At 34.1% G+C, this 72,089-nt stretch overlaps 1 protein-coding gene across 1 annotated transcript; it reads right to left on the reverse strand.

The window, feature by feature from the left end:
* Nucleotides 1-11,164: 11,164 nt before the first annotated feature.
* HNF4G (hepatocyte nuclear factor 4 gamma) lies at nt 11,165-38,318 on the reverse strand. The gene is made up of 10 exons (XM_044245430.1): nt 38,141-38,318; nt 35,054-35,225; nt 30,376-30,470; nt 27,030-27,136; nt 24,848-25,003; nt 21,802-21,889; nt 19,445-19,597; nt 19,081-19,317; nt 18,015-18,137; nt 11,165-13,625 (listed from the first exon to the last, which is right to left on the reverse strand). The coding sequence occupies exons 1-10, from the start codon at nt 38,274-38,276 to the stop codon at nt 13,504-13,506; spliced, it is 1,389 nt and encodes a 462-aa protein (XP_044101365.1). The 5' UTR covers nt 38,277-38,318; the 3' UTR covers nt 11,165-13,503.
* Between the last annotated feature and the right edge of the window lie 33,771 nt (nt 38,319-72,089).

A 72,089-nucleotide genomic window follows, 5' to 3' on the forward strand; every position in this document is an offset into this window, starting at 1 on the left:
TCTTTCTTGAATAAATAAATCAAATCTTTAAAAAAATTGCCTTCCTCCTCTTTTCATTCTTTTCCTTCCCCTCTTTCTTCTTCTCTTTTGATTAGTGCTGCATTCACGACATTCACTACTACTGTAGATTCACCACAGAGCAGTACGGGAAGAATTAAAACCTGAACACTATTGGGTCTGCCCATCTACACCTTAGAGTATCCTTCTTCTCTACTTTTTCTCAGAAATATTTTTAGTACTCATTATATTGGTCTTGCATGTATTTTATTTAAATTTTTCTTCTTAAATTTTAATATTCCTGTAAATGGTATTTTTTTATTTTATTTCCCAACTGTTACTTGATATTATACAGAAATAATTTTTTCCCTCTTTCTTTATAGTCTTTATGTCATTTATTTCTTTTTCTTACTTTAGTGAACTGGATTTAACTTCCAGTACGATTTGAACAGAAGTAGGGAGAGTAGATGTTTTCGACCAACTCCTCAAAAGGAAAATGACTGATATTTTATCACAGTACTTCAGATTGAAGAAGTTCCACCTTTGCTGTCATTTTCTGAGAGTTTTGAAATTAATTTGACCAGTTTTTCTCTGTATCTATTGAGATTATTAGATGAGTTTCTTCCTTTATTCTGTTAATGTGCCAAATTATATTTATTGAGCGTTAAAACAACCTTGCATTTTCAGGATAAATTGCTCCTCATCGTGATATATTATCTCTCAAATATATTGTCAGATTTCATTTGATAATATTTTGTTGAGGATTTTTTCATCTGTGTTCATGAAAACTATATGTCTGTCAGTTTTTTTACTTAAACTGTCCTTTTCAAAATTAGGTCTCAAGGTTTTTCTGGCTTCAGAAGGAAATTGGGAAGCACTTTGATCTCATTTATTTTCTAAAAAGTATAGAGTCAGTATACTGTATACTTTATACAGTATACTGTATAAAGTCAGTCATATTTGTACTTTAATGCTTAATAGAATTTGTCACTGAAGCCATCTGGGCCTGGGAGAAGGTTTTACATTAAGAATTCAATTGTTTTGGGGCACCTGGGTGGCTCAGTGGGTTGAGCCTCCGCCTTTGGCTCAGGTCATGGTCTCCGGGTCCTGGGATAGAGCCCCGCGTTGGGCTCTCTTCTCGGCGGGAAGCCTGCTTCCCCCTCTCTCTCTGCCTGCCTCTCTGCCTACTTGTGATCTCTCTCTCTCAAACAAATAAATAAAAATTTTTTAAAAAAGAACTCAATTGTTTTGATGAATATATGTTTACTTAATTTTTATAGTTTTTCTTATGTCTATTACAGAAATTTTAAAAAGAAACATCCATTTCTTATATATTTTTGTATATACCCATAAATTGTTAATGATTTTCTGTTATACTTTAATGTATGAAGAAGTTATATTGGTGATTACTCTTTCTTCCCTTATGCGGGTGACTCATGTTCTCTCATTTTTTCTTGATTATTCTTTAGGGGTCTATCAATTTCATAAATGTTTCCAAGAACAAGTTTTTACATATATTAATTTTCTCTAATATGTATCTTATCTTATTTTATGGATTTTTCCCCTCTAATATTTGTTATGTTTTCTAATTATTTTGGATTTATCTTATTTTTCTAGCTTCTTAGGTAGCAAGGGTACATCCTCGATGTTTTTCAACATTTGTTTTATAAAACAAGTGTTTAAAACTATAACTTTTCTTCTAAGCACTGCTATAGCTACATTCCACAAGTTTGGACATGCTATGCTTTCAAGTTTTAGTACAAATGTATTCTAATTTTCCTTGTGATTTCTTCTTTAACCCAAGGGTTATAGTACCATACTGCTTAACTTTAAATATCTGTGACTTCCTAGATATGCTAATTTTATTGGTTTTTAATTTGATTTTGTTGGAGTCAGAAATCATATCCTATATGATTTCAGAAATTTGAAAATTATCAAGACATATTTATGGTACCACATATTGTTTATCTTTGTGAATGGTCCATCTGGTTTTGAAGAGTGCCTAATCTAGTTATTTGGTGTAATATGTCTCAATTAAATAAAATTAGATGATAATTTTGTTTACATCCCTTATATCCTTACTGATCCTATTTCTCAATAGATTTTTGTCTCATATCAATTACTAAAACATGAGTATATAACTCCTCTAGTTTTGGCTGTGAATTTGTCCATTTCCTTCTTTGGTTATCAATTTATTTCATATAATTTTTATCTCCAATATTAAATAATGCAGATTTATCATTGTGTCCTTGATTGAGTCTATAATATTATAAAAATTTCCCTGATATTAACATAGCCGATAATTTTTTCTTACTGAACTTTTAAAGAATAATTCTATCCTTTACTTTTAGTATGCCTGTGGCTTTATATTTAAAGTATAACAATATACAGTTGAATCTTGCTCTATATTCAGGCTGAGCATCTCTGACTTTAAAAGTTTAGTTAATTTATATTTAAGGCTATTATTGGTAGGTCTGTGTTTGTTTACCATCTTGTATCTGTTCTTTTTTTTTTTTTAATTTATCCTGTATGTTTTTCCCTCTTTACCTCATTTCTACTTTATGATAGATTAATTCATAATTTTTAAGTATTCCATTTTATTTCTATCATTTTATTTACAGCCCTTTTTAGCACTTTTTTGTGGTTGTTCTAGAGATAAGCAAGTGCTGGCTGTGTACACTACCTCTGAAGTTGAATGTCTGTCTTTTAGTCAGTGAACTCAACAAATATTTGTTTATGTAAGCTTCATTCTATGTCACTCTATTAGCAGTACAAGGATTAATAAATTGGACATGATTTCTTGTCTCATATAGCTTACACTCCAAATGGGGGAGAGGGCGAGACAGAGGAAGTGGACAAACAAGTAGTAAAATGATTGTTAGTTGAGATACATTGTACCGATAATAGGAAAGGTAACTCAGGGACAGAGTCAAGGAAAGTCTCTCTGAAGAGGTGACACAGAGTTGACACGTGAATTATTAACAATATGTTAACCAAGTGAAGAGTATTCTGAATAGAGAAAATAGCATGGCCAAAAGCCTTAAATATCACTAATCAAAACGGTCCAATTTTACAATTTCCTAAGGTGGTGTTCTGTGCCAAATAAAGAAAAAAAAATGGCTCTTTCAAATCCTATTTTAAACAAACCAAAATATCTTCACTTGCATGAATTGTACTTTCATTTATTAAAACGTAACTGTAACTGTCTTCTTTTTTATACGTATTGCTACTGAATTTTTTTTAAAAGCTGTTAAAATGCACAAGTTGGAGAACTAATTTTGTGGTTCTTCAGGTGGTCTCCTAGGGAAGAATGTTCTTGTATCTGACCTTATCTGAATCCACCTGGGAGACAGGAGGCAGTCTTAGCCCCAGAGTGAATTGTTGTGAATACTTGGCCGATCTCAAATTCCATGTGTGACCAGCACTCTGAGCTTTCTGTAATTACAGAAAATTCTCAACCTATAGGAACTAACTTAGAGTGATTCTCATTTATAGCACTCTCGCAATTGCACCTATGTAATAATTTATGGTACTTAGGGCAGCAAGAGCACAGACGATGTCACACAGACTGTCTGGATCTTAAAGATTGCCACATAAAATTTGAACCCGTGGAGTGTGTACTTGGGGTCATTCTAGCTACCTAGTTCAGGTGCGCCATTAATTCTCGAATGAGATGAACCACTTCCTTGCATATTTATCATTCCCTTTTTAGCTATATGTTTTTCCTATAATAATAGAGATATGTATTAAAGTAGATATTGTATATCCCTTTTAATTGTTGTCTATAGTGTCAAAAAGCTTTTTGTTATACAATATGCAAATAATTGTTTTTCATTTCATAGTTCAATGATTAGGGTTCTACTTATGTTTATAAAATGTTGGTCAGTAGATCCTTGGCTAGCTTATGGAATTTCCTATTGCAGTGCTTTACCACAATATGAAAAAATCACTCTCATTTTAGACTACCATATAAAAAAAGGAATATGCATTATTTTTAAGAATTCCTGTATATATTCAAGTTATGATCAATACCAGTTTCTGAGGCTCACATTTTAACTTGAGACTTTATTTAACTGGTTAAAAAAATGGATTTATTTATCTACCTTCTTGAAATTCTTGAAATATATGAAAGCATTATTAAAATGTTTTATCATAAATTGAATGAAAAAGAACAGTATTTTCTAAGATGATATTTTAAAGAGAATTTTCTACAAAACATGTTCTAAGAAACTAGAGGAAGAAGTAGGTGTTACAATATACTGAAGACAACTGTCTAATACTTGCATTAGATCATGATTTTGAACTAAACATTACAACAATCATAATAAAAAATTATTGATTTTTTAATCTGCACTCTCAGGCCTTGTGTGTGCCTCTATTAATGGTTGTGAATTTTTTTTAGTATTTACTAAGCCTCAGATTCCATGATAACCACATTTAACACTTTCTCAATTTATCCTTATCATAGCCTACCTGATGTTAACAGCATAATTACTTTTTTGTTTATGTCTGTTTTGTTTTATTTTGTTAGAAGTGGAGAAAATTGACACTCAGGAAGAACTTGCAAATAATTTTACAGATATTACACACTAGAGCCCACATTTGAATCTAGCCTGAGCCTAAACTCTTAATCTCTCTGGTACACTGCATCCTAACTTATCTCTTGTCTGTTATAAATATTAATAACTTGTCCATCTTCTTCACTATATTTCAAACCCTTTAAGAACAAAAATGTGTTTCCTTCATTTTTGCATTTCTGACCAAATTCAGCTTAGTACATTAGTTCATTCCGTGAGCCCAATGTGTCTAAAATAAATATTTATGCAGTATTAAGTAGGCTTTATTTTAAAATTCCCCTTAATTTTATTTTTATTCAAGAATGAACACAATATATTTGACAGTAAAAATATTTTCTGTATGTTGGTAAAAGAATGTAGAGGCAATTCTATAGCAGTTCTATAAGATACATAATACTTTAATTATACTGTAGAGATGCTGCTGTGCTGTGTGTCTTGTGATGGCATTAGAGGTCATTTCAGATTTCCTTTTTTTAGACAAAGCAAACCAACCCTAGCTTAAGATCAGTATTTTTTTAAACACACACCACTACACGTTTTGATTTGTGTTTCTGAACTTATTCATCTGCCAGATAACTGCTCATTAGATCTTTACATTTATATTTAAATTGAATTATTATGCAGTACAAGGGCACCAATGACTTATAAATAAAATAATCAATAATATAACCTAATTTTACCTCTCTCTTCTACTGTCATTATCTTAGGGTGAATGAGCTTTACATGTTTTTCCTAGATTACCAGTGTATTAGGTCCACATCATTCCATAGCTTAAAAAAATAAACAGGCAATATTGCAACTGTCTACTAACCAGCCTGTTGTCTTAATGTTTGGTATAAGCAGGTGAATGACTTGTGTGAATTACAATTTAGATTAAATGAGCACAAACTCCTACTATAATAAAAAACCCTTTGTGTTCTCATGCTGTTTTGCCATTTAAATATAATACATTTTGTGTGGCAAAATATCTTTTTAACAAAGTTCGTATTTTAAAACACGAAAAATAAGTTAATGAAATCAGACTTTAAAATGTCTCTGAAGAAGATTATAGGTTAATAATACAGACAGAGATTAAGTGATAATGTTTCACTTATTAAAAACAGGGTTTTGGTTTTTTTTTTACTATTTTTACTTTTAAAAGTTAATGTGATAAACTGTCTTACAGAAATAGTTACCATTATCTTAAAATAATCCATTAAATAAGAAGTAAATATATTATTTTATCTTCAGCTCTTTTCTTTCTTGAACTTTACTAACAAAAAAGAATTCATAGTTGTGACTAATTTCTTGTCTTGTTTAGAAACCACTATTGATCACCTAATAATTGCGAAGAATTCTGTTGGATCTTGGGAATGCAAAATGCCACCGACTTGTACTTGGCCATCACTCTAACTGACAATAAACAAGAATTAAAGCCTTGAAATAAATGCTATAAATAGCAGTATAAACAACAAACAGTAAGACATATAAGCAAGTCCTTAATTTACCTGAGAAGGTTGCAAAGTAACAGAAGGGTGAAGGTGTTATCTTAACTACATCTTATAGGACAAGCAGGTCCTTGGGAGGACCAAGAAAAGAAGGAAACATCAGAAAAAAACAAAACAAAAGAAAGAAAAAAGAAAAGAAAAGAAAAAAGAAATTGCCTGTGAAAAGGGGAAACAACAAGTTTGTTATTCAGAACTCTTCCATTACAAAAACCTTAACTATCATAACTTTCTCTTTTTTATTTTTAGGGGAGGGGGCAGAGGCAGAGGGAGAGAGAGAATCCCAGGCAGGCTCCAGGCCAGCACAGAGCCCAACTTGGGCTCCTCTCACGACTCTGGGATCGTCACCTGAAATGGAATCAAGAGGCAGTTGCTTTGGGCGCCTTGGGGGCTCAGTGAGTTAAGCCGCTGTCTTCGGCTGGGGTCATGATCCCGGGGTCCTGGGATCAAGTCCCACATGGGGCTCTCTGCTCAGTGGGGGCTCTGCTTCTCTCTCCCTCTCTCTCTCTCTCTGCCTGCCTCTCCGTCTACTTGTGATCTCTGTCTGTCAAATAAACAAATAAAATCTAAAAAAAAAAAAAAAAAAAAAAAAAAAAGAAGCAGTTGCTTAACTGGCTGAGGCACCCAGGTGCTCCTATGTAACTTTTTCTAATGGAAACTCCGATCTGACCAGTACAAGGTGCAGTACAAGGGCACCTTCATGTCCTAGTAATTACTATTCCATGTCCAATTACTTCATGTCCTAGTAATTACTATTTCCATGCATCTGTAAGTTGACTTCGTTAACACTTTTCATGCCTCCTTTTCCTCCTCGTGCACACCTTAATTGGTGCCTTAATTTCTCTGAAGATAAATTTCAGAAACGTTTCATAGTTTTCAGCAGCTCAACATAAATAATTCTCATTAGATTCTTTTTAAGTTTGACATCTGATGGTATTGCAATCTATACTTCATAAATCTGATTTTTACCAATTTCGTTTTTGATGATACTGTAATCTGTATGGGCGATTAATTTCATTTTGCAGTTGCCTAAATGAATCTAAATGAATTTTGTTAAGTTTTTTCAGGTTGCATTCCCTAGGAATCAGACTTTGAGATTAGCAGGGAGGATATTCTGAAAGGAGGCACAGAGGCCAACTTTGGCAGAGCAGAAGTTGTGGTGCCCACTCAGTAAAGATGGCCCCGCCGTAATGATTGAAATCAAATGGTAACCCAATCCTGCATTTGAATATGTTGCATTGTCTTTTCGTTATAGCAGCCAATTATTTTTCCAGTATTTTTTTTTCAATAGTTCGCAGTTATATTCATAAAAGTTATTGGCCTGTATGTTTCTTTATATTCCCTCCATTTTTCTCAGGTAATTTAATCAAATATTTCATCTAATTTATTTGTCATTTCAGAGCACTAGCAACCGGATTTATTACAAATTGGGTATTTTTTCTTGTTATATTTGTTTGGACTCTCTTGTTTATATATTATTTTCTACAGCACTAATTATGTTTATTTCTTGTTCTTTTTGTAATTTTTAAATAATATAGTGTATTTCACTTTTGTGAACTTTATTGCGATATAATTTATATACAGTAAAATAGACACATTTAAATATAAAGCTTGGCAAATTTTGACAGGTATGACCACCACCAAAATCATGCTGCAAATCCTCCTCCTCCAAATCCCCAGTGTCCTCCTGCCTCTTTGAAATCAGGTTCAAACTCAAGCAATAGTTGATTTGCTTTCTCACGCTACAGAATAGTTTGCTATTTTTTTTTGATGGTATATACTTTTGTCCAGTTTCATTTGCCCATCATGTTTATGAGATTTGTCTGTTTTGTAACATGTATCAGTAATTCACCTTTTAATTTCTGTATTGATTTAATCTCAGTGTGACTATAACATAATTTATTTCCCCACTGACAGTTTTCCAACGTTTAGTTTGCTTCTAGTTTTCAGGTCTACTGAATAAAAAACTTTGCACAAGTCTTTATCTGACATTTATTTTCATTTCTTTTGGGTAATACCAAAGACTGGTATTTCAGGCTAAAATATGGCAACTGCATGTTTAACCCAGATAAGAATATGAAAATTCTTTTCAAAGTAGCTGTACCATTGTACATACCCAATACCAAGTCTGGAAAAAGTCTTACTGTGTTTGCTTCCAATAATCTATATATTGGTATATATTTGGTAGCGTTCTGTTTGGTACCAAATTTGGTACTCTCACATTCATCCAGAATACAGGTATCTCTTTTTACTTCCTTTCAATGAAAATGTTTCTTCTCCAACTTGACTCATTTCCCATTTAGCAGAGGGATCTATTTCAAAAAATCAATTTGGATCACGTTCTGCCCTACTTAAAACCAGTTGGTGAATCACGTAGATATAGTTATACTAAAATCTAATATACTTAGCATGGTTCATTAGGAACTGTGTCATCTGCCCTCTGTCCCCCTTCACACTCTCAGGTTTTGACGCTAAGGTCAAAATGTGGTTATCATGGAATCTGAGGCTTAGTAAATACTAAACAGGTTCACTGTTTACCTAATGTTCTTGTTCTTGTTTACCTATAGTCTTCTTTTAGTTTTTTTCTGAGAGCTTTCTCCTGATCTGTAAGTAAACTCATCTGGGAAACTCTCAGAACATTCAGTTGGACTACAAAGTAATGATTGGTTTTCTATAATTATTTGTATGACTTTAGCTTAATGTTTTCCCTCCTCAAAATTCCTCTAGGAACTTCAGAGCTCCAGTGGCCACAAATTTGTGGCAAAGTGTAGGGATTAAATATATACATATTGGATAACCCATAAATGTTGCTTACGAGATCACTTTGTAAATTATGTACTAAAGAATTATGAAAGAATTATGTAATAAAGACAGATGAACTTTTAATCTAATCTAAAAATAATTATATTGCACTAGGTAATTTTTTTAAACTGTGAAGCTTCATGAGGTATCTAAGTTTTGGCATATATCTCCCTTATTAATTTTAGTTGTCCGTTTCCTTCTTATTTTTTTTAAACTACTTTTTCACCAAACTATTCAACTTTTCTTTTTCTTTTTTTCTACAATGGTACATTTTATGAATTCTATTTTAGTTTTGTTAATGGTCATCTGTAAATTTTTAATTATATTTATTTTCTGAAGTATCAAGAAGAAATACTCACACATATATATATTTGTACCATTATTTGCAACTTGTGTAAAATTAGAGCTACTATACAGTGTCTTCCTTCCTTTTACCTGTCCCTGTACCCCTTTGAAGCTTCTAGTACTTTTTTGTTTTAATGGACAAACTTTGTATTTTTCTAAATAACTATTTCTCTAAATAAGGGACCGAACTGGTTATAAGAAATGGAGTGCTTGGCTACCATGGTCATGGCAGGAAAGTTCACTGACTTCTTCAGTCATTGTTTATTTTCAATTTCCATGTCTGGGTAGGTAAATAGAATTCCCTTTGTCTCTCCTATCCAGTTGCATCCTCCTCACCCAAGGTGTTGCCTTCTGCTTAGATATGCCTATGTATTCACAACTTCTATTACCTGTGCCTGTAAGAAAGAACCTGGAGTGTTGGGGAGGGGATGGTGGGAAGGATACGTTGTAGGGGGAAGTTCACTATTAAGCTGAGTCCCTTCTTTCTTATAATTATTATAGTACTCTGAAGTTAGGATCTCTCTCTCTCTTCTGTAACTGAATACAACTCTCCCAATCTGGAAATTGCTGTGGCCCAGACCCTCTTTCAGTATGAATCCATCTGCCTCAAGTAATTCAGGTGAATCACACTATGAGCCCCCAGCAGTGGGTCACTACTGTAGCTCCTTATGCCCTTTGATTTGACTTTCATTGACTGTCAACGTGCTCTTCTCTTGGTCTTAGGCTTTCCTGTTACAACTTTGACGTTTTTGAGGGCTCTATTTGTGGAATTTCGTATCACTTTCACAGAGGTACCATTATGCTTGTGGTTAATCATGGACAAGTCTGCCTTTCTTTTACTCTGATGACATCAGCCTCATATTTTACAGAAAAAGAACTGAAAATTTCAGGACATGTATAGATTTTTTCTTACTCTTAAAGTCTTTCTCTGGGCAGTTCAGCAACATCTTGAAGGGAAAGAAGGAACATAAATTAAAAAGATTTGCTCAAATGCCCGAGTTAAAATAGATGTCAATTTGCACTCGAGTACAGAGTCCAATAAAACTTATTATTAATACATGCAACATTTTTCCTTTATTCTAAGTTGCAATCCTCCTGTGACTGAAAGCAAGACTCTTCTTTCTCTTCTGAATTTCTCTATAAAATTAAGAGTATATTTCTTATATTATCCACAAAAATATAAAAATTATATGTTTCATATTTTAAAACAAGGTAGGCATTTATTTAAGTAATAACTAGTAAGTAAGTAAAAAAAAATGATTTTTAAAAAGTTAGGAGAATGTGGCAGGAGTCGAATGTTTGCAGAGAGAGAGGGTCTAAAACTGAAAAAATGTGATACAAACCAGTGCTTTCAAACTATGGAGAAAAATACCAGATAAAATAGCTACAATATTTGAGTGTTTTACTGAAAGACAGAATGTGGGGAAGAGGGCAGTGGTCAAATGGGAGTACTTCAGGTTTTCACAATAAACCTTAAGTATAATTTATGTTTTTAAATGATGTAGGCATATTACCCTGATACAAGTAGAAATTTCACAAAAGAGTAGAATTTTCATAAAAGAGTAGAATTTCATAAAAACAAAATTTACTGGTCTTCACATTTTAAGAAATTTTATAAAGAAGCTTTAAATATGAACGAGGACAATGGCAATTAAAACATCTAGGTTAAAAGGTATTGCCGGAGTATACGTAAGCCAGGCTCTCCTATTTATTTTAATTACTGTCACAAAACTGTCAAAAAAAAACCACATAGTAAAGTCCAGATATGAATATTCTCCCTTCCATTAGCATCCAATTCTACAATTATTTAGAAATTGCTAATTAATTTTGCTCCAGCATTGAAAAACCAGTATTGGTGAACTCCCTATGAATTTAATTAAATGTCCAAATAAAAGATACTATCAGCATCTCTAAAATTACAAAATCATTTTAAACAGTAATGAAGCAACCATACTTCAGTTTTTTTTCTCAATTTTTATTTAGAAAGTCCAGTGAAACAACATATCACAGTTTGGAAATATTTTAATCTCACTATAATTTAACACTTACAAAATCTAGTAAGTTTTGATTTTCAACAATAAAATTTATAAAAATAATTTTACATTTATAAAATGAATCACTATTTCACAATAAATTATTCATATTTATTACCTGAAAAAAAGTTTTGTGCTATATAAAAGCAGTAAGTTTCATTATCAATATTTTGAAAATATGCTGAAAACTTCAGTTCCTCTTTGCCCAGCATTTTTGGCAGTTAAGTATACAAAAATATTATATTAAAAATTCCCTGACCATAGTTATTAAAACAAAACTGTTAGCAATAATTTCTAAAACAAAATTGTTTAGTCAGTATATGCAGATAAGTTAAAGGGCTTGCTAAGAATGAATTTTATGTTTTATATTTTAAAGATTTTTTAAATATCTATTAAGAGAACAGCACAAAAAGTTAAACAGAAGTCTACAAAAGACATTTGCATTTTTAAGATGAAAAGCAAGAAACTGAGACGCTAAAGTAAATTTCCACAAAATAAGAGTTAAGTAAACTTTCCTCTTCCCTCATTCATTTTCAAAGATGCATTTTATAGTTTTCCAGTACCAGCTATTGAAGGAATTTTGATTTTATTTAAATCAATAAGACCTTCTAATAAATCATTTCCCACTCTGAGTTAATAAGTTAGTTAACATTAACAGAACTCTTTTCTTTATAGAATTAAGTGGGGATTATGAAATTTCAGAAATTTTGAGGTTCTGTAAAAATCACTGAATTCAGGTTGGGACACTGTTTTTTATATCACTGATAATTACTCAACCAGTTTTTCCCTGCTTCTGAATAAATGTGTATGGTGTGTATATGTGTGTGAGAGAGAGAGAGGTCACTGTTTCCTGAGGTGGCCCAACATTAACTGTTTTAAATAAGCTTCAGCTTTAAATCAAATAGGGTTTCCAATGAACTATACTCCTCAGTCCACTGGATTTTTGAAAATCTGCCGAGTCAGTGATTTGAATGTGTTTGTTTTCATCATAACCTGTCTGGGATTCTATCTTTTATTTTTTTAAAATTTGTTTTCAAATTTTTCTTTTTGGTGGGGGCGAAGACATGAAAACTACAACAGTGGTTTCTTATTCATGTTGCAACAAATTTACACTCATTGATTACATGTGAGTATGTGCTAAGGTAATAGGATGGACAGTATTCAGTCATCTCTCAATTGTATACATTTAAAGACCGTAGTGAGAAGCTCACATTTTTCATTCCATCTCAAAGATTTATTCTCACTAAAGTCAAGCAGACCTGGGCATGAAGCTGGTGGCTCTCCTACTCCTCAGGTTTATGAATGTTTATTACCTGTGAGTCTTAGGTGTGACAACACACAGGTGACAGATGGGGGTTTGTCTCCTAATAGCACTCTCCCTGACTGGTGCAGTTTAGGAGGTGCAAGGCTTGCCACCTAAAGGCTGCTCTCCCAGCCTTGCTGGGAACTGGATGTGGACATATGCTAAGTTCTAGTCAATGGTGACTACTTCTAGATTGTTTTAGGAGAGAAAATCAATGTCTCTCTTGGTTGAGCCACTATTTTAAGGGTTTCCTTTTTTTTTTCTTAAACCATTTTTTCTATATCCTAACTGGTAAAACAAACATGTTTTACCTCCGTATACATCTTCAAATAAAGGCAGATTATAAGGAATAGCCAGTCATCCTTGGAATGGCTTTTTATGATTTCTTAAGGTAAAGATGGACATATTTAACTGTGGGCCAGAAAGATGCTTTTTAGCCACAGGATACCCACAAGCGATCCTTCCTCAAAGAAGTATTTCCTGTTCTATAGCAACTGCTTGGCAAGTTTAAAATTGATAAAAAACAAAAGAAAAACAACAAAAAACCTTGGTTCATTGTACATTAATCTGGAGTTGCTGATCTACTGCTCTGGTCAAAAAAGACCACTTAGTTCTGCATCACATCACAACGAAGCAATTATTTACAGATTTAAATTAATATCAAGACAACAAATGAAAGGGGTACATAAGATTCCATTAGTTCAGGAACAGTGCAAGGGAAGTTGGAAAAATACACTATACAAACATATGGAAATTCAGATATACACTGCTTGCACCACAAAGTTTTAAACAATAGGGACAACAAACAAAAGGAGCCTATAAACAAAAAAACCAGGATCCCACCTTACAACAGCACCATAAAGAAGCCTTGGCTCAAAGTTTGCCAAAAGTACTATCCTGAGTTATGTCAAGACCAACAAGTTTTCACATTTACGCAGTGCCATTCAGAAGTAAACACACTCTCACAATTGCTTTTGTTTGGAGAGAGGCTGGTGTGATATCACTGACGCTTGGTTGGCGGCTATTTTGTACTGTTCTTGTCCAGAGCCCTGTGGTGGGGAGGGAAGCGGGGTCTCAGGAGTTGCTAAAAGAGAAGCAGAGAATGTGATGTGAGGGTGACCCAGGAAGTACTGTGCGACACCAATATGCATTATTTTATATTGGAGATATTTTTATTTTTATTTTTTGGAGATTTTTTTTAAAAGATAATAGATAAAGTAGGTTTATCTAATACATTAGGAGCTCCCTGAAGACCTATTGGAGTTGTACTGCCTTCTGAACTCCCAGATAGCATTCAAATGGAATAGAGCATGCTTGCACATCTTTTTTTGTTTTTTCCAAGATTTTTAAATTTATATATTTAAGAGAGAGACAGAGATAGCTAGAGAGGGAGCAGGAGTGAGGAAGAGAAGGAGAAGCAGGCTCCCTGCTGAGAAGCGAGCCTGACATGGGGCTGAATCCCAGGACCCTGGGATCATGGCCTGAGCTGAAGGCAGACACTTAAACGCCAGTCAGGCACCCCGTACTTGAACATTTAATTTTTTTTTTAAATTTTATTTATTTTCATCTGAGAGAGAGATCAGAAGTAGGCAGAGAGGCAGTCAGAGAGAGAAGAGGAGGAAGCAGGTTCCCTGCTGAGCAGAGAGCCTGTTGCGGGACTTGATCCCAGGACCCTGAGATCATGACCTGTGCCGAAGGCAGAGGCTTAACCCACTGGGCCACCCAGGCGTCCCTGAACATTTTAATGGTCACTTAATAGTCCCTTTAAAATCACTTCCCGCCTTTTTTAACAGCATTTATGAGCATTTCATTCTCTTACAGACACAGCAGGAAAAAAAAGTCAACAAAAACAATTAACAAAAGGCTATTTTTTTTCAAATCTTAGAAAACGTCACAGTTTTTGCAATAAAAATGCACATAAAATAAAATATATTTGGTTTGGATTCCACTAACTCAAAATATTAGATGACATTACAAGTTAAGATACTTTTCAAGTGCTTTGAAACCTATATCATAGGTAAGAGCATCTGAAAAATACCAACTTTTTTGCTTCAAAATTATTCTGTTACCACTGAGCTCATCGGTCCCTTCCCCATCAATGCAAAGAACCAGTCCAAGTAACTAAAAAACAAAGTTACAGCTTGAATACTTCATTGCATAGAATAGTATGTCCTACCATTGCAAACTTTTACTATATTGTAAAATAATCTAGGAACTATCCGGGCCTTTAATTTTTAAAAACCTGAAATATTTTAACATTCACATTTATTACCATTCCACATATTTAACAGAACAAGTAGAAAATGTTTTATGATCATACTGAGGCACTGCAAACTTTATAGATTTTTCTCCCCAAAATAGCTTTTAAAAATTCTATACAAAAACAAGAAAAGTTCCCTTTTGCCTCAATATGGCTTAGCAATTACTTAGAACCAACATCTTTAGGTATATTAATTGACAAAAGGATAACCATATTTATTTTAAAAAATTATTTCTGGATATTTGGAATGAATCTAAGACTACAATGGTCTGCTCTTAAAGGCCAGAAAAGTACGTATGAGCTTAAATTTCTGTGTGCGTGTTTGAGGTTTTGCTTTGTATGAAACAAATGATTCTTATAAGCATTATGCTGAAAGATGAAAAATAGAATGTGATTTTAAAAAGATTAGAGTCAGTAAATATGCTTTTAAAAATACTAGAAAACGAGCATTTAAAAAGTAAAAGATTCAACCACCAGCATAATTGTTAAACTTTCTTGCCAGTTGATGCCTACAATGTTTAATATGCTGTTAATGTGTTTTATTTTCTGAGTTTATGAATAACTCATCTCTAAGAGAGATGGTAATGGGCTTCCCTCTCTGCTCTTGACTATGAAATGAAAACAGTAACATATGCTTTGCAAGGATGGTCCCAAATTAATGTCTTTCAAGTACATTTATAACCATAGGTTATACTATTTCTGTAATTTGTGTGTGTGTATATATATATATATATATATATATATATGTATGTATTTTTTTTAACAATTTTACTTTTGCCTCTATCATATATTTAAAGAACTTTGTGTTTCAGACACAATTTACACATAGGTTTCTCAGTACTTGTATCTAACGGATAGCAGTGGTAATAAGTATTTCTGTGGCCTCTACTTTTCATATCACTAGGTAGCAGTGAGATCATATGCAGTGAATTGTTACATTTCATTGAACATTTCCATGAAACCATAATGTAACTAGTTATTAAGGGTTGCTGTAAAGTCAGTAGGTAATACCAGTATGCATCATAATTACATGATAATAACTCATGGAATCTCAGTGAGTTAGCTATTTTCGTGTTAAGAGGTGATACATCCGGACACTTGGGTGACTCAGTTAGTTAAGTGTCTGCCTTCAGCTCAGGTCATGATCCTAGGGTCCTGGGAGGGAGATGGAGCCCTACATGGGGGCGGGGGGGGGTCCCGGCTCAGCAGGGAGTCTGCTTGTCCCTCTTCCTCTACCGCTCCCATATGTTCTTTCTCTCTCTCTAATAAATAGATAAAAATCCTTTAAAAAAGAGATACATCCAAGGCAAATCTGGGATTACTTAGTATAAATTCAGACACAATTCTAGAAAGTTTGTCAAATAGAGGTTTTTATCTCTGAGGTAGCTTAAAAATTAGAATTTTTGTTAAATCTGCAACACTATCAGATGAACTCAGCTACTAACCCCTACTATTCATACAGTCATTTTAGTTCCAAAGAACTTTCCCAGAGGCCTCACTCTGCACAAATGTGACATGCACAAATTTCAGTTATCACAGCTTGGGTAAACAGCACCGGTCCTGTAAAAACATAGTTCAAATTTCAGCGAGCTCGGGAACTCACAACTAACTGTGAGTAACTTGATACATAGGAACTCCCCCCGTTAACTCTCTGGTCTATGTTACTTAGCTCAGTAACAGATGTGCATTACGATCAGTGACCCATCACATCACATCTTTAAGTTTGTCTGTGACTGGTCACTGAATACATTTTATTCAGTTCGTGTACTGACAACTTTAATTGTGTAGTTGCGTTGCCTCCTTGTCTCCTAGTGATACATTCTCATATTTACCACTTAGCAAAAAGTGGTAAAGCAAAATTGGCAAAAGAAAAAAAGAAACAAAAAGTGATTATGCTAGAAGTGAATGGAGCATGGATGGAGTCAGACAAGAATTAGCTGCCCCTGGGAATGCAGATGTTGTTGCTGTTTGAGTCTCTAAACCTGCATTCTAGAGCTTCGTGAGGGAGAACTGATGGACATTAGTGAAGAAACTGATTGTGCCGAAAAGGATGATGATGTCTCTGAGGAAGTGAAACCTGTTAAAAAACAAAACAAAACAAAACAAACAAACAGAAAAACTTCACATTAAATGGATTCTCAGAGACATTTCAGAGATGGAAAGCACAATGGAAAATGTTGGAAGCCGATCCAAACTTCCAAAACAGTAAAATTCATCAAGGCATAAAAAAGATGCTCACTTCCAAAAAAAAAAAAAAAGAGATGCTCACTTCCACTTGCAAGTTAGAGGAGGAGAGAAGGTGGCAAGCACTGTTTGAGCTACACTTTATAATTTTTTTGAAGACTTTATTTCTTTATTTCAAAGAGGGAGAGCACACACGAGTGATGGGGAGGAGCAGAGGGAGGAGAAACAAACTCCCCACGGAGCGGGATTCTGGGATCAAGACCTGAGCCAAAGGCACACACTGAACCGACTGAGCCACCCAGGCGCCCCTACACTTCATAAATTTTTTAACAAAGAATTAAAACACGCAGATGACTCTAATGTTTATATTACAATGAACTAAATAAATCTCAGGATTATTATTTTTTAATTTCTCATGATATTTGTAACCTGTAGTTAAGAGGATTCTTAAAGTTTTGGCAAACATTTTTAAAGGTCACAAGCAAACTATACCTTTCCCATTGATTATTAAGATTTCTTTGCATGGGTCCAGCTTGCACAGTCCTTCTTACAGTCCTGCATGACCAGGGAATACCAGAACTGCCCTTACATCCTGGTGTACTTTGGAATCATTTACGTGCTCACATGCTACTTTAGGGAGTAAGGTCGGGCCTAAAGAGAGTAAGTGAATTGCTGAACATCAGAATCTCCCACAGTTGAGTCCTAGAGAGGAAATGGTACCTAATTTTTTGCAATTTCTGGATACTGACAGATTCTTTCCCCAAATCCCACTTTTCCTCAGACAATTAAGTTTAAAAAGTATCACAGTTGAAAACCAACTGAGGGTTGCTGGGGGAGGGGGTTCGGGAGAGAGTGGTGGGGTTATGGACATTGGGGAGGGTATGTGCTATGGTGAGTGCTGTGAAGTATGTGAACCTGGTGATTCACACACCTGCACCCCTGGGGCTAATAATACATTATATGTTTATAAAAAAATAAAAAATTTTAAAAAAAGAAGTATCACGGTTGAAAAGTGGCCCAGATACTTACAGATCTGGTCTGTATGAACCAGCGTTGACATGGGACCTAAAAGTATAGTTTGTCCAGTTAATGGATCTTGAGACAAATGTGGGTGCATGGGATGATGGAGATGACTAGCATCATTGGAAGCACCTACAGAAGATAAAAAGATGCTTACATCAGTGAAATTTAATCAGGGACACCAGCAAGTTTACCTTGCAACAAATGTTCTGATTGACAGCTTGAATATTGCTATTTTGGCAAAGTGCTTTTTGGGATTTCAAAAAGAAATTAATAGAACTGCTGCCATATTAAGGACAATGTCAGCTTTCACTGTGCATTGGTAGATTAATGTTGTATCACATTATGTTGTATATTAATAATGGACCTTGTGTGCCGTTTCCTGGAATCATTAGGTTTGCTGCCTGTTGTTAAGGCAATTCCAAGAATCACTTACCTCAAGTTTATAGTATTTGGGATCACACTAATAGCATAAACAACTTTTATTTCAGAAAGATGTCATTAGGAACACATTAAGTACCAGAAAACTAAAGCTAAAATAAAATAAAATAAAGTGATTTTACAAGGAAATTTAATCTAGATCAGAGCACAAAATAAATGATTTCTTAACTCATTCCTGACATTTATTGCCTCAACGAAATCTCATTTTTCCCTTTTTGTTGTGTTATGTCAGTTAATTATTTCAGGAGCAAAGTGTTTATTTTTCAGGTTTTTACTATGAATATTTTTAGGTTATGTTGCAATGCTGGTATCCTTGAGCTTTCAAAGGAGTCAAGGCTTAAAAATATACAATCCAACCCCAAGGAGTACTAAAAATAGGAAGTATATTTCTATTTACCATATTTGAAGGAATAAAATCTAAGGCAAGAGGAACTGTATAGCATAAAGATGGTGGACACTATTAAGAATGAGGATTTCAATACGTTCAAGTATTTTTGTCTCCATCCAGCAGGTTATGCAGACTTTCTAAATGTAAAAAACTGAGTTCTATATGTCACAGGCAAAAAATCAGTAGGTCAACCTTGTACAGTGGGGGATGCCCAGAAATAAAATGGAAATTCTTAAATGTACTCACCACCCAGTAACATTTCTTGAAGTAGGTTGTCGATTTTAACCATCCCAAAAAGCTTCACGAACTGTATTTGCTCAATCATTTGCCAAGTGATGCTTTGCAGTGTGGGCAGGAGCAGAAGCAGCTCTCCAAACCTCCCCCGGGAGTCATACTGCCGGTCGTTGATGTAGTCCTCCAAACTGAGCTGCACTTGGAACCGCATGTTCTTAATCTTCACCGGATCACTCAGCCCTTTTGCGTCTAAGAAAGGAAGAAAAGAGTGGTCTAAAGATTAAATCTTACTAGAGTGTGAGAGTAAACAGTCTAATATGAAATAACAGCTTAGTTTTCATTATCATTGTTTTTAAATGGAATTCTGAAAACAAACCTGGATCAAAAAACACGATTGCCTTCAAACAAGCGTATTCGTTGTCATCTATCTGAATTTCTTGAAACGGTCGCACCAGCTCGTCTAGAACCCGGTTGGCCACACGGCTGATCTCAACTTCACTGCTGTTACGGTGAATTACATAGTTGTTCCCTGGGGGGGGGGAAAAAAAAGGTCAGCCACCCCCCCAAAAAAAGACCGTCAGATATGATTTAATTTTTTACACATCAATGTTTTATATGGTTCTCTTGAAGGAGTAGTAATAGTACTTCCTCTCAGCAGTGTTAGGTCAGTTATGTTAGAAAAACTTAAGAACACGTCAAGGATCAATGACATTGATAATATGATCACATGCATTTTAATAGCCTCAGTCACTAGTGATAACATAAAAGTACAGACCAATAACAAGCTAATAATTGACAAGGGAGAAACAAAATTATAATGATTAGCTTTCCACTAGGTCAGTTATCTCTTAGTGTCTTACTCATTAAAGAGTGTAACACAAAACCTAAAGAAACTTCCTTGTTTACACTGGATAAAAATAGGACTCCTTTAGTGGTCTAGGTATATGTAGCTGTAATACCTCTCGAGACACGATTTTAACAAGTCTAAGTAGATGAATTCAAGAAAGTTCCTGAAATTGGATAGAGACTGGACTACCTAATCCCTAAGGACGCTCTAATTTCAAAATCTCTGGCTATAATGACAATAATGACAAAAGCTCCTAACAAAACAGCTAGGTTGCTATTTTCTGGTTTTGTAAAAAGCAGAATATTCTGAATTCTTTCACTGCAGGCAAGATAATCTTCAGTGTAACAACATGTGCCAAAGAACTCGAAAAATGTAACCCTGTTCCTCTTATGAAAAGTCAGTTTATTTAATTATTCACGGTAAAACAATTTAGAACTAGGTAGCAAAGACGTTTGGGTTTTTAGGTATATTGTATTCAAATCTATATTGAGAACAGTATAAGAGCAGTTTTCTAAATACAAGAGAGTATTTAACAGAATCTAGGAGCATAGTCTCTAAGTCACATTATGCAGTTTAGAATCCTGGCTCTATCCCTCACTAGGTTTGTAACTTTAGGTAAGCTTTCTCTGCAGGCATTTCTCCACCTACAGAATAACAATACCTATCCCTCAGGGTCATCATGAGGATTACATGAGATAGTGTGTGTTTACATGTAAAGCACGAAGAGATATGTATCTTACATAGTATGTCCTCAGCAAATATTAACTATCGGTATGTTACATTCAATTTATTTCTATTTTGGGACATAACCTCTATCACAAAAATAGAATAAACAATCTGGTCACCATTTCATACAGCCAGAGAGAGGTGGAGGAAATAATTATTCCAGGGACCTCAACTCTTTCAGTAGGAAACCTAATTTAAAAGGTAAGCAAGGCGTGGGGTATTGGAACAATTACTTAAGGAAAACAAGAGCTTTCCCTTCGTGACTCATCCCTCGTTCAACCTGCCATCCTACTTCTGCCTCTTCCAGCACTGCTACTTAACTATCAGAATTCTCAGACACAGTCACCAAATTATTTTTTTTTAACTCAGGATTTTACATCATACTGTTAGCCACGATATCCTAGGAAATAAACATGTTCCTTCACATGTGTAAAACAATATAATTACAAGTATTAAGCAGACACTGAAGGAGTGTGAAACAAAACTGAGACTCCAATAAAGTGGTCACACAGATCACTAACTCTTTGTCCTGTAATGATTTAAACATAATTCAGTATTATGTTTATTGAGCAACAACTCACTTTTATTTTTAAATTTTTCTCCTTCAGTGTCATTGAGAAATTACTGACATATATCACTGTATAAGTTTAAGGTGTACAGCACAATGATTGGGTTTACATATATTGTGAAATAATTACCATGATAGTTTCAGCTCATGTCCATTTTCTCATCGATACAATAAAAAGAGAAGGAAACAAAATCCCCTTGTGATGAGAATGCTTAGAATTTACTGTCTTCACAATTTGCCCACATATTATACAGCAAGTGTTTATAATCCCCCCCGTTGTTTGCTGTATCCCTAGTATTTATTTAACTTCCAACTGGAAGTTTATACCTTGTAACCACGTTCTTTAATTCTTATTTTTAAATCTCAATGCACCCTGAATGTCTCAATGCCCTCTAAACTTCCTTGTAATCAAGTCAAGGAAAGATAGGGCCTTGAGTGAGGACACAATCAATTAAATCTAATTTGTAAAGTAAGAGTACCATTAGACAGTGTCTATGAATTCTTGGTACATACAGAATAGACCCTGTATAAGGATGAAGCATGCATAATTTCTTCTTAAATTAAAAAAAAAAAAAAAAAAAAAAAAACTTACCCAAAAGCAAAATATCTTTATACACCATGGATCTCTTCGTAGCTCCAAGCAGTAAATGTTCCCCTGCGTGAGCTCTCAACAGTGCCACCTTAATGAAAAATTTCAAATTTAACAATTAATTATAAAATATGATGATTAGAAGATGGTATAATATGTATCTGATTAACTCAGCATTCTTTAAGCCTGGGACCTTTTTTGTTGTTGTTGTTTTAATAAACTGTAATATTCATAGAGGCCTGCCATCATTAAGCTTTCTATTTTTCTATTTTACCATGTCAACAGAGTTTTACTTTTCAAAAATCTAGAACTTCCAAGTCAACAGAAAGGAAACAAACCACCACCACCAACAACAAAAAGCAGAAAGAAAAGTGTTTTAGGATGAAAAAGAATCAAACAAAGCAGAGTTCAAATCCTGGCTTGGCCATGTACTATCTGTTCAACCTTAGATAAGCTCACCAGTATGCTTGGGACTCTTTTGTTTTCATCTATCAAATGGAGACAGTGATAAAAAAATCTCCAAGTGTAGTCAGAGGACTACATAAGAAAGTATATGTAAAACACACTCTGTTACACATAATAAACTGAATAAACAAAAGCAAGGGAGGACTTGTGAAGAGGATGGGTGATCTGCTTGCTGACACTCTCTAGACTGAACCTCGAACTCTCTGCACTAAGCTCTCAACTGAGCTCTATGCATATACTCAACTGCCTATTTAACATCACCACCAGGAAGAACAGGAAGCATTCCAAATATAACACATCAAATTAATGTGTCTCCAACATCTTCATCATCTTAGTAAATGGCCCCATCATCCAAAATACTTGTTCATGTCAGAAACAAGAGTCCATTTTGATTCTGTTCTAATTGTACAGCAAATCTAGGCACTGCTTCGCCATTGCTCCCACCCCCTGTGGAGCCTTTGTCATTCTTGATCTTGCCTAGCCTGAACTAATAGGTATGCCTGCTTCCTTTCTGGTTCCTCCATCCTAAATCCTTGACAGAGCTTCCCAGAACATATTTGCAAGATAATAATCACTTAATATCACTCCTTGGCTGAAAACTCTTCACTGGTTCCTTATTATCTTTACGATAAACCCCAAACTCCTTAACCTTGTCCTCGCTTTGCCCCCACCCACTTCTTTGGTTTTATCTTTCCATATCCCTTGTTCACTTTTCTCCAGGCACATTATTCCTACTTGCCTCAGACCCTTTGAACGTGATGTTCCTGTCCCTGGAATGCTTTGCCTGGCCCCTTTTCATTCAGGTCTCAGGAAAAATGTCTAATCTCCAACTTAATGTATGTCTTCCCATTCCACTCCAGTTATTCTCCAACTCATTCCATTCTATTTTATAGAATTTATCCCCACCTAGAATTGACTTACTCATAATCTGTATATTTTTTATTGTCTGTCTCTCCCAAATAGAGTGCAAACTTTATGAGAATAGTGCGCAATCTGTTTTTTTATTGCCAAATCCTCACAGTTCCTAAAACTGAAATGTAGTCCTACTAAATATTTGTTTGATGAATTTTCTGAGTGAATTTCACTGATCTAGGGTCAGTTTTAAATACTGTTAAGTGGAGATAATAACATTTATGCCAGAACTCCTGAGAGGACTAAATAAACTAATGTAATATACAATGCAACTGAAAGCTACTTCTATTAGTGACTTAACCACAATGGACATTTGCCAATCCATGGCTATTAATGTTATATTGTTAGTATTCAAGTGTCCTTTGGTAAATACAAACTCTTTCTGGCAGGTTACTGGATTTTAATTTTCCAATTTTAAAATCATTGTCTTCATACACAAGTCAGCAACTTTTAAAGAGGAGTGATAATAAAAATATAAAACTGATAAATAACATAACCCTACTTATACAGCTTGAGGTGAGACACACACGTATGTTTTAGCAATTTAGCATTATTCATTCTGAAATAACCTTCCGAGCCAACCTATCTTTATGATATGTCAATAACCCTGACTCACACCAGGAAGGCAGTTACAGAACATTTTAAGAATGATTTCAGATTTCATAGCACTTTTTTTTTTTTGGTCGCTATGTGAAATGCTGTCTTAGAAATATAACTGCTGACTTCCTATGATCACTTTTCATTCTGGTTGTGTAAATATTTTGCTCTTCCTGGATTTTTTAAACAATCACGCACCTTTCCCTTTGATTGTTTCTTTGTTTTTGCGTGTTAGTGGTAAAGGGCACTGATCAGAAGATATAAAAATATATGCTAGGTACACATACGATGGTTTACTCAATGTGACAGAATAAAAATTTTCCAACTACTAGCATCTACAAAATATTATTAACAACCTAGATGGAAGCATTCAAAATGAATCTGAAGTGAATAATCTAGTTTTCATACACTACAAAATTAAAATTCTTAGCTATTAATTAAAATGTCTTAAGGTATATATTACAAAATATGAAAATATATGTAATAGGAAAATTCTAACTCTCTGTACACTTCAGAGTATGATTCTAGAGATATTTTTTGCCAGATATATTCTTTTTATATAGTGAATGCTAGAATAAAATTGACAACATGAAAGGCAAAATTTTACGTTAACTGAATAAAGTGCCTACAAAGACACCAACACAATCTATGTGGTTTCTGTCTATGAGTGGTCTGGTATTTCAGTAGAATTTTATATGGCACCTTCCATAAACACCAAGATCCAACAGCGTACCACTTGCCTCCAGATATTTATTCTGCCAATACTTTTCTCACAGTGGCAGTTCCTTGCTATCTGTTTTTCTTCCTCACTCAAGCTTTTTAAACTCTAGGACTGAAGAATCCTATCTTCCTCAACTTCACCCAATAAATAAATCTGCAGGACCCCTAAAATAGAAGTTAAATAGTTGTGCCTTTTGAGAGAACAAGGTGAATGGACAAGAAAACCAATCTTTTTCTCATAACTGTATCTTTGTTAAATATGGTCAATCTACTATAAACATAATTTAAAAAACACAAAAACATAGCCAAGTTCGAAAAAAATTCCAAAAGCATTCATGACATCTTTTAACTATACCTGGTCATCCAGTGGCAACTCACAGAAGGCAGGAATATATTTAGCCCATTCCACCAAGACGAGGAGCTGTTGTTTCATGGACTCACAGACATCACCGATACTTGCAATCTTCTTAACATTTATGTCAGTGCTTGAGCCGGGGCTGGAGACTGAGATCTAGCATGAAGATCACATTAATTTACCATTTAAAATAATAATGAGCAGTATTTCTCTTTTTTCTATGACTGCAACAAGTACACAGCTTTGAAATGGGCACTCTCATTGCCACAGTATCTTGAGATACACAGAACATTTTAAAATTGAGACAGACATACCTATCAGTACGAGCTAAATTGTAAATATTCACTGCACAGTACTATGTTCTGGGAGCAGTACCTCTTTTTACTGGCAAAACCATAAAATAAGTTACTCAACTTCCAGGATATCCCTAATTCAAAATGACTATGCAAAAAGATATGCCATAGTCACATGAAACATGCTCTGTGATTTAATTTTTATGGAAAAAAAATGTTTACAGTGGATACAGTTTACCAAATAGGAAAAACAATTTAGAAGAGAAGCCAGAACTAGCAATGTAAACCCACCAAAGTAAAATTAAGAAACCAACTTTTGACTCAGCAACATTGAGAAACTTAACCTGTTACTGAAAAAATTTTTCAATTATATATAATTTTGAATTATAATATAAGTAGTTTTAAGATGTTTTTCTGCTAAAATTGCTTTCTAAAAGTTCTTATAAACTTAATTTTTGAACATATGTGTGTGTGTGTGCGTGCGCGTGCGTCTATCTATGTGTATGTCTATTTCTTCACAGCCTCCTAAGCCATTCTGCAAATGCTCTATAGGATCATTAAGTAATCAAGGATTGATAATAATGGAGATGTTAGGCTCATCATACCACCTTCGTGCTATCAAAAATGAAAGTAGTTGCACTGACTCATTATAGAACCTGATTAATAGTTAGCTATTTCATAATTTTTTTATAATAGAAAAATATCATTAACTTTTCTCATGGGGCAATGCTAAAATAAACTGTCTTCAAAAGGTTTTCTTATTCAATCCCCCCTTTTTTTTTTACATTGACTAGTTTATCATAAAAAATACAATTCAGGAAAAGCCAAATGGAAAAGATGCATAGAACAAGGTAGGTAGGTAGGGGTGTGGAGTGGTGGAGAGCTTCCATGTCCTCTGCGGGGAAATCACTTTTCAAAACGTTGATGTGTTCACCAACCTGTTTGTTGTTCAAGAGTTTTTATAACCCAGTCTTCAGCCCCCTCTCTTCACAGATAGCCAGTGGGTGGGGTTGAAATTTCCAATCCTTGAATCCCAATTTTGTTCTTCTGGGACCCACCCTATGTCACCTCATTAGCATAAGCTCTGGAGAGGTCTGTTGGAGATTTTATGACTAACAAAAGGCTCTCTTATCACTCAGGAAATTGCAAGGATTTTAGGTCTCCTTTTTTTTTTTTTTTTTTTTTTTTTAAGTAGGCTCCACGCCCAGTGTGGAGCCCAACATGGGCCTTGAGTTCACAATCCTGAGATTATGACCTGAACTGAGATCAAGAGTCAGATGTTCAACCACCAGAGCCACCCAGATGCCCTTCTTCGTTTGATTCTTAAATGATTTATTTTTAGGTCTATAACTAATGACAAATAATTTTAAACTTTGGAACTGATATTCTCATTCCAGAAATTTAAAATAATAAACTCCTTCTCCATTGGTTTCTGGATTCTGGCTCTTCCCTTAAATACTTGTCTCCAAAACGGATGCTAAGATGAATTCTTTAGTTCAGAAACCGTTTTCAAAGAAGGAAGCCCTGAGGATAGGTCTCAACCAAGCTTCCCAAAAGTCACAGTAACTGATTTTACAGACGTAATCAGTAAAGCAAGCTCCTGCCCCCAGAGGATTGTGCTACGCATTCAGTATTATAAACCAACCTTGTAAACAAACTTTCATTTAACAACATTAGACTGAAATACATTGCATTTTTCTGTTTAAAAATAGGAAGTTGTCCAGGAAGAGTCAAAATTAAGTCAACATTTCACCTAATATTTTCAAAGTAAAACTGTAGTTCATTTTAGAAGTGAGCCCATTTAAATGAACTTAGATTATTTTTGAATTATGCCTAAATAGACATTTGATTCTGTTGGACAGGACTGGATGCTGGAGTGCCACAGGTACCTGGCGAGACCGAATTTCTGCTTGAGCCAGTGTGTTAATGGAGGGGATGTTGCTGCCATCAAATGTGCTTCTTCTGGTGCTTATTCTATCCCGTTCGTTTTGCACAGCTAGGAGAGAAAAAATCCCAGTATTCATTGGTCAATTCTTTTCACTACATGTCAGGAAATACAGTTTTAAATTTAAAAGTAATAGTATAAAAAGAAAGAAGGGTTTATGGGGCAGAGGGGAAACCATGGTATGACTGAGGCTATTTTTTATTCTGCACCACTTTTAAAAAGAAGGCCAAGCCTGTCATTAGATCTCATAAAATATTGCCTTTTGAAACTTTGTGATCGTAGGCGTGTCAGAAAGTGTTGGGTCAGTCAGTTCAACCATGCAGTATCTGTGATAGGATGGTTTTTCCATTCTCTCAACGTTAATAAAACTGTAAGATAAGTAAAGGAAGAGTATCGCCTGTGAGATTGACGAAGGCAAAGAGTATATCCACCATCAGAAGATAGGAATCACAGATTTTGAAATTTCCGTTTTTTTTTTTTTTTTTTTCTCAAACACTAGGAGAAATGGAAAATGAATTTTATTTAGGAAAGGTGATTTTAATTAAGCTTGCAATCTCATGATCTCTTATGAAACAATGTGCTTGGGACAGTTAAACAATAATAAAGCAAAAGTTGCAGGAAGGGGTGTCTCCTGAGGAGACTAAGGTTTGAACATCAGCATTTTGGAAGGGCGAAGACATCTTAAGTATCAAAAAAAAAGCTTCTAGGAGAGAGCTAGATCTACTTGTTTCAGAAAGGAAAGGGAAAGTAATGTGTGTTTCTGAATTCCTTATTGAAAACTAGAGTTTATTTTATTTATTTATTTTTTAAACATTTTAGTTATTTAGTTGACAGAGTTATTTAGTTAATAGGGGTGTAGCAAGCAGAGGCAGAGGGAGAGGAAGAAGGAGGCTCCTTGCTGAGGGGAAGCCCAGTGTGGGGCTTGATCCCAGGACTCTGGATCATGACCTGAGCTTAAGGCAGATGCTTAACTGGCTGAGCCACCCAGGCTCCCTGAAAACTACATTTTTAAATATAAGGAAAAGAGTGAGAGAGAGAGTATTACCTTGTATATTTGTCATATAAAGAATAATATAAGTCAAATATCAATGTTAGATTTATTTACTTATTTTTAAAGATTTATTTATTTATTTTGAGAGAGTGAGTGAGTGTGGAAGTAGGAAGGGCAGAGGGAGAAAAAGAGAGAATCTCAAGGAGACACCATACTTTGGCTCTGACATGGAACCAAAACTCAGAGTCCAATGCTAAACTGACTGAGCCATCCAGGTGCCTCTCAACGTTAGGTTTTAAAACTTAGGAGGTAAATATATCTTCAGTTAACCAAAAAGAATGAAAACTAGGCCTATCGCCCCTAAATTACTTAGATCAATGCTCTACCCTGTTCTGCTGGAGAGAGAAGATAGAAAACTATTAGAATTTTTAATTAAATTATTCTTTTATTAAAGAGATGCACCAATTTCTATGCCAAAAGCTACTATCTACCCCATACTTACTATTAGCCATGAAGTCATTAATTTGGAAGAGAAAAATACTGGACTTTGCTTTTAAGAGTGAGTAGTGTTGAAGCTGGGAATGAATCATTAATATTTTTCTTAAAATCATATTTACTGGTAGCTTACTCTTTTTTCCCCACAGAAATGATCATTGATTTTCAGCCTAAACTGACTCATATGGAAATGCGTATGTAGAGATAAAAAATTAAAATGTAAGCTATGCTTTAGTGAATTTCATTTACATGATCAATCCTCAGAAACATACCAAAAGATATTGTGAACATTTGTAATCTTACTGCTATCATTTTTTAAAAAAATATTTTGTTTATTTATTTGACAGAAAGAGATCACAAGTAGGAAGAGAGGCAGGCGGGGTGGGGGAGAGAAGCTGGCTCCCCACTGAGCAGAGAGCCCGATGCAGGGCTTGATCATAGGACCCTGAGATCATGACCTGAGCTGAAGGCAGAGGCTTAACCCACTGAGCCAGTCAGGCGCCCCACTGCTATAATTTTTAACATAAAACCACATTTATATAGGACTCTATCCAACTAACCTTGGTATTATGTTATTACTGTAAATAAGAGAAATATATCTTCAAAAGTTACTTCCTAATCTATTTAGAAAAAACTAATGCATTATTCTATGAATGGTAGGAGACATAATTTAACTATTTTTGAAAGTAATTTTCTTTCAAAACCTGTGAATTTTTAAAGGAAATAGAGGATTGTGACTTCCTTATACTTATGTAGGAGTAGTGCTGGGGTTCAAATAGAAATAGATGAAACTGATCGACAAAGTATGTAATAAATCCTAAAAACTACTAAATATTGCCATTAGAAATAAGTCATTTTGTAATGACAAAGTGCTTCTCCTTTAATTTTGTAAACTTTATTTTGCCTTCTTTTGGAGACTAGTAATCCAAATGAAACCAATGGAATTTAGGTTTCTTTACAATATTGTGACAAAGAAAAAACTAGCTATGTTCAAGGTAAGTTTGATATACTTTACATTTCTGTAGTATTTAACTTGATTTTTTTTTATGGTTTGTGAAATAGTTCTGAAAAATATTTCTTAATATGTAATAGGCATAAGCATGTGAACTGATAAGCATAAAATACTGCAGTGGTTATCTCCTGCCAAATGTCTACATGTGTTCAACAGATTTGTTTCCAAATTAACCACAGTTAGAATGTAGAATAATATAATCAGATTATTTACTACATTTGAAATGAAATTAAGAAACAGAGTATGTAGTCCACTGTCTCTGTTCCTCAATGGAATATAAGCTCCCTGAAAGGAAAGACTCTTTTTTCTGTTATGTTCACCACTGAAGCCTTAGCATCTGCAACAGTTTTTAAAAAGAGGTGCTCAATAAATATTTGCTAAATAAATAAATCAATGAATGAAAAGTTAATATTCAATCAATGTTTATGAGATAAAGATATTCAATTATTATTGACAATAAATGTGTGTTTAAAAGTGAGGTTTATAATTTCAACCTATTAATAGATTTTGCCATTTCACTTTTGAACAGGGTATCGGGATATTATTTAGATAATACTTCTCTTTCTTCTCTTTCCAGGTATAACACAGTAGCAGAGGTACCAGAGTCTGGAATCAGACAATCATCAAAGACTGGGTGTCAGTGTCCTTGGGTAAATTCTTAAACTTAGGGAATTAGAAATTCCTCATTGAAGAAAATCAGAATTCATTTGAAAAAGTTATGTGAATGCATGAGGATGTATATGTATAACAATTTCCACCAACAATTATCATTATTATACTATATATTATTACCTTCTTTTTTCATTCCTGCTCTGAAACACTTTCTTAATCGACAATATCTGCATTGATTCCTTTTGTCCTTGTCAACAACACATTGCCGACTGAACCTATAATATCAAAGATATATTAATTTGCAGAAAATTATTTATGAAACAAAAACAAACACACACAGATAAACAGACCTTGTGTATATATGGTCAAATTGGGCCCAACAGGAAGAATGTGTGAGAACAGTTACCTGCAATGGTCAGCACGTACGTGGAAATACAAGCCTCACTTCTCATGCAGTCTTTATAACAAAATAAAACTGAATGATATTTGACTTTTCACCAGTATACACACTATACATTATCACTCCTATCCTGAGTTGGGAAAGCCAAACCTCGTTTAAAAATCCTTGGCATGTGAATTCTAATTGCTTATTGCTAAATGATTTCAGTGTAATGGAGAATATATCAGAACTTCATTCCTCTGCACTTTCATGCTTTTCTCTTTTAAATATCCTTCTATTAATTTTAAATGTGCCTCAAATGCAACCAAAATTTACTCTAACTGCCAAATTACATATCCAGAGGTGAAAACAACACTGAAAGTATGGTCTCTGCATAATTAGTACTATCTCACAGCCACTAAAATGACTATAATCAGGGAAAAAAAGAAAAAAAAAAAACAGACAATAACAAGGGTCAATGAGGACGTGGAAAAACTGCAACCCTCATACACAGCTTTTGTAATATAAAATGATGCAGCTGTTTGGCCAAAAGTTCGGCAGTTTTTAAAGAAAAGTTAGACGTTAGAGTTAGCATATGACCCAGCAATTCCACTCCTAGGTATATACACAAAAGAAATGAAAACATATGTTCGCTCAGAAATATGCACACAAATGTCCAAACCACCATGATTCCTAACAGCCAAAATAAAGGGACAACCCAAAAACCCATCAGCTGATGAACAGATAGACAAAATATGGTACACCTACGCAATGGATATTATTGTCTGGCAATGAATGGGAATGGAGTACTGATACATGCTACAATATGGGTGAACCCTGAAAACACATTCGAAGTGAAAGAAGTCAAGCATACCTAAGAGATAATGCTGTTTTGGTTTCAGACCACCCACAATAAAGCTAGTATCATAATTAAGTGAGTCAAATGAAATTTCTTGGTTTCCCAGTGTATATTAAAGTTATGTTTACACTATACCATAATCTACAAAGTGTGCAACAGCATAGTCTAAAATACCAATGTAATACCTTAATTAAAAATATTTTATTGCTAAAAACTGCCAACCATTATCTGAATGTTCCAGGAGCTATAACCACTGATCACAGATCATCATAACAAATATAATAATAATAATGAAAAAGTTTGAAATACTGCAAGAATTACCCAACTGTGACTCACAGACACAAAGTGAGCAAATACTGATTGGAAAATGGCACTGAAAGACTTGCTCAACACAGGGTTGCCACAAACCTTCAATTTGTCAAAAAAAAAAAAAAATGCAATGTCTGTGAAGCGCAGTGAAGTGAGGTGTGTTTGTAATTTAATTTCTATCAAATGTCCTGAAGAAACAAATCTATAGAAACAGAAAGTGCATTAATCATTGCCTATCATTGGAGGGGAGGGAGTTAAGGGAAATGGGGAACAACAGCTTAAGGGTAGGAGGTCTCTTTACAGGGTGATGAAAATGTTTTAAGTTGGTTGTAGTGATGGTTGCACAACTCTGTGAACATACTCAAAACCTGAATTAAACACTTAAAAAAATTAAAATGTATGATCTCTGGAATTAAATGTGAGCTTGATTTCCAGTCCACCATTCACTCCTGATGAACACGTGAGGATGTTATGTAACATTCCCAAATTAATTTACAACTGCCAAATTGGAAGGACTTTCATCAAAAAGTTGTGTGCATGTAGGGTAAATATAAATCATAGTCTTTGGAGCAAATATCAATCATATAGTAAAATAATAGTATTTCTTCCAAATTGTGTCATAAAATTACCCACATCCATATGTATTGGTATATTACTGATTATTTGTAATAATATCAATACCTTTGATATGATACAATGTACACTGTATCAGTATTACAAATATCAATTTGTAATAATTGGTATGTTACTGATTATTAATGATGGGAATAAAAGAACCTACTGGTGATCTACAAAAGAAGATAGTTCTTCTCAAAATGATGGGTAGCCACTTTGAACTGACTGAATATAAAATCTACTATAAAAGAACTGAGCTGGAAGAGAGGTATTTTTAGGATGAGGAAAAAGAACTGTTCACTTGGGAATTCAGGGCTTCAGAAGAAGGAATCCGATTACCAATAAATAAAAGAGGAAAATACAACTAACATTAATGCAAAAATTGAATAAACATATTGAGCACCTTTTGGGTACAAGATCCTGGTGTAGGGATTAAACAAAGGAATATGACCTGTCTCCTCCATTCAAGGAAACTATAATCTAACAGAGTACACATACAAGTTTACAAACAGCCATAATAAAGAAAACATGATGTGAAAAATATTGAAACAACAATTTAAAAGTGGTTTAGAGGGAAAGCCCAACTTCAATGCGACAGAAGAGCTAAAACAGAAATAAAATTTGTACATCTGAGGAAATGGATAAATTTGAGACCAGCAAAATCTGAGCTTAAAAAACCTTTACATTCCTACACCTTCATGATTATAATAAGTATTTTCCAAATGGAAAATCACAGCATTTTTTAAAACCAAAATATGTAAAGAAGGCTAAGTTGGCAGCAATACTCATGATGAGAAGGTGTGAGTCGTCAAACTGTACAGGTGGTGAGAATATTTTTTAATTCTAAAAGTTGTATGGGAACACTCCTTTCTCACTTTTCTCATACAGAAAGGGAAGAAATCTTGAAAGCCGATGGTGCTGATATTTTAATTCTTAAAAGTCTTTGTTGGATTTAGTTGTTTGAATCACACTATTTTTCATATGTACGTATTTCATCTTTAACAGAACATATGACTCAAAATATATTATTTACATGTTATTTTGTGTTTATTTTCACTGTTAATTTTGTAAATTTTGTAAAAGCACTGAATATTTAATGTAATCATAGAGAAAATGTTTTTAATGAGGGAAATCTACATGGTTTATTTTTTATACTAGAGCTTTAATGTACATAAAAGCAAGACTCATGTAAATATATTTTTTTGTTTATCAAGAAGATTTTAAAGTAGATGATTTACTTTTTTTTTTTTTTTAACCAACTTTAAGCCCTCCTGGAAAAATTACGAGAGAACATTAGTTAGGTATTTGGAGAGTTATACATTAGCTTTTTCCAGACCCTAGAAATCAAATGGCATCATATTGTAAGGGAGATTAACTTTTTCCCAAATGTCCAGTTTGTTCATAAAATAACACAGCAATCCTATACATGCTACTCATCAGTACAACAAACACTGATATTTTTATGTTAGCATCAGTCACTTTTTTAATAGTCCATATTTCATACAGATGTAATCTACATTCCAGAACTGTCATTCTGAAGATTCAAGGTGGAGTATCTAATCCTAAGTTGTACTACGATGTTCACTAGATATTTTTGAAGCTTACTAGAAATATGTGACATATACAATAGAGTTAAATATATTTTGGACAAAACATTGAATTCAATGGCAAAACTGTGGCATGAGAAATACACTTAAAATTTTAAGACTGAAAATTTAAGCTCACTGGCTGACTTTGACAAGCTACCAAAATCATCCACACTTTTATAATTGTGTTTGAAAGACTCAGGAAGTAGAGATGTTAAAAAGAAAATCAAGATGCAGAAAAACACACAGATTGTGAAACCATTTAAATACAGATTTAAATATGTCCACTGGTATATGAACATGTGGTAAAACAATAAAGAACAAAAGAAAAGACAAACACCACATTTCAGACAGTAGCTACTCTGGGAGGGAGGACAGAAAGAGAAACCGATAGAGGAGGTGTGTTCACTAAAGGCTTTGACTATATTGGTCCAGGTTGGATGAGAAGTATGTGGATTTTTTTATATGTTTTATAAGTCTAAAATGTTTCATAAAAAAGAACCACCTGTAGGAATGCATCCTGCATACACACCCACATACCCATACATTTTTTTTTTAAAGATTTTATTTATTTATTTGACAGACAGAGATTACAACTAGGCAGAGAGGCAGTCGGAGAGAGGAGGAAGCAGGCTCCCTGCTGAGCAGAGAACCCGATGTGGGGCTCGACCCCAGGACCCTGGGATCATGACCTGAGCTGAAGGCAGAGACTTTAACCCACTGAGCCACCCAGGCACCCCCCACATACCCATACTTTAAACACAGCTTACAGATTTTTTTTCCATACAGACCTTGTTTGTATGAAAATTCTGACTTCTTAAAAGATTTTATTTATTTATTTATTTGAGAGAGAGTGAGAGAAGAAGAGAATAAGTGAGGGAAGGGGGAGAGGGAGAGAGAGAGAGAGAAGCAGACTCCATGCTGGGTGGGGAGCTGGACTCTGAGCGCAATCGCAAGACCCCGAGATCACGACCTGAGCTGAAATTAAGAGTCAGATGACTGACTAAACCACACGGGTGCTCCAAAAGCCCTGATTTTATCCCTTACTTCTTGCACGCCATTTTGAAATGCCTCTAAAGATAACTTTCTCCAAAGGAGCATCTCAAGTACCTGCAGGAATAAACATGACTCTTGCGTATGCTGCGTCTGAAGAAGCCCTTACACCCATCACAGCTTGATGCTCCGTAATGCTTTCCTGTCGCTCGGTCCCCACATATGGCACATAGGCAGTTGACACCATTGTCTGTGGTATTCATACTTGTTGTCTCCGGAGCAGAGCTATCTGTTAAAGAAAAAGCAGAGTAGCCTTCAAGTTAATACAAGTATTTCTTATTTATATTACCCTACTAATTATTCACAGGCTCAAAACAGTCCACTTCCTTGACCTTTTAGAGCACACTATGCTCTCCTTTTAACCACTGGCCACTTCTGCCAGTCTCCATTCCAGTCTTCCCTCACATATTTCTGAAGATTAAACTCTGGGACACCATAGGTCTAAGTCCCCCCAAATATACTCTTTCCTAGGGAAAACCCATTTGGTCCCATGATGGTAAATATCATGTATATGAGAGAAAAATCCCCAGATTTTCTCTCTAGCCCTGATGTCTTCTGTGGGTATCAGTTTGAAATGCCCAAATACCTTTTTAACTACTTCAAAGTTTAATAGGAATGGCGTCTGGGTGGCTCAGAGGGTTAAGCCTCTGCCTTTGGGTCAGGTCATGGTCCCAGGGTCCTGGGATCGAGCCCCATACCTGGCTCTCTGCTCAGCAGGGTGCCTGCTTCTCCCTCTCTCTCTGCCTGCCTCTGCCTACTTATGATCTCTGTCCGTCAAATAAATAAATAATCTTAAAAAAAAAAGTTTAATAGGAATTGCAAATTAATGTATCAAAACACAACTCTTCTATTTTTCCCCTCAAATTTGTTCTTCCTTCAGTCTTCCCTATGTCAGTCAGTCAATGGTTCCATCCAGGACCTTGGACCAATAACCCGGTGGTCTTCATTGGATTCTCCCCATCATTGTTCATAACCAATCTAATACTAAGTCCATATTTGAAATACATATCGAATTCACAAACTTTTCACCCTTTTACCACGCTCACCCTTACCCAATTGACTATACTCTTTCCCCTACATTACTGCAATAGCCTCTTATCTAATTTTTCTGTTTCCACCCATGCTCCCCTACTGTTCATTACCCCAAACTGCTCTTGGAACAAGAAATTCACATCATTATTAGTCTTCTGTCCCTAACCCTCAGAAACAGAATAAAGCCTATGCATCTCAGGCTTGCTGAAAAGCCTGGTGTGTTGAAGCCCCCTCCCTCCTTTCTGACTCCATTACTTGGTACTACTTTCCATCCTGTTCACTGTTCAACAATGTTGCCTTTTTAACCTCCTTCGAGTTGGCAGCTTCCATCTCTGAATCTTCACCTTTGCTGCTCCTGCCTCGAAGGAAAGTTCTTCCTCAAGGATGTTTTTGAACTGGTGGTCTGATTTTTGCTCCAGTCTCTCACTGTCTATGAACTATTCTCTGAACACATCTAAGAGTCCTCCTTCATCTGCCCTCCAAGGAGAATCTAGAACCCTAATTATTTTTTTTAAATAACTACTTCATTTTAAAAAATTATGTGCTAGTCTGTTCATTTACCACCCCCTTTCCCTACAGAATATAAACTTCATGATGTTAGAGAACTTAGATCTGTCTAAATTCTAACGTAACAACTCATCGTATCTTGAATATAACAAAGGATAAAATTAAAGTCTGTCGTGTGTCAATTATATTCTGTGAAAACACATATATTCTGCTTACTAATACTTCTGACAGACATTACCATATATAATTTCGTCAAGAAAAACCTTAATGAGAGTATGTTTAAGGGTTAATCATGTGATGTTATGGAGTTTAACGTGAGGAATTTTTCTTTTTGGTAACATAAACAAAATTGGTTTAGAAATAAGACAGAAGTGTTAGGATTGATTGTATTCTAGATTTATGGAAACAGGAAAAAAATTCAGCTCTTGCTTCCAGTTTAAAGTCAAACTTACATATTGTTAACAACCTTATTACAAAACAAGTTAGACAATGCAAAAGTCAGTTGTGTTACATATTTATGCTAAATCTGTCCTTATTTAGTAATACACAATCTTTTAAAAAATCATGATTCTCTGGAGACAAATATACTATTAAATATCTTTAATCAAATCTAAACCTAAGGAATAAAAATGGTGATTTCCTAAGATTTGCACTAAGGGTTTCTTTTAATTCTCTTCGTGCTAAAATTTCAGAATTTATCTTCTAAGGATTAAAAAACATCTTCCCACAAATAAGCTGTTGTTTATTATAAATATAATGAGATTAGCAGTTGTAAAACTGAAGAGCATAGCAGAACGTTGCCCTATCCTGAGTAGAAGATACATTCTCAATCCCAAACTATACCACACACACACACACACACACACACACACGTTTTTCCAAGTATACATAATTACTAGATTTGAGGTGTTCTGACAATTATAAGTAATCTTGGACAAGACTTTTACTTGGGAAAAACCTAAATACAAAGTCAACAATAAACTATATTATATAAAGACATGAACTCTAAACAATCCATGCCTTATTTGAAGTTAAAAAGTTACAGTACATAAATACCAAGAGATTTGTGAGGCTAAACATTAGCTTGTCAAGTAGTAAAGTTATAATATAAGCCTTTATTTCCTTTCATACTGGGTTCAGTGCAAAACTTAGAGTAATTTTAAATGAAGTTTCTCATCAACAGCCATTGAGAACTGAAGTGACAGGAGGAGGCAACCAGTAAAAGCCTCCAGCGTTCTGTATGTCATTTTAAATACCGCATAGACAATGTACTTCACAGTCAGTCTGCCAACGTTACTTACCACTGTGATTTACAGTAAATAAAGTAACTTCTGAAACTGTTCTTTTTACCTTAACTGGCCTATGACAGAATTCTGAGGTCACTTTGTTACGTGAAACTAGACTTTTAAAGACTCGACATAAATGAGCCATAACAGTATTAACTTAAATTTTGTGAGGAAATGCAAAAACTCAGATACATAGTCTTAAAAACCAAGCCCTGGATTCTTCAGCAAGGAGATACAGAGCTACCACCGGGGAAGCTCCGTTTTTACCCCTCCCATTATACCTGCTTTCCTTTATGTCTACAAGTAGATGAGAACTCACCATTCGAATTATACAGAATCTGCATAGTTTCAAACTCCAAAGTTGTGTAAGTTGGGTCCAATACTTCACTGTAATTTGCCATCTCCATGTCCAGTATCGGTTCTGATACCCTCATCATTGACTTAGAAACACACATACAAGTGCCACCACAGGCCAGCGTGTGTGATGGCTGCTGGGCTTTCAATCTGTGAGTGATAATCCAAAGTTAACTGTTACTGTTAACAGTGACTTACGTGGGAGGAGCTGTAAAACTGTAAACTCCTCTGCAGGCCATATTCTGCTCATTTCTTTCTCTTTTATGGCATACGAAAGCAATTCCTTGTGATAATCTTGGAATGCTTCATGGAATCACCTTATCTGAAGTGCTTAGTGGACGAATATGATTTCCTAAATTGATTCCCAGTAGACAATAAATGATGTCATTAAGTAGTTAAAAATAGAAAAGAGAATCTCTCGGGTTTCAAGTATTTGTAACATGATTTATGCCGTGCAAGGGGCTGAAATCACATACCACATGTTCTAAAAAATGGGATTTTACTGTTATAAATCTGATGCCTAGACTGTAAGTTAACACTTAACATAAGCACTTAACGATTTCCATTTTTCTTACTGTACAATAGAGCTAACTTTGTTTATGTTGGGGTAAAACATCTATAATTTGAAATGACAAGGATTTGTGATATATTACAGTAGTAGCCTGGACATAACCCTAATATGGCTGGACATATTCTCCTTAACTATCTACTTAGGAATCTGTGTCCCTTGAATGTTTGTAAACTTCCCAAGGACACAACTACTATAGTTGCTAGCACGTTGTAGGCATTCTATAAAAATAGCTACATGAGTAAGTTTTCATTTCTTTTGACTTCTGATGCTTACTACATTCTAGGCACTGAACTGAAATAGAATTATCCCCAACATGTGTGGACCTATCCATTCCCATCATCAACCTCTAATACCTAGCATCTATATAGCACAGTACACCTTTTACACGCACACGTGGCGAGGGACATTTAGAATTTGGGGAACATTTAGAAGATAGGATTCAATGATTATATTTTACTTCTGAGAATACGTTTATTGATTTTATCTTCCAAGAAAGAATTTCAGCCACATTTACATTATAAAGTCAGAATCTCATTTCCTATGTTTGTTAAAAACTATGGCAAAGTAATAGTTCTTATTCAACTTCTTAATACCATAAACCTTGTGAATATTGTATGTTAGAAAATTGTTACATTTTTCATCTAGGAAGCCCAGCCTCTTAAAATATACTCAAAACAATGTGAAGAATTTGTGAAGAAAATAGTGGAGTCATTTTAGCAATCAGATTCACTAATTAACTAAACAGTGATCACTGAATAGTTCACTTGCCTTCATATTCTGTAGCACTCCTAATTGCGAGGATCGTAATTAGGGATCCATTTTAGGGACTGATTCTCTTTAGTGAAGGCTAACTGTATTTATTCAGTTTTTGGAGATGTGGACAGCAAGAGAATCCCATGGTTTTTGTTCGCATGAATTAGTTCTCACTTGTGAAGAAGTAACACAGACATGTTTCCTGTGTGAACCAAGGCAGTGAATTGTGCATAGCTCACAGTCTTTCTCGTCTATGTGGTAACTAAATAAGGCTGAGGAATGTCACCCATAAAGGTGTCCCAAAAGAAGGAAAAGAAGAAAAGAGAAAGGTAGAGAGTCATTCATTTACAGAACTCAAAACACTAAGAGAAATGTGGATATAGCTCAGGAGAACAGTGCTGTCACAGTTTATTGTTCTACTCCATCCTGCACCCCTCCCGGGGAGGGGCATCACTATTGGGCCAGGGCATTTTCCTTGAAGGGGGAAGGAGCTACACACTTCATCCCAGGACAGATCCTCAAGCAGTCACTAGCAATTAATCAGAGCCGGCTTTCAAGAGGAAACCTGTTTCCCATCCATGTTATTGTAAATTATTTTTTTTTTCGTTCTATAGAGCAAAAACTTGAGAATTTCCAGAAGATACAGCAGATCCAAATAGCAGGCATATCACCTCAAGTGGGTAGTTTGTCTTCCTAATGATACTCAGATGTGCAAACACCCACAGCATCCAGTCAGGTTCAGTCCAGTGAAGAGAAAACTCTTTACGTTCTATATTCTTGAATAAATTACAAAGTACAGTAGAAGACTTCTTGTCTTAAGTGCCAGGATTGGTAATTCACTGAACTCATTCAGCAAATAAAATAATTAAAACAGAAAATTGTGAAAATGGTGTATCCGTTCTTAATAGCGTATTCGACTTAAATGTGTAAAGTGCTGCTGTTTTGTTGGCTAATCAAGACTTCTTATTCGAGTAAGTACTCACTGCTTGTGATTTCTTACTAAATTTTTTGTTTGTATAAATCTCATACACTGCCTTTGATGGCTAGTTTTATTTTTTAATGGAGGAAAAAGTCAAAGCTATCAGTAAAACCTAAATGCAGAAGCCTTTTAAAATTTTATACTTTTTAAAAATACTTCATATATTTTAATCCCCTTGCTTTTATCCACTTCCAAAGTATCCACTAGGTTTTTGTTGGGAAAAAAAAAAAATCTCTTTTAACACTCAGGCTTCAGCAAATTATGCAATGTTTAACTAAGAGGTGATGAAATAAGAAGAGCAAATGACATAACCATGCTACATAACAAATACAATTGACCTTTGATAACTATATACAGTTGGTCAGATGGTCAGGGGACACTGCAACACTTTTCCCAGTAGCCAAGATGGAAAAAATATAAGTGTCCACAAATGGATGGACAGAGAAAAGGGTGCCATACAATGAAATACTATTCAGCCTTCAAAAGGAATAAACTACTGATACACACTACACCATAGATAAACCTTCAAAACATTATGCTAAATAAAATAAGCCAGTCACAGAAAGAGATAGTACATGATTACACGAATATGAGAAATCTATAGTCAAACTCACTGATTCAATGAGAAGAACTATGGTTGCCAGTGGCCAGAAGGATGGAGAAATGGGAAGTGATTAATTAGAAAGTGTAAAATTTCAGTTAAGCAAGAGGAATAAGCTATAGATAATCATACAGCACTCTAACTATCAATAATATTATACTGTAAGTTAAAAATTTGTTAAAAGAGTAGATTTCATGTTAAATGTTCTTACTAAATTAAAATAAAATAGATTTATGAAGAAAATCATGGGAAAATGATCAACCTTAGCAGTAATCAGAAAAAATGTAGAATAGAACAGTTAATGGTACAAACAAAAAAAGGTGCCTACTACTTAAGGAAGTTAACCTACTCTGAAAACTAATTAGTATGTTCCACAAAAGGAAGTTCAAAACCCGAGTTAACTCAGGGAGCTGGCTAAAGGGAGATTAGAGTTTTTCTTGTATGAGATAGCTTGTTAATTACTTTCGTATATGACCAATCCCTCTTCTCTACTTCCAAAATTAATTAGGCTAAATTGAGAATATTTTTATTTGCTTAAAAAAAGAGTAGGAAAAGGACAGCAAGATGGATGTGAAAGAAAAGAAAAAAAAAAAGGAAAAGAAGAAAAGGTCACAGAGAAAAAATTTTAGTCATGGTTACTTTTGGATTTTTAATTATGCATCATAATCTGAGGAAGTATCACATTCTTTAGTATTTTTTGTGTTTTTTATGCTATAGTGATTGTGGAATATTTATAATTTAGGATATGTGATTTTTGGAAACGTGCATAGCATAATTGAACAAAATAAAATTATATAATTTAATTGTATAAACCTTAGCTACATAAAACATTTATGGTATTTGTTTGCATATTTTCACATTAAAATTCAGCTATTTTCAGGAAAAAGACAGATGGACACCACACAGGGAGTCTTTCATTATTGCTTTACCAAGTACTTCTTATGGGTAAAATTCATTAAGGCTACATTAGATTAAAAGCTTAAGTAGTTATTAAGAGAACTATATTAATTTTATGCCTAGGTGATACAGAAATAATTATCCTTAAATAAATGGGACTTACTAAACCCTACATTCAGCATAAATTTATGAGTACTTTTAAGCTTATTTCTAAAGGTTTAATTGGGAAAAACATCAAAAATTCATGCTAATTCCTAAGATAGTAATTTATAGTAAGTAGCATGTATTTGCTAAAGTAGAATTATATTAACTTAATCTAGATCCAAAAATATAGTACATGTGATAAACTATGACCTACTGAAAATCTCCCTTAACAGAGGTCACTTTGTAGTATACGTTCTGTAAGCTGAGCAAAATGTTGCTGTTCTTTTAGAGTGTTATCATGGTTTGTGGGCCAAGATATACCTTCTTAGCCCCAGTGTAGGGCAGTTCACTCCAGAGAGAAAAACACAATTAGTTGTAGATAAAAGGTCAATATTAAAAAGCATACTAATATTCCTGAAAAATGTTTCTCTCAGAGCAATGGTTTTCTAAACTGACATGTGAAATATTTATTTAAATTTCTTTAGAGCAACATAAGATGAAAACTATATGGTGTTTAAAAAAGACAAGAACTCAGTTCACTATTGACTATCCAAGTAATAGCAGAAACATTTCTATCTTATCTGTAAGACTATTAAGTCTGTTAAATTGTTCTATATTTCATATTTAATTTAATCATTCCTTCATAGCATGTTTTAAAATAGAAAACAGGCTAATAAAAATCAAGGTTATTTTCATAAAAGAATTTTCATAAAAAGGATTTTTGTTTTTATTAACAAGTTTTCTATTTTAAATTATGGAAAATAACTTTCACAAAAATAATCTGGAATGTTAATATCAATATTAAAACATTTCATTTTAAAGTTAGAGTTAATAAACTTTTTCCTGTAATCTGATTTCTTTGAGGTTAATTTTCATTACCAAAAATACCGTATTAACCCCAAAAGCACATTAGTAGTTTCTCTTGTTTCCATATTCTACCTTTTCAAGTATGAAGATTAAATAAATGTGATCCCTAAAAGTTAGATGAAGAAGAAAAACTATCCACATCAATGGACAGTTTTCAATGTAAGGAAACCATTAAGTGGAGAATTAAGCATTAATTTAAGCAAAGCTACTTTTCACTTTTCAAAAATCACTTCATTAAAAAACATTATTTTCCTTGCTGCCACTGTCTTGATGTAACTATCATTCCTCTTGAAATAGAAATTTTGGGGCGCCTGGGTGGCTTAGTGGGTTAAGCCGCTGCCTTCGGCTCAGGTCATGATCTCAGGGTCCTGGGATCGAGTTCCGCATGGGGCTCTCTGCTCAGCAGGGAGCCTGCTTCCCTTCCTCTCTCTCTGCCTGTCTCTCTGCCTACTTGTGATCTCTCTCTGTCAAATAAATAAATAAAATCTTTCAAAAAAAAAAAAGATAGAAATTTTGTCTCTTCTCACACTTTAATGAGGGAAACAAGCACATTAAAAAATTAAAACAAACAAAAATAGACATTTTAATCTTCAAAGCAAGTTGCTATTACTGACGTGTAAAGAAAGAAGTTTGGCACTGGCTGTAATGATGGGATTCTATTTTCAAAGAGCTTCATAAATCCTTTCTTCAAAGTCCAGATTATATAGCATTTTTATATAAACCAAAACAATTCTCCTTGTCTTTTCTTTCTTCTTTTTCTGATGATCATGCAATGATCAGAATGACCACATGACTTGCCTAATCAGTCATTCCCAACATTAAAAAATGTCCATTATTATTATTTTTGGAACACACCTCTATCCTAAAATTGATGAAAATTTTTCACACTTAAACTGAGCTTCTATAGATTTTGTTTACATATTGTTGTAATTCTCTGTGAATAAGTATAATTATTCATAGCTCACTGTTCAATTTACACTGCTCTTTAATTCATGACTATAGCCCAAGGAAGCAATTGTAAATCTTTATTTTAGATTCACCATTTATCTGATCAATGCAAATAACTCCCATCACTACTAAAAAGTGCCATTTTACAGTAAAATCTAAGTACACTGCACAGAGATAAACAGCACCTTATGAAATAGCTGAATTTGTTTAAAAATATGTTACTATTCTTTATAATATGCACGACTGTCTCAAATATTCATATTATTTCCTATTTTCTCATTAAAAGATCAGATTATTTAAAAGCAGTTATATAAATAAATGTAAAGCCCAAAACTAAAGAGTAGAGACTGTATTAGCATGAAATCAGTTACTGTTAGGATAGACCAAGGGGGACTACACAGCCCAGACATAAATGTTAACCAAGAAAACATTCTGAGGAACAGGGGAGAAGTGATAGGAGAAATCTGCATATATTAAACCTGCCTTCAAGGTCAGTTGCCTTGTGATTCAAAACAGACTCTCCTTTTCAGGAGATAAGGAGCTGATTAGTACTAAATTATTAACTGAAATATAGATTATACTGGTAAGGAAAATAAAAAAAGTCTGGATATAAGGAACGTTAGGATTCGACAGTCACTTATTTCTGCATTGCCTTTTTACAATGGGTATTACCATTGTTGCCACTGCAAACTCAGCGAAGTTAGTCAGAATATTCAAGATTGTGGTGGCACTCTGATACCAAAGTTGCTGCATTATGCAAAATGAAGAGAAGGAAGTTGTCAGTTTGGGTCAGTACCTATTTCAAGTATGTTCTGAAGAGGTATAATATTTAATAAAAATAGCAGCAGTTTTACTATGCTGAGTGCAGTTAGATTTGAACATTTTGAACAAATGTACTATGACTGTAAATTAATATCTGGGAGCCCAATCTATCCATCCAGATATCCATCCATCCATCCATCCATCCATCCATCCATCCACCCCTACCTCTATATAAATACATAAGTTACTGTTTCTTCATTCAAAAAATGTAGTAACACACCATACACACATAAATGCATGCTCAATATTCCTCTTTCAAGCTTTTTTATATACACAGGAAGAACATATTAACGTGACTTCTTTTTTTTAAAGATTTTATTTATTTATTTGACACAGAGATCACAAGTAAGCAGAGAGGCAGGCAGAGAGAGAGAGAGGGAAGCAGGCTCCCTGCTGAGCAGAGAGCCCACTTTGGGGCTCGATCCCAGGACCCTGAGATCATGACTTGAGCCGAAGGCAGAGGCTTTAACTCACTGAGCCACCCAGTCACCCAGGCGCCTTAACGTGACATTTAATTTAGAGAAAACTAAGTAATATTTGCCTCTCCATTTAATAAAGGTAGTTATACTAAATTTATTTCACCTCCTTTTAGATAGATTTCTTTTTGAAAAAAAGCAACTGATTTTTTGAAAATACCATAATGAAGTGTTCCTTTTGGAATAAAAACACAGGACCAAATTAAAATGATATTAACAGGTAAGCTCGTGGCTTTTGGCAAACTATTATTTCAAAATTAAAGTAACAGGCTATTATCAATCTCAAGTAAGTAATTTGTACTTGTTTAATGTTTAACTTATACATTAGGCCAGTGATTCAGAAATTTTGCTGCGCATTAGAATCATCTGGAAAAGTTTTAAAGACCACAGGGCCCAAGTTGCATCATATGCTAATTAAATCAGAACATAGGATGGAGTCAGGTATCAGAGGTTTTTTTTTTTTAATATTTTATGTATTTATTTGATAGAGAGGGAGATCACAGGTAGGCAAAGAGAGAGAAAGGGAAGCAGGCTCCCCGCTAAACAGAGAGCCCGAAGCGGGGCTCGATCCCAGGACCCTGGGATCATGACCTGAGCCGATGGCAGAGGCTTTAACCCACTGAGCCACCCAGGTGCCCCAGTATCAGAGTTTTAAAAGATTTGTAAGTGATTCCAATGTGCAATGAAGTCTAGAAAGCACTGCTTTCAGCTGTAAGTTACTCTTTATTCACTATTCATTCAAGTTACTCTTTATTCATTATAGTATCTCTAGGGCCTAGAATATTGTCTGTCACATGAGGAGTCTGCCACACTCCCCAAATACTTACTGAATGTATTAACAAAATACATATGTGAATAATTAACTTTGAGACAGGAGAGCATTTATATTGAACATGTAAGTACATTTTGTATGCCAAGCACTTTTCTAGTCACTGAGTATTTTTACATGAACAAAGAAAATCCCTGCCCTCATGAAACTTATAATCACATAATAATAATAATAATAAATAATAAACTTATAATCACATAATAATAACAACAGCAACAACAACAATAATAATTTATATCTTTATAAAGAAATGAATAATGAAAACCACTTTCCACTGGATCCACAAAGCTGGACTGAAAAATGTAAATCTGTTTACCTGCTTTGCAGGTAAACAGAAAAAGGTATAAACCCTCCTATTCACTGATTCTTCAGTGACTGTCTTATTTTACACAGTTGTGTTCTCTTAGGAATTTCAGAGGGACAATACTGCAAAAACTGAATTGGCAAATAGAACCTCTGCTCCTAGGAGAAATGGAGGGTTAAGTACCTGTGAGCCTCTGACCAGATTTTTATCAACCAATTTGCAACCTTGGTTTATGTGGGTTTCTGTTTTAAGACCCCTCATATTCATTAACATTGAACTTGTAGCCAACAGTATTATTAACTCGTGCCTGAACGAAGCTTATCTAAAACATATTTTTCAGAGTTCTTGCAATTAGGAATACTAGACAGTACTTTAGTACTACACTTAGGAGTCATTTTAAATAGCAAAATCACCAAACAAAACAAAACAAAACACACAAAATGAGAAAACCATGGCATTAAATATGTTGCAAAAAGGACATTTACTGGTATGAGAGCTGAAAGAAGAAGGCAGAGCATTGCCTTGCATGATCTCAACTGGGCACAAGCTTATTAAGCAACTCAAACTTTTCACCAATCAGCAGATCCAAGAATGACTGCAAATGGACCTTGAGTATTGATTTTGAGGTTAGAAATATACAGTAGTAAGCAGGCATATTTGCAATCATGGAACCTGCAAATAATGAAGATCCACTATACATATGTATATGTGTTACTGAGATTTTCAATATGCAATAAAAAGCAAGATATTCATTGGCTGTGTAACATATTAATTATACATTGAAACAAAGAAAGTTTCCTGAGAATTACAAAGTCCTTTGTAGTCTTTCATATATATATATATATATATATATATATATTTCTTAAATTAAATTTTAAAAAAGCTATGCGACTATGTTTCTGTTATAGATATTTGGGCTTAAATGTAAAGAAACAATTGGTATGTATTAATAAATCCTTTCCCTTTTAGGTTTGTCCATTTTTGTTGATATAATCTCTTAATGTTTGTTCTTTGATACAAGAAACCAAGCAATAACCTTTCAATTCTAGAACCCTAAAAATAAAAAACCTAATTCTAAATATCTTTAGTAAAAAAAAAAAAAAAAAAAATCAGCCAGATGCACCTGGGTGGCATAGTTGGTTAATCGTCTGGCCCTTGGTTTTGGCTCTGGTCGATCCCAGTCAGGATCCATGCTCAGCTTGGAGTTTACTCAACTGTTTCTCTCCCTCTCCCTTGTGCCCTTGCCCCCAATATAGATAAATAAATCTTTTTTTAAAAAGTCAGCCACTAATTTCACTGTGATACTGGAATATGATAGTAAATGGAATGTTTGTTCAGGTAAATACTGTTACACTAACATTAATGGGGGTAATTTCACTTTTCAGTGATTAATATGCATCATGATAGCAGAAATATTTTCTTCTAACTCTTCTCCCTCCAGCTGTGGAAAAGAAAATGAAAAAGAACAACCAAATTAAGGTTAGAAACATAGGCCTCTGGAAAAATTTAAACAATGAATATATGTAAAATTTAAATGAGTATTTGTATTAGAATACTGGGGGCAAAGATTGTTTTGATTAAGTGTTAAGAGCACATCATAATAATTTTATGGTATTACCACTGTATTTTAAAATGAGTAAAAACTAATATCAAGTAGAAAAACTATACAGTAAAACTATATAGTATCTGATCTATTTTTCACAGAGCTGAAGCTTATACGGTTTTGGTAGGACTCTTGAAGAGAAATAAATTTCTAGAAGCACACTGTCATGGCTTGGACAGGGTCCAGAAGGGGCTCTGACAAGTGATGTCCTTTGAAACTGAAGTTTCATTAGCGTCCCTTGAAATCTAACCCCGACTTACCAAATAAAATAACTGCTTTTATTTAAAAAAAAAAATTATATTATCCTGATTTCTCCTTTACCTGTGGGGCAACTCCCTCTTTTTCTCTTCCTTATCTACCTCATAAATGCTCATTTTTTAGCTTGCTGCTCTTCTACTTTCTTTCGGAATCTCATGCACTTAAAATTACCATCACTATTTAGAAAAATAATTCCAAATTTTTTTGAATTTTTTATTAATTATTTTTACTAACATGTAAGGTATTATTTGTCCCAGGGGTACAGGTCTGTGAATCATCAGGTTACACACTTCACAGCATTCACCATATCCAAATTTTTATTACAATGAGTACGCCACTGCAAAATGTAATTTTATATCCTCAGTGTTTTTTAAGTAAACTCTATGCCCACCGTGGGCACAGAGATCATGACCCTGAGATCAACGGTCACATTCTCTACCAATTGAGCCAGGCAGTTTTTGATTAATCCTTTCACCTTAGAAAGCTTTCAGTCATATACAGTAAATTTTCCACAGTATTCTAAGTGGGGACCAAAAACTTCAATCTAGTTACTGTGAAGTTAAAAGAACGACCCAGGTGAGCCTACAGAACTAGCTGGTTTAGAGGTGAAATGTCAGGTGCCTCCATCCAAGCCTTTCCAGGTTTCAGAGGTAGTTTGGAGATGATAACACTTGTCCGTTAAGGCTGAAGTATTACTGGAGCAGATTCTGGATATTGTCGTTGGTTAGAATTACATTAAGAATATCAGAATTGCCAAAAAATATTATTCCTGAACTCTTATTATTGGTTTTGGCTCTGAAACAGGTCATTGCACGTTATATACATATACATAGATATACATATACACATAAAGTTTTATATATAAAGTGGAACCATTTACTTGGAGGAAACAAAAAGCTTTCCTTTCTGATTTTGCTGACTTTATCTTAGTATAATTATTCTTCCAGTAATACCACATATACACACACACACACAATCTTAACAATGAACAGCAAATTTCGTCCACTTTAATCTTATCAATTCAATGACCAAGTCAGGTTTATCCTAACTAACACATTTCTCATTTATCCCTACCTATTCATTCCCAGTCTTCCTAATTCAAGATGCAATCACTTCCTGTGTGAGCTATTGCAACAGCTCCCAATCTTTCACTTGCTCCCTCCTCTCCCTCATCCATTTCACTATGTATATTCTATTCTGTATATATGCAACTGTTTCTAAAATGTGCATTTTATAATGTTAACATTCTGATACAAAAAAGTATGACTCTAACGACTTAAAAAGCATATAACATGGACATAAATATATAATGTAGGTTTTCAAAACTACTCATATACAACACTAAATAATGATACATTTCTCAAGACAATCATTTTAATCAGACTGATCTTGTAATTGAGTCTTTTCTCCTCATGGGGGATGATGAGGTTGGGTATGTGATTATAGAACGTTTTGAGTTTTGACTGACATTTCCTTTCATTGTCTCCAAACTCAGCACCTCTTTCCAGAGTTATAATCTTACCTAGTCATTTATATTCCTCATTGTACCTAGTATAATACTATGCATATAATACATGTAACATAAAATTTTATTTAATGAATATATTAATAGAAAGTCAATCCACATGAAATGTGTGTATATCATTGGTTTCAAAAAGGTGCTCATATCTCTGTGTTCAAACTCTAATCTGTGGCTACAAGGGATTGTATAGTTGCAAAACTTTATCAAGCTATGCTAATGTATCTGTATTATACTTCAATAAGGAGTATAAAAATTAATCTGCTGGAAGATTGTATCTTAAGGAAGTGTTACTATTTCTAGCAGTTTAAGGTAGTCTACATAAAGTGTCTTCTGTTAAATGTTTTCACTATACAGACAGCAGCCCATTAAGAATATTCTTAGAAGTGACAATTATTGACAGTTTTATGAAAATTACAGAACAGCAAATAGACAGTTATTTTTTTCTGGTCAGTTATAATCAATTTATTTTGTTAATGAAATGTCTTGGGAACATTTTTACTAAGTTTAGTACACTCTTCAGTATTATGGATTTGGGGGAGGTTTTAAAAAAATCCATTGACTCTCTTTACTATAAAAAGAAAAAAAACTTCAATAACTCACCAGTTCCTTATATACTACTAGTTTCTTATATACTGACACTGTACATATGAGCTTTCCTTAACATTCAATGTACTCAAAGAAGATTCACATAGATACCTCTCCACTTCTTTATTTATTGTTCATCACTGGGGTCCAGAATATTGGGACAATTAGTTCATTATATATCTAGCAATGGGATCAATGTGTTTTATATGTAAAACTGAGGGAAGAAGAAAATGAATTTTTTTCTTCCTACAAAAAGAAGCCATTGCAGTAATGGGACTTGGGGTTAATTAGAGAGCCTATCAGAAAATGATGAAGATATAATGTTCAAATCCTTGATTCTAGAAGGCTGAATTAACATCTAGGAAAAGCATGAGGGAGAATAAATTCATCATCCTGTGGATTCAAGGAGGTTATTTATTCTTTTGCATCTTTGACAGAAAGCTAGAATTCAAATCAGGTCTTTCTGGTTCCAACGGCTTTCCCTTCTTTTACATCATCTATTTTGTGTTCTTCTTCAATTTATATTGTCTACTTATTTGAAGACAAGAGCCAAACTCCAGTGCAAATATTTCCATTATATAGGCATGGCATAATTCCAGATTTACATTAACTTATACGAAGTATCATTATTGAAAAAAAAAAAAAGAAATACCACTTTTGAAACAACACTTCACTAAAATTTAGGAAAATTACCTAAAATTAGGGGAAAAAATTAGGAAAATTATCAAACTATAGCAGTGGTTCTCAGTGAAGGGTAATTTTGCCAGCCCAGGAAAGATCTGAAGATGTCTGGAGACATTTCAGGCTGTGACAACTGGGAGAGAGAGAAGGGGAAGTGATACTAGTATCTAGTGGGTACAGGGCAGAGATGCTACAAATCCCTAACAATGACAGAGTGCTGATGGCTCAGAGCAAAGAATTAATAGGTCAAATGTCAGTTATGCTAAGGTTGGGAAATCTCAACCTATATTTGGATTGTGTCCTCATTTAAAATTAAAGATATTTTAAATGAGAATCAATAGTAAAAATGTATTTAAGCATTCTGAAAATTACAACGCTCGACCATGATCATACGCTTGAGCTTTTTGGAAATTATAAAGAACTGCTCAATCATTATTTATTTATTTGATCTTATTACTAGAAAATAAATGTTCATATAAATATATTGTGGTTTACCTATATAGACACAGCCTCTTATGCATCATCATAACCCCAGTATCTCCATAGTCTGGTAGTAATACATACATAAAAAGTTTGTTTAATAGGGGCACCCGGTGGCTGAGATGGTTTATTATCTGCCTTCCACACAGGTCATGATCTCTGGGTCCCAGGATCAAGTCCTGCCCCGGGATCCCTGCTCGGCAGGGCCTCTGCTTCTCTCTGTCCCTCTCCCTCTCCCCACAGCTTGTGCTCCCCCTCTGTCAAATGAATAGAGAACACCTTAAAAAAAAAAAAAAAGTTTGTTTAATAAGTGAACTAACATACTAGCATAGCAATTATACTTCCCAGGCAGAATCGTTTGCAAAGAAGTCTAACAAATACAGCTTATTTTATTTAATTTTTCCATTGAAAAAGAGCTTTGCTGCCTCCAAAGTCAATTTTAATAACCAATTACTGGGAAGGGAGATATACAACAGCAGGAGATAGACGTGAACTATAACTTTATAATAATAAACATTATTATTAAAAAACAATGACATTTTAAAAGACGGTTTTCATTCAAAAGATAATGATTGTGTTTTAATGTTGTTAAAAATATGCTTTTAATATATTCGTTTTGAATTTTCTATTTGTGTGTTTCCTCAAGTGCACTGTCAGCCCGATAGTCACTTACACTCAGTTTTGTGTAATATCTTTGCTGTTTTAGTTGTCAGGCCTTACACTCTCAAGTTTGGCAATCTCATCTTTTCTCATGGTTGCAACTATGTGTGTGTGTGTGTGTGTACGAATACACAATATATAAACATATAGATATAAATAAGAATAGGCAGAGAGAGAGAGACAGACAGAGATACAGTCAGACTAACAAACACAGGCCTGTTCCCTCATCCAGCCTCACCTTGGTTGTCTCTCAGGTAGGTCGAACTCAACATGCCCTAAATGGAAACTGTCTTCACAAATTACCTATATACTCCCAAGTCCAGACTACTTCTTCAGCATTCTCTTACCCTATAAATGGCATGCACCATCATCAGCTCAGAAGCCCCAAATAAAATATTAAGTTTTACCAAGTTCTCTCCTTTTTTTTTTAAGGTTTTATTTATTTATTTGACAGACAGAGATCACAAGCAGGCAGAGAGGCAGGCAGAGAGAGAGGAGGAAAGGCTCCCTGCTGAGCAGAGAGCCCACGTGGGGCTCGATCCCAGGACACTGGGATCATGACCTAAGCTGAAGGCAGAGGCTTTAACCCACTGAGCCACCCAGGTACCCAAGTTCTCTCCTTCTTCCCAGCTCTTCATCTACTCAATAATCAATTCCTATCACATTTACTTCAAAATCAGCTCTTGAAGCCATACAACTTCATTCTATCCTTTTTATGCTGGTGGTCATGGAAGTGTGTAGTCTAGAGAATCTGCTCTGGGAGGCACAGTCACTGACTAATGGCCACAGCGGCTGCCCCTCTGAATCTCCTATAATGATCCCTAGTGAGGTCGTGTTCCCAGTAACCACTGTTTTACACCATACACAAAAATTAACTCAACACCAACGAAACACTTGAACATGAGCCCTGAAACCATAAAGCTCCTCAAAGAAAACACAGACTGTAAGCTTCTTGGCATAGGTCTTGGTGATGATTTTCTTTATCCGGCACTAGAAGCAAAAGCAATGAAAGCAAAAATAAACAAGTGGGACCATTTCAAATTAAAAATTCTGCACAACAGAGGAAACCACCTAGAAAATGAAAAGGCAATCTACTGAATGGAAGAAAATATTTGCAAATCATAATCTGATAAGGGGCTAATATTCAATATATATAAAGGGGCTAATATTCAAAATATATAAAGAACTCATAAAATTCAATAATGAAAAACAAACAATCCAATCAAAAAATGGGCAAATGATCTGAAAAGACACTTTTCAGAGAAGGCATACAGACAGCCAACAAATAAATGAAAAGACGCTCAACCTCATTAATCATCAGAGAAATGCAAATCAAAACCCCAAGGAGCTATTACATCAGATCTGTTAGAATGGCTATTATCAGGGCACCTGGGTGGCTCAGTGGGTTGAGCCTCTGCCTTCAGCTCAGGTCATGATCTCAGGGTCCTGGGATCTAGTCCTGCATCGGGCTCTCTGCTCGGCAGGGGAGCCTGCTTCCTTTTCTCTCTGCCTACTTGTGATCTCTGACTGTTAAATAAATAAAATCTTACCAAAAAAAAAAAAAAAAAGAATGGCTATTATCAAAAAGACAAGAAATAACAAGTGTTGGTGATTACGTGGAGAAAAGGAAACCTTTGTGCACTGTTAGTAGAAATGTAAATTTGTATAGCCACTGTGGAAAATGGCATGAAGGTTTCTCAAAAAATTAAAAATAGAGCTATTATATCATCCAGCAATTCCACTTCTGGACATTTATCCAAAGAAAACAAAAAAACTAATCTGAAGAAGAGATATCCACTCCTAGGTTCACTGCAGCATTATCTACAATCACCAAGATATGGAAACAACTTAAATGTCCATTGATAGATGAGTGGATACAGAAATTGTCAGGTGTGTGTGTGTGTGTGTGTGTGTGTGTGTGTGTAAAATAAAATATTATTCAGACATAAAAAAGGAATGAAATCTGCCATTTGTGAGGGCATTATGCTAAGTGAAATGAGTGAGACAGAGAAAAACAAGTATTGTATATTCTCTCCTATACGCGGATTCTAAAAAAGGAAACAAAACAAAAGACCAAGCTCATAGACATAGAAAAGAAACTAGTGGTTGCCATTGGCAGGGGGTTGGAGAAACGGGGGAACTGTTCTGTTTTTATTTTGTTTCAGGTTAAATAAATTAAAATTTAAAAAAGTCTTCAATGATTTCCTACTGCTCTTAAAATGGAGTCACATTCCTCTACATGGATTACAAGACACTTAAAACTCAGTGCTGGTCTTCCTCCTCAACTTCATCTTTTTTCACTCACCCCTCCCCCTCTAGGCTTCAGTATTAATGGACTTCCTCAGTTTAGGTGTTGTCTCCATGCCTATTTACATGGTTACAGCTTCCCTCTTTCCCTCATCACACTGTTCTTCCAGTATAAGATCAACATTTGTTATTGTAATTACTTTGGGTTGTGTTTTCAGCTAGACTCCAAGCTCTTGGGAAACTGGTACTTTTGTCCTCTTACAGCTGTATAACTAATACCTGAAAAAAAATGGGTTTTCAATAAACAATTTTTAATTAGTTGAATAATTTTAAACCTAGAAAATTCTTCGAGAGTTAAAACTGTTTTGAAGTTATGAAAGTATCATATTTTTATTTAACTATTTAATATATTTTACTATTTTTAAGTTTGTTTGTATTTATTTTATTTCGCTTCTTTTTAATTTAATGATTTAATATATTTAGAATATTGGGGGATATGGTATAAGATGGGGATCTAACTTCCTTTCAGTTTGGATTTAAATAAAAATAAGCCTGGGTGGCTTATTGGGTTAAGCCTCTGCCTTTAACTCAGGTCATGATCTCAGGGTCCTGGAATAGAGCCCCTATATCGGGCTCTCTGCTCAGCAGGGAGCCTGCTTCCCACCCCCCACCCCACCCCCCCGCCTACTTGTGATTTCTCTCTCTCTGTCAAATAAATAAATAAAATCTTAAAAAAAACACACTTTTATATATATGTATGCTAATTTATATAAAACTATCTTCATATTTATATTAATATTTATATAAGAAATATGTAATTCATATTTTATATATACACATATATATACACACACACATAAACACGCAGTAAATCCCTGTGAAAAACATATCCTATTTGAATTTATATTTGGCTCCAAATGGTTCCAGCCCTCTCTCCAGCCCTTTTCTCACTCAAACAGTGTCTGAAAATTCTTGCTGGGGAGGGAAGGTAGAATAGATGTTCTACCCTAACCTTCTTACTTCCACAGGAGAAGGAATTTTCTTACCTATACATGAGAGTTTCCCTCTGGTCTCTCCATTTGTTACAATATTCTCTCTGTATATTCCTGCCACTAACACCATCACCATAGCCTAATAACAATATTGTTTAACATCAATATAGTTAGTCCCTCATTCATTTTTGTCCTTTTTTTTTTTCAAAATTACTATCTCATTCTGTTTATGTTTATAATGTTAAAATTAACTTTAGAATCCTTTTGACAAGTTCTACCCAAACTGTAAATCAATTCAAAAGCTTTCTTTGCATTTTAGTTGTCTTACTCCCAAACCTGGTAATTCCATTTATTACTTCTTATGTTTTATTTTAAAGCACTTAAATATATAATTATCTTACACTTGACACACGTCTGTTCACAATTATTTCCAAATACCATGTATTTTAAAAACGTATTACTAAATTTTAATGGAATTAGGTAATACTTTTTGAACCAGTTTTGAAATGTTATTAAAAATATTAAAGTTTTATAAAATATATTTGTAAAAAAATAATACTTATCACTTTCCTTGTATTTTTAATTATAAAAGTCTTATAAGATTGATCATAAAAACAGGAAATTTTATAATCCATGTAAATTAAAATTTAAAAGTCAATTCTTCTGCTTCCCAATTTTATTCCCCAGTGATAGAATTATAGAGACAAAGACTGTAATAAAATAGGTAGGAAAGCAAGTGACGGGTGATATATAAAATTGGTAATTATTTATCATTTCTATAGATCTATATATAAATTAAACTTATATTTCATGAACACTCATTCTCCTATACAACATACATATATACATGTAGAATTTTCTATACATGTAAGCATTTCATATGCCTACAGAAATTTTTAGCCCAAATAAAACTGTATTGTGCAACCATCGAGACATGAATATCATTCCACATTGATACATGGAGACCTATCTCATTTTTAATCACCAAATAAAATTATTTTTGCCAAAAAGATATCTCAGAAGTTCCCACCTAAGTTCCTGTGTAGCCCGGCATCCTATCAAAAAATTGGCAAAACTGAATGGGGAAAATAATCCTTGCAGATTATCTCTTGATATTATATAAGAGGAGAAAAGTCAAATGTGGGAAAAAAACAGTACACAAGCAGCATATTCGGAAAATATTTAGGAACTATAATTAAGTGTTAGTGAGCCAGTTCAATCACAAAACCTACTAAACCTGGAATTAAAAAGGAGGTCAAAGGGAATGATATTCTAGTAATCAAGATATATGCTCCCTTGTAGGAATTAAAGGATATGAGAATGAGGTGGCTTGTTAATTATTTTCTCTGATTAGGTTACCTATTTATCCCCATGTACATTTAAATATTAATCAGAGATCCACTTTAGTACAGTGTTATTCAAAAGGATAAAATGAGGGAAGAGTTCAAGTACAAGATAAACAGGCACTTAAAATGGAAGATAAGAGTTCCCTGCGTGCAGAATCTAGTATTTAATAACTACTAAAGATGCTTGTAAAGCTTACAATAGATTTTATTTTTGCTACTTTTAACTTTTGTATTTATGAAATTAGTATTTGTTTGAACTTCCAAACTCAGATTTTTATATAAAAATCACTGAATCTACTTTCAGACCTACTTAACGTTCAGGCTACACAGTTTTTAATACATTAGAAGATATGTATGCTGTGGTGGAAAGAAAGGGCACAACTGCCTGTAATAGATACCTAATATTGAATTACTTACATAATCACTTTTAAAATCAGCTTCACATTTTTAAAATGCAGAACACTTTCATTTTCATTAAGAAAAATCACTAAATTAACCAATTTGAAAAGTGCAATTTTACCTCCAAGAACCTTAAAACTCTAGGGATGTCTATTCCCAATTTAAAAAAATAATAATTAAAATGAACCGTGTTAGTTATTACAAACAGACTGTCAAGGGTCATTCCACTTAAATCATTGAGGAGTAAGCAGAGTTAATTATTTAGAGTCTGTGTATCTACAAAATATTTAAAATGTAACAGAGTTAAATGAATTCATCACATTCTTCTTCAGACGATTTTTAAATGAGTTTAACATGTGGCAAGAATCCCCAAATACATATACTTGCAACTCTTGTATCATGTACTTTCTGCAACCCTTCTATTATGGAGGTTGGAACATAATTCTCCCCAGCATAAAGCATGTCTGTGTTTGTTTATGAATAACAGGACAGAGCAACACACTCAAAAAGACTGCCAGGTAAAATAATGCTCTTACATATTTTGCTTTAACTTTGTATTTTAGTGAATGAATATAATTTCAAAACATGGTTTTTGAGTTCCAAACTTCTGAAACTTTGGACTACTTATCTTGTGCTGAAAAAGGGATTAAAGAATTAGATAAAAAGAGAAGCCAACTCATGGTGGACCACAGATAATCCTAAATTCATTTGGAAATTCCAAAGGTGTACTTGGGAGCAAGAAATGGGTAGTATAAATCAATCAGAAAAAAATCAGCTAGCGTGGAGCTTAGAGACATCTTAGACTAACGCTTCATTCATGCTTGAGGAAACAAAAAGGTTAAGTGACTTGTCAAAGGTTCACCAGTAAGTTAGCAGAAGAATCGGATTCAGCAATCAGTAACCACATCAAATATTTAGCGGGTAAAATCGGTACACCCCCAGACTAACATCTTTTTAGAAAATGTCACTCTACAAAAACAGAGACCTTCTTTCTTGTTTTGTTTTTTTATTTAAATTCTAATTCCTTCTTTCTAAATCCTAATAAGTTACCAATAAAATTCTCTGGAAAGAAAATTACTCAGTGATAATCATAGTAAGTGTTGAGCATTGATTATATCCCAGATTCTGATAAAATTTCTATAATAACTTTCATCAGTGAATGGAATTACAGAATATCTACCCTCCTTTCCACTCGTAGCCCACCAAATATAATTGGTGTAATTCAAAATCACAATACAGAGTCTGGCAGAGAAGTGACTCGAACTAGCTTCCACAATTCATAATTCACTGTATAAGATCTCAGGATTATTTATATGTAAGTAATAAGAGATCATTTAAGTTTGTAATAGAAATATCAAAAACCTAATAAATAAAAAGTCATCAGGAGAACATAAATAGACAATTTAGACAAAGGGAAATGTAAATAGGTAACTAATACATGGGAAAATGCCCAAATTTGGTAATATTCAAAGGAATTCATCTCAAAATACAATTTTATGCCTAGTAAATTAGCTTATTTCATAAATGACAACACTATATGCAGATAACCAATATGATTCATACAATGCTGATAACCATGTAAACCGCCTTCCCCCAAACATGTATATGCATACTAACATGTACATATCAAAAGCTATTAAAATGCTTATAACTTTGCCCTAATAATGCCGGTTCTAAGAATGTGTCTTTCTTGAGATTTGATAACCAGAACTACCCTGCATTTATTATTATTATTATTATGATGTTCAATTAGCCAGCATATAGTATATCATTAGTTTTTGATGTAGTGTTCAACGATTCATCAATTGCCTATAACACCCAGTGCTCACCATTGCACTGGTATTTTAAAAGCAGAAATGCTATCGTTTAATATAAAGAATAAGGTTATATTTTTGTCTTCTTTCCAGATCATGCCTAGAATTTTACTGGCCTTTAGGATTATGGAGGCAACTCAGGCTCATGTATTCTATAAATATTCTACATTGATTCCTACATCGTTAAATCATCTGGAACTTTGCATTTATTGACTTTGAACTAATTTCTATCCATAGCAAAGGATTACAGCTTGTGATGACATGATTTTCCCATATGTTCCCATACACTCCATTGGCACACCCATAGCTGTCAACAATTTCCTTTCTACCCCACTCAAAAATTAATTTCCTAATTCGGGGGAGTGAGAGGGTCTTTACAGTCACAGCCATGATTTAGTTCTAACATAAACAATCTTCTAACTTTGGTCAAGAATTAAAAGAAACAAATTACCCACAAAACACATAATAATTTTAACTCATCAGCTTGTCATGGCACCATGAGTAGGAAACCCTGATCTAGATCAGCTGCTACTGTGAGAATATCTTGACATCCTCTCACTGGAAGCCAAACCCTTGGTACATTCAATCATTCTGAGGTACTACTATTGCTAATAAAAATATTATATAGCATTTATCAGATGATTCCTCTTTGCCAGGCCTGGTGTTACTTTACATTCTGTATTTATTCAATACCTACAGCAGCTCTGCAGGTGACCACCATTTCTATCTTTATTTTATGAGAACACTGAGGTATAGACAATTTAATTGCCCAAAATGAATTCAGTAACAAATCAAACACACATACAGAGCTACAGAATGTCGAAGCTCGTTCTCTAAACTCATTCTCTAAACCAATGCTTTTCATTACCACGTGAAATTTCTTCAAATGTTTGATAATTATTTAACTATAAAGCTTTCTTTATGGAAAGTAATCTTCCCTTCCTTCCAGATTCCCAAATTGCCCCTCCTAGTGGTTCTACCACTATTTTTGAGTTATTGTGGGTCTGTCCAAAGAAAAATCTATGCATACAAACACTGTGTGTGTATAGTACTAATATATAATTAATAGGGACACCTAGGTGGCTCAGTTGGTTAAGTGTCTGCCTTTGGCTCAGGTCATGATCCCAGGGACTTAACTTGAGAGCAAAGGGCTCCTTACTTAGCCAGGAGCCTGCTTCTCCCTCTGTCTGCCATTCCCCCTGCTTGTGCTCTTTCTCTGACAAATAAATAAAACCCTTAAAAAAATACAAATAGTAATTTACCTTATGTCCTACAAATGTCTTTTTTGCTTGAGAATATATCCAGGAAATGTTTCCATATCATCCTCTAGTGGGTAATCACTCGTCCAATGGACAATCAGGTTTTCCCCAGGGGTTTCCTTTTATAAATAATGTTATCATGAACAACCAGAAACATCTTTCCTAACAATGTGTGTTTTTGTAGAGACAGGCAGAGACTCTTTTTTTTTTAAGAGATGAGGTCAAATTACTTCAAAGTGATTCCAATAATTTACACTCACTCCAACATTATATGGTTAACAGAATACCTCACAATCTCCTCAAATAATATCACTTTTATTTTTGCTAACCTGAACACCAGAAATATTGTTATTGTTTACATTTGCATTTTTTAAATTATTTATATAGACCAGGTATTGTACATACATACACTCATGTATACACTATTAAATTTTATAGGTATGTATGTATATACATATTAATTAATATATATTTTATATATGTATATTTACAATTCAGTGGTTTTTAATAATATTCAAAAGATTGTACAACTTTCATCACTATCTAATTCCAGAACATTTTTTATCAGACCCCAAAAAACTCGTACTTATTAGCAGTCCTTAGAAACCACAATTATGATTTCCCCATTCTGGACATTTCACATGAATGGAATTACACAATATTTGTGTGTTTGTGTGTCTTATTGCTTTCAATTAGCATGTTCCCATGATACATCCATGTTGTAGCACGTATCAATCCTTCATTCCTTTTATGATTTAACAATACTCTATATAATGGCTATTTCCCATTTTGTTTATTCATCCATCTGCTGATGAAAATTTGAATTGTTTCCACTTTTTGTTTATTAAGAATAATGATGCTATGAACACTGATATATGAATTTTTTGTATGAATATGTATTTTAAATTCTCTTGGGTACATACCTGGGAATGGAGTGGTATGGTAACTATACATTAACTTACTGAGAACTACCAAACTTTCCCAGAGCAGCTGCAACTTTTTGCATCCATCGAATAATGTGTATGAGGTTTCAATTTTTCCACATCCTTGTCAACACTTGCTATTGCCTTTTTCATTATAGCCATCATAGTGGGTGTGAATTCTATCTCACTGTTGTTCTAAATTGCATTTCCCTAATGACTTATGACAATGAACTTTTCATATTCTTATTGGCTATTTACATAAGTTCTTTGCAGAAACATCTATTCAAACCCTTTGCCCATTTGTAATTGGCTTTTGTATGATATACTGCAATGTAAGAGTTCTTTATTCTGAATATGAGATCCTTATCAGATATGTGACTTGCAAATACTATCTCCCATTCTGTGGGTTAACCCTTTCAATTTCTTGTGGTCCTTTGAAGCACAAGTTTTTTAATTCTGGTGAAGTCCAATTTATTTTTCACTGTTAGTGATTGTTTCGTTTTTTCTTCTCTTCTGTCGGTGATTTTAGTGTCATTATCTAAGAATTCACTGACCAATCCAAGATCATGAAGAGGTAAAGCTATGTTTTCCTCTGATGGTTTTATGGTTTTGGCTCTTATATATAGGGCACTGATCATTTTAAGTTAATTTTGGATACAGTGTTAGGCAGGGTTTCAACTTCGTTCTTTTGCATATGAATTTCCAAATGTCCCTATGCCATTTGTTGAAGCAACAATTCTTTTTCCACTAAAATTGTCTAGGTGTCCTTGTCAAAATCAATTGACCATAAATGTATGGCTTTTATCTGGACTCTCACTCTTTTTCACTGATCTATATGCTATTTTTATGCAAGTCAAGTATCTACTCTTCTTTTTTTCTTTTAACATTTTTAAAATTCAAGCATAATTAATATATTGTGTTGTATTAATTTCAGGGGTACAATATAATGTTCAATAATCTATACATTCCTCATCAAGATAATATTCTTAATCCCCTCTATTTCACCCACCTCCCCTCTGGTGACCACTGATTTATTCTCTGTATTTAAGAGTCTGGTTGTTTTGTTTTGTTTTGTTTGGGTCTCTTTTTTCTTTGTTTGTTTGTTTTGTTGTGTAAATTCCACATTTGCATGAAATCATATGGTACTTGCCTTTCTCTGATTTATTTTACTTAGCTTTATATTCTCTAGGTCTACCTGCAAGATTTCATTCTTTTATATGGCTGAGTAATATTATATTCTACTGTATATATACCACATCTTCTTTATCCATTACTGTAGCTTTGTAGTAAGTTTTGAAGTCAGAAAGCGTGGGTCCTCCTATGTCCCTTTTCTCAAGATTGCTTCATCTATTCTAGGTCCCTTTCATTTTCTTTCTTTCCTTTTTTTTTTTTTAAGATTTTATTTATTTATTTGACAGAAAGGGATCACAAGTAGGCAGAGAGAGAGGGAGAAGCAGGCTCCCCACTGAGCAGAAAGCCCGACGTGGGGCTCGATCCCAGGACCCTGAGATCATGACCTGAGCTGAAGGCAGAGGCTTAACCCACTGAGCCACTCAGGCACCTGGTCCCTTCCATTTTCATATGAATTTTAGAATCACCTTGTCTAGTTCTGCCAAAAATAAAAAATAAAAAAAAACTGGAATGTATTACAATTATGTTGAATCACTAGACCCATTTGATCCATCTTAATAATATTAAGTCTTCTTAACTATGAACATGGGATATTTTTCCACTTATTCAGTTTTCTTCAATTTCTTGTAATCATGCATTAGAGTTTTTAGTGTACATATCTGAACTGTTTTGTTTAATTTACTCTATATTTATTCTTTTCAATGCTATAGTTAACAGAACTGTTTTCTTAATTTCATTTTTGGTTTGTTCAGTGCTGGTGCATTAAAAACACAACTTATTTCTTTTTAATTAGCCCTATGTCCTGTAGCCCTATTTAACTCACATTTGCTCTAAAAGCTTTTTGGGGATTCCTTAGAATTGTCTATATACAATATCATGATCTGCAAACTGAGATCATTTTACTTCTTTTTCAGTCTGAATACATTTTTTTTCTTTCCCTTTCTTCTTTTCTTTTTCTTTTTTCCTTTGTTTGTTTTCCTATTTGCCCTAGCTAAAAGCTCCAATAAAATGTTAAGTAGAAGTCTCAAACACATACATCCTTCTCTTGTTCCTGATATTTAGGGAAAAGTTTCAGTCTTCAAGCATTAAATATGGTGACAGATGTGGGCTTTTCATAGATGCATTTTATAAGGTGGAGGAACCTCACTTCTATTTCTAGACTGTTACATGTTTTTAACAAGAAATGGTGTTGGGATTTGTCAAGGGCTTTTTCTATGTCTATTGGGATAGATTATGTGGCTTTTATCCTTTACCCTTTCATATGCATTGTCTGTAGTTGATTTTTGTACAGTAGATTAATGTTGCATTTCTGAGATAAATCTTACTGGGTTATGATGCATCATCTTTTTTTTATGTTGTCTATTTGGTTTGCTAGTAATTTGCTGAAGATTTTTTTTTTATCTCTTCGTTGAGTTACTGGTCTATAGTTTTCTTGTGATACCTGTTTAGCTTTGTTATAAAGGTAAAATACCGAACTCATAGAATAAATTCAGAAAGGTTCCCTCCTCTTCAGTTTTTGGAAGCATTTTCCAAGGATTTGTGTTAATTCTTCTTCATATGCTTGTCAGAATTCATCATTGAAGCCATCTGATTGTGGACCTTTCTTTGTGGAAAGTTTTTGATTACTGATTCAATTTTTTATTTATTGTAAGTCTTCTGAGATCTTGACTCACTTTATATAGTTAGTATCTTTCTAGGGATTTATTTACTTCATCTAGTTTATTAAATTTATTGGCATATAATTGTTCATAGTGGAGTTTCATTGTTATTTTCCTCTCTTATTTGTTATCTTGACAAAGAAGATCTAAAAGGCTGATAAAGTTTTGAATAGTATACTCAAAAAAAATAATCGTAATTAGGAAAATATAATTCTCTCAGAAAAATTTAATTTATAGACATTGTTGTCTGAATAAGAGTCTATATGCATCTGTGGCATTAAGCATGATTTTTCTAAGAGTTATATATTGATGATTGATGCTCTAAGTAATTATATGATGGAATTTAAGGATCCTATTGGTTCCCAAATGTCTTAGTGTTTGCCTGCAGTATGAATAACTAAAATTTCTTTTGAAATTTTCAGTGAGACCTCCTTTAATATGTATACTTAAAAAATTAAAGTGTACTTTTTTGGAAAATTTTGTATCTAAAAACAGACACCAGGCTAATATTAAATGCAATTAAGCTTAGTTTCTCAATTGATTTGGCATATCACAGGATAATCTTCTTTTAATAAAACAGTAATTTCTAAGGAATCCTATGAATAAATTCAAACATGGAGTAGCAAAATCTAGAAACTCAAAAATATCTGGAGAGAATCAATGCTGTAGTGAAAACGAAGATACCTAGGAAGATCAGGGAGCAACCAGAAGGAAAATAGATTTGATAATAGGAATTAAGACGAAATAAAGATTTTCTGCCCTGAATTTATAATGATGTGCTCCTCTTCAATAGCTATAGGAAACAATGCTATCTTTGCCTCTGTGTTATTTATTAGGTATATTATTTACTAAGGTTTAGTCCTCTTTTAATTTCTCTACTATGTCCACAGTTTGGACTTCTTTCTATAAAAAATCAAATATTGTGTCCTATGCCGAATAAAGTTAAATATGTTTTTCTAAAAACGATTTTATTTATTCATTTGAGAGAGAGAAAGAAAGCACGAGTCGGGGGTGGGGGGAGGAAAATGGAGAGGGAGAGAAGCAAAGTCCCCACTAAGCAGGGAGCCCAAGGACGTGACAGTGGCTTAGATCCCTGGATCCAGAGATCATGACCTGAGCTGGAAGCGATGCCTAGTCATCTGAGCCACCCAGGTGCCCCTAAAGTTAAATATGTTTTAACAATACACAGCACACAAACACGAAAGCATTTCTTTCTGCCAATAAAGGAAACAGATTTTGTTTTACAATAGTTTTTTTTATGTACCTAAGGAACTTTGGATGGCTTTAATATAGATTCAAATAAAAAGACAGCTCTGTTTACTTCTCAGTCATTAAACCCTTCTCATCTACAAAGCATTTACATACCCATTCAAATCTAGTAGCAAGCAAGCAAAGGGCTATGGATTCTACTTAACCAGGCTACTCTGGATCATAGGTCCCTAGAACCGAGGACATGTACTTTCTACAACAAAATTCATACTTGTTGATAAGACAACATGTCAAAATCTAGTAGACACTATTTTAGATTTTCCCTAAAACTGCAATTCTCATAACCACAAAATATTATGCTGGTTATCTGAGACAAGCAAAACTTTTTCTACACTTATTTTAATGTCATTTACACATGTAGTGATTTATTTGATACTGCTCCATTTTAATATAATTTCCACATGACATTGTTTCTATGTTTTCTGTGTCTTTTCCCTACTTTTCTAATTGCAGCAACATTAAGTCCTGTTAATTTTTGTGAAACAAAAGCCAAACATTGTAAGAACTCTTTCATGACAGTTATGAACTGTTTTAAGATCAGTTTTGAATTTTGCAGGGGAGGTTCTCCCTTTTTATAAATTAAATGGTAATAACAGGTATAATCTTAAAAATATAATCTGTGTCAGTCAAACAACTATGAATAAAATGAGAATAAATTAATTTCACTCCAAAATCACTGCCCTTTCCACTTCTTCGACGATACTCATCTCATTCTATCCTTGATTTTTGTTATTTGATGACATACACTAGCTTTCTACTGGATCATAATTATTCTTTGATGGAAATGAAACTATGTTGTTTCCTTACGACCAAAAAATTACCTTGTACATAACTGGCAGGCCATAATTTGTAATTAAATAAAAACTGCTATTGTCACTTTCTAAGGTAGATGTTCATTGTTAAACTAAAACATTTTTCTATGATTTTGTATTTGAATGCATATTTATTTCTACATATGCTGAGTTAAATGACATTATCTTAAATTTGGCCCTTTCAAATATTACATTTTACCACCATTTGTTCATTCAAAAAAAATTAATGGCCACTTTTATGTTCTAGGCACTAATCTAGGCAATAATTTCAAGGATTAATAAGTCAGAGTACCTGCACTTGATAAAACTGTTTCTAAATACACATGATTCATGATATCTGAATGTACAGTCTTTATTTATTACATTCAATAAAAACAAATTCAACCTGTAGCAGTATTCTCAATGGTCACAAATTAAAGCCCAATTTATGCAACTATAATAAAAACCTTATTAATGTTCGTCTCATTATTTTAGGCAATAAAGATGACTTAAATTTTCACTTATCTACCACATGATTTTTCCTTAATCTCCTTCTACATTGTCAGCTGTGTGTGTGTGTGTGTTCATACTGGAAAGACAGGGAATGCTTTTTCCTCACTTCCTGCAAAAACACTTTGTCTGACTTTATTATATCACTTATTTTCATGCTGTCTGTTAATTTATTGAATACATGTTCATAGACTCATTGTACTCTGGTTTTTATAAAAAGGTTCAGTGTTTTATAAGACTTGGGATTTCCCACAATTTTTTCAACAAAGTATGTACTCAATGAATTTTCATGATTGAACTCAAAGTTTATAATCATTTAGTTAGCAACCCTAATATTACCATGTATCAATGGATGCTGTTTGGAAACCTCACCTTTGTTAAATATTAATATGGTGATGACAGCCATTCTATTATTTGGCACTGATGTCTATGTCCGCAAATCTGCCTGAAGTAGGAAATGTAGTAACAGAGACAATAAAAGAATACATACTCCTAATTACCTGGGACAAATTTTCAAATTTCTTTTGGAAATGAAGCACAATAAAAACGTAATCAGGCTTAAAGAAATCAGGTGCAAAGAATTGATTTTCGCGCAAACAACTCAACATTTTTAATATGCTTGTTTATTTTTTAACAATAGAAATATAAATAGATATACATGTTTTCACATGTATTTTAATATTTTATTATTCAGATATATCTGAATATATATGTGTATGTATGTGTGTGTACATATATATGTGTATATTGTATTGTGTTTTTAATGTTTTAAATCATGTCCCAGCTCTTTTCTGTCATGCATCTCTGTCATGCATGCAGATAGTAAGTCTGCAGGCTGCCACCTGTTTTTTGTGTCAAAAGTCTTATTCAGAGAAATGCCCCCACCTCTCCTGACTCGAAAAGGAAGTAGGCAGAGATTGCTTAGGATGGGTAGTTATTGTTTCACTTTTTATCAAGAGACATCAGCCCCACCGCTTACTAACCAAAGATAGAAAATGTCTTCCTGGCCTTGCTCATGTGGTTACCGTGAGGATGAAGGAGCCACACTATGTGAGGTTACCTGGGACTGAGAGAAAAGCAAAGGACTTCAGTACAACTCAGAACCAATCACATAACCATACGGGCTTTGGTTCTTCTCTGCAAAATGAGGTTAAGATTAATCTCATAAAATTATTTTGAAAAATAAATGAAATAAATTATGTGAGAGCTTTATGTAATCTCTGAAGTAGTGTGGTAAAGTCAGTTATTAATAGGCGACAGTAGGATATATATGTAAGATGTTGCACAACATAGGGATTACTGGAAAGCTCTAGTTTAGTGCTAGAATGTGGATTTTATCTGAAAATACTCTGACTTAACCAGCTCTTCAGTTTTCCTTTTAATCTTTCATTATGTAGCTACTGAAAAGACAGTAAAAGAATCTTCTTTGCCTTACATGTTTCTAGCTCTAGAATAGTTTTATAATAAATAATTACTTAGCCAAATAGGATGGTATCTAACCTCAGATAATGGTTAGGGTGATTCATAGTTACCAGGGTCAAAAGACTTTGGAAAGAAAAGAAACAAGTGAGTAGGAACTCTAGGGATAGATTACAGGAAGGTGGCATTTTAGCGGAACCTTGAAACATTGAAACAGTTTTAAGAAACAAGTATTTCAAGCCAGAAGTAAAGTATGAAAATAGGTATAGAAAACTCGTTTTAAATGCAACTGCCAGGGGCACCTGGGTGGCTCAGTGGGTTAAGCCTCTGCCTTCGGCTCAGGTCATGATCTCAGAGTCCTGGGATCAAGCCCCGCATTGGGCTCTCTGCTCAGTGGGGAGCCTGCTTCCCCCTCTGTCTCTGCCTACCTCTCTGCCTACTTGCGATCTCTCTCTCTCTGTCAAATAAATAAATAAAATCTTAAAAAAAAAAAAAAAAAAAAAAAAAAAAAAAAAGCAAAACTGCCATTAAAGTATGCAGGGAAAGAATGAAACAAGGTCATAACAATATATGTTGACATAGAACAGTGGACAAGAAAATTAGCATTGCCCTAGACCAAACTTTGCCTGGAAAGAATATCATTGAAACAGGCTTGACATGTATGGCTACAATGGTCTCATTCTCTAAAGATAGCTTGCTGGTTTCCAGCTTTGCTTTTCCTGTGCACTCTCTTGCCCACAGCAGTCTGTCTGGAAATAGTTGGCTACCTCTGCTTATAAATCTTCATAATGGATCAAAACCCGTGTCTTTCAACAGATCTGTATTCCTGATTTCATTGCGAATTACAGTGATCTTACAAGTATGTTTTTATCCTCCTTAAATTTCTATAGTTAGAAAAAATTTTTTAAAAGATGTTATGGTTTCAATGTACCATTATTTCCTACATATTTTCTTTACTATCAGCAATATCTATTGGTATTACATAAAAATATAAACATCATAAAATTAAATTCTTTAGCAAAAATTATGTCCCACTTATGTCATAACCATGATAGATATCTAATATGTACTTGTGCTAATACTCTATATTACCACATTTATTCTTCCAATAACCTTCTGGGTTGTTATCATTATTACTGTTGTTTCATTTTACCGAAGAAACTAGTACGTACTAAACCTGATTTACTTTCCTCAAGTCACAGAAGCTCATAAATGATGGAGATGACATTGAGAAGTCCACACTTTACAAACATAACCAAGTGAATTTTAAGGAATGGATGGATGAGAAGCTTCTTGAATTCCCAACCTATAAGGGATGCTACAGTAACTCCAGCCCTGAGTCACAAAGTAACAGTGTAGGAAGCCAGGGAGAAAGGAAGGAAGAAACTCATATTGTCAAGCACAAAGCTTTTATGTTGAGTATTTTTATATGTATGTATATGATTTTAGTCAGCTCAAAGTAGGCAGTCACAGTCTTCAAACTGCCCGGTTTACAGACATAACAGTCTGTTTTTTATTATCCATATTGTGAACATTAAAAATTTTATGGTACACAGAATCACAAAAGAAAACTGAAGTAAGAAGAGAGTAATTTTTAAAAAAGGATCTGCAAATTTTTTCAGAACATTGATTCTACTATATCAGTGTATGTGAATTAAATGTGTATCTGATCTGATAAACAATTTTTACTTATAAAAACTATTTCCTCCAACATTAAATAAATGGCCTCCAAATATTTTCAACTTTTTAAATTTGAAAATATGTTACTTAATTGCCCATGCAAAGTTCCAAATTGCCAGCCTGTCCAGGGCTCAGTGGGGAACATATGCATATAAACATTTATGACAATTTGTAGACAACCTATCAGCCATAAGAATGACAAAGGTATGGTCATAATATGGTAGAACTAGTCATATTTCCAACATAAAGTAGTAAGAAAAACTTACAGGAAGGTGTGGTCAGTATACACTGAGACCTTTCAATATAAATGAGACCTTAGAAATCACAAGCAAGTCAGACAAGAAGAAAAGAGGTCTTTACAAGGTGTCAAGTAATAAATAATTTACAAAGCAATTTAGAAACCTCAGCAGTCACCACTTACAAGGCTGTGGTAGGGAACGGAGTCTATATTTGTAGAGAAGAGTAGAATCAATACAAGGAGTAAGCTGTCAGTTTTTTCTATAGTGTCAATATCTCAGACTGGCTGCTTTCACTGGTGCTCCTGTGGAAACAATTTCCAAAAGTATACTATTGAGTGACATGCTGCATGGATTAAATGATTTACTTTAATCCCCTAACTGCATGTTGAAAGACCAATAGCCCAAAAGGAATACTAGAAAGCCTGAGGACAAAGCAACCTATAATAACAGTGTGATTTTGGAATGGTTTATTCTTAAGAAAGCCCTAGTGCCACAGCAAGTTCCATGCAGAACAACAAGTAAAAATGAGAAGTGGCCACAATAGACTTATAATATCTGGCTACCAGGAGGATCATTCACAATATTGAGAGATCTGATTAAACAGATTTATTGGTCATCTTTCCCTTTTGTAAGTCATCACATAAAATGGTGATTTCATCTTGAAACAGCAATGAACAGTCTAAACTCCTTTTTAGTCAGTATGTATGTGATAAGATTGAATAACAATTTTTGAAGTGTGTCTTATAAAACTAAAACGTGGTTTTAGCACTAAGTAATTAGGCATAAGAAGTACTTATCTCATTAAATCAGAAGGTCATAAAATTAAATTGACTGTTAAGTATAGAGCGATGGGCAGGTTCAGAGCTCATGTAGTGGAAAACCCTCCATCTCTAGCCAAGGAGGTAGGTTTTTAAAAGGTGGCTGTCCAACCCCACTACTATGCGATTTTGACCTTTTAAATTAAGAGAAGATGGGTTCAATTTAGTTCTAGTTCCTTCCAGTACTAACAATTCTATTATTATAAACACTATTTACTGTTCAGTGGTATAGCATATTCCTCATTTGTGAACTACGGAGGTGTGCGGAAAGGCACCAAACCGTTGGAATAGAGAACTAGTAAAATGCAAATATAAGAATAAATTTCTTTTTCTGCCATTCAGAAACACTTGCATAACATTTACAAGGTGGAAGAGATGTAGAAGCTATTGCTCATGCAGCAATGGGAAGCAAATATATGCCTGAGCTTTACCATATGGAAGTTTCTATAAAGCCCTCTGCTGTTTTCCTGGAACCCAGCCACCTTGATGTTGGAGATAGTTTCATCAGTGATGGCAGCTCCCTCGCTCCCAAGTTAGCAGTGAACATGAAAGCTAATAGCCTTCTTTCCTGAATTTTGTTTCTGTAGTTTCCAATGGTGTTGTGAGCCCTGTGTTTCTTGAATTTAATTCCTTCCTTCTTCAAATTCCTAAAGTGGTTTCTGCCTTTCTGACCAAAGCATAAATAAGACACAGTATTTTAATATCTTTTAATAGATGAGAACCATCACAACACATATATACCACTTAAAGTCAGAGGAAACAGAACAAGAAAGGATATCAAAGACACTGAGATAAAGTCCACCAGGAATGGATGATCCATACTGTCTCCATTTAAATTTCAGTCCTATCTGTACCACGAAGAATTCAGTATATTAATCCTTAAGATTCCTAATGCTTAAGACTTCCAAAATTGCATGATTCTAAGCTTATTGTTCAAAATGTCCAAATGGTCAGTTTTGTCAAATTATATATAACAGAAGCAATTTCTAAACTCCCTGTTAAGTGGTCCTTAGTGAGGAATAGCATTGTGCTAGGGTCTGAGGACATAAAGAGAGAAAACACGCTTTCTAGACTTAAGGAGTCTTAACTATTTGTGGAGAGAAAAACTGGTAAGAATAATTAGCATGAATAACTGTAATTACATTATTCTAACTCTAGTTACTTCTGAAATTCAGAGGACAAGTCATAATTGAAGATTGGAATGATCAAGGATATATATTAGTTCTAAGCTAGACTTTACAGAAGGTATAAATTTTGACTGGTGAACAAAAGAAAATAAGATTTGGGGTCAAAGGAAGTCGAGTAATAGATGTTTGAAAGAATGTGTGAGAAATGTCATTGTATCTTTAGAGTGGGATCAGATTATGGAGGTTTAAAGGGAGCTAGGCAGAAATTTTCAGATTTGTTTCCATGAATGATTGGAAGCCATTAAATGTTCA

Source organism: Neovison vison, chromosome 4, assembly GCF_020171115.1.
Source record: "Neovison vison isolate M4711 chromosome 4, ASM_NN_V1, whole genome shotgun sequence".
Taxonomy (NCBI): domain Eukaryota; kingdom Metazoa; phylum Chordata; class Mammalia; order Carnivora; family Mustelidae; genus Neogale; species Neogale vison.

Bases quoted from the DNA above. Each gene is read 5' to 3' on its own strand.
- HNF4G (XM_044245430.1), bottom strand. From the start codon at position 38,276: ATGTGTGTTTCTAAGTCAATGATGAGGGTATCAGAACCGATACTGGAC. The intron at 25,004-27,029 runs GTACCTGTGGCA...TCTTCATGCTAG, and splicing joins CAGAAATTCGGTCTCGCCAG to ATCTCAGTCTCCAGCCCCGG. The intron at 19,598-21,801 runs GTAAGTTTTTTT...CCCCCCCCCCAG, and splicing joins TAAAGATATTTTGCTTTTGG to GGAACAACTATGTAATTCAC.